The 64,430-nt window shown below is 44.5% G+C and overlaps 2 protein-coding genes across 2 annotated transcripts; both read left to right on the top strand.

The window, feature by feature from the left end:
* Positions 1-14,290: 14,290 nt before the first annotated feature.
* UBA2 (ubiquitin like modifier activating enzyme 2) lies at positions 14,291-26,075 on the top strand. Its single transcript, XM_075282187.1, has 17 exons — positions 14,291-14,490; positions 15,038-15,121; positions 15,210-15,280; positions 15,749-15,813; positions 16,569-16,669; positions 16,873-16,994; positions 17,257-17,324; positions 17,447-17,568; positions 17,658-17,757; positions 18,464-18,627; positions 21,083-21,176; positions 21,377-21,489; positions 21,570-21,725; positions 23,324-23,420; positions 24,011-24,116; positions 24,349-24,485; positions 25,351-26,075. Exons 1-17 carry the CDS (start codon positions 14,353-14,355, stop codon positions 25,533-25,535), a joined length of 1,923 nt encoding a protein of 640 aa, XP_075138288.1. The 5' UTR covers positions 14,291-14,352; the 3' UTR covers positions 25,536-26,075.
* A 9,655-nt stretch (positions 26,076-35,730) lies between these two features.
* Positions 35,731-63,638, top strand: LOC142213724 (Wilms tumor protein 1-interacting protein homolog). The gene is made up of 8 exons (XM_075282179.1): positions 35,731-36,940; positions 49,214-49,315; positions 52,489-52,556; positions 56,593-56,655; positions 57,723-57,853; positions 58,117-58,168; positions 59,768-59,836; positions 60,608-63,638. The coding sequence occupies exons 1-8, from the start codon at positions 35,920-35,922 to the stop codon at positions 60,758-60,760; spliced, it is 1,659 nt and encodes a 552-aa protein (XP_075138280.1). The 5' UTR covers positions 35,731-35,919; the 3' UTR covers positions 60,761-63,638.
* Positions 63,639-64,430: the final 792 nt, after the last annotated feature.

The raw sequence follows: 64,430 nt of genomic DNA, 5'->3' as shown, positions 1-64,430 counted from the left end.
CTAGTTTCATGTCCCCCCTCCATCTCTGTCCCCAGTTTCATGTCCCCCTGTTTCTGCCCAGTGTCATGCCGTTCTCCCTCCCCCTTTATCTGCCCCAGTGTCATGCTGTTCTCCCCCCCACCTTCATCTGCCCACAGTTTCATGGCCCCCCGTCTCTGCCCCAGTGTCATGCCGTTCTCCCCCCCCTTCATCTGCCCCAGTGTCATGCCGTTCTCCCCCCCCATTTCCTTTGCCCCCAGTTTCATGGGCCCCCTACATGTTCCACCTTAATGTTTAACACAAAAAAACACACTCACCTTCCCTTGCTCCCCTGCCGCTCTCTCCCTCATACACATATTTGTAGGCACGATGTAACGTCATCACATCGCGCCTACAAATGCCGGAGCGCAGCATTAAAGCAGGAGCTGAGCTGTGACAGCTCCTGCTTTAAACGCATTTGTATTGAGCTCATCGGCGTCCTACGGACGCCGATGAGCTGAAATCGGGACATACTTCCCGCCGACTGTTGTGTTAGGTCATAGAAGATCGTCAGTAGCACAAAGGATGTCGCAGCATGGTGGCGTCATGACGTCACTGCATCGCACCACCTATGCCACTACCGCAGGGAGAATCTCTGGGTGTTCCACTCATTGTGGGAGCATGGTAAGGGAAAGGGATTACCTGCTAAAGGGACAAACTATTACACAGGCCTGCGATGAAAAAAATACAAGGGGATTGATAGCTGAACTATATGTATTTTTGCTGCCGATTTCAAGCCGATTACATCACGTTTTCTTGAAAAATAAATTTTTACTTGGATTTTTATGAACATTTACCATTAAAAAAAATTTTGGCTTTGAATTTCTTCCCTCCTGCCTGACCATCATTCTACTGTGGAGAAACCTACAAAATACCTCTCTGTGACAATACACCGTCACAATTTCTCTCTACCAATAGTCGCACGCCCTGTGAATCCTTATCTCAGATCTTTATCTTGGTTCGCTGACCTCCAGGACTGCTCACTTATCGGCAGTCATATTCTATCTTTTCAAGGTCTATCTGGATTCATCCTGATCATGTTATCTTCGAAGACTGAATTCTCTCGACTTTACTAGAGTCATCAGAAAAGATATAAAAGAGGAGATGTCCTCATGAGGGACTCAGTTTATCTCTCTTTAACCTAGAATTTTACTTTCATGTGTAGTGTTGTGTGTTCACTGATACAGTGACAAGTGGAAACTTCATGACAAAAACAATTTTAACGGTTGCTTTTCTCTGTGTGTTTCATGAAACATGGCTTCAAGTTTGAGACGTTGTGAAAATTTGGCAGATGACTTTTGTTACATATGTGGCAAATATAGTGTTATTAAAAATCGCATAAGGCTGGGGCCCCACATTGTGGAAACGCAGCTTTTTTGTTGCAGATTTTGTTGCTGTTTTTTGAGACAAACCAGGGAGTGACCACAAAAGGAATGACAAATATATAGGACGCTCTTACACTTCTACCTTCGGCTCAATCCACTTCTGACTTTGGTTCAACAAACCGCAACAAAATCTGCAACAAAAAAAGCTGCGTTAGCCTAAGGAGCATTATAGACTATGTAAGACAACTTTATATTGCCTATTTTGGCATGAAACTTGGAGACCAGGACAAATCGTGGGCTCCTCATAAAGTTTGTGTGCAGTGTTTCAATGATCTACTGCTTTACGATTTGGAATTCCTATGACATGGAGGGAGCCGAAAAACCACTCTGATGATTGTTACTTTTGCTCCTGCCATGTCCATGGGTATAACTGCAAAAAACAAAAACTAATCTCTTATCCTGATAACATTCCATCGGCCATACACCCCATTCCAAATGGACCTGATGTGCAAGTGTGCAACTGAATTGCCAGTAATCTCTTTAGAGTCTTCAGACTAGGAACATCCAGAAGTTCAAGGCTCCGATACCGAATATGAGCCCTCTTGGAGGCAATGCACCTCACTCCTTCTATCAGGTTGAACTTAATGATGTGACTAGAGATCTGGGCCTTTCGAAAGAGGCAGCTGAATTGTTGGGTTCCAGATTGAAAGAAAACAACTTTTTGGCCAAAGGAACCTCTTTTTATTGGTACTGGTCTATTGTTCTGATGTTCCCAGATTGATATGCAAATTTTATTATCACCTACGATAGAGATGAATGGAGGCTGTTTAAGATTCATCGAAAAGGAGTCTTAAAGCTATCCTTCTTTATCACCGAAGCCAGTATGCATCTGTACCAGTTGGACACTCGATGCATTTAAAAGAACGCTATGAAAACCTGGCTCTCGTCCTCAACAAAAATAATATATGGCGACCACGGTTGGACCATTTGATGTGATTTGAAAGTTTCCATTCTTCTTGGTCAACAAGGCGGATATACCAAGTACGCATGTTTCATTTGTGAGTGGGACAGCTGTGATAAGATTCAACATTGGGTCAAAAAAGAATGGCCGAAAACACAAAATCGTCGTCACTAAATTTCTGGGTAATTACAAGGATCTTGACTATAAACCAATTGTAATGAGTTTGCTGGGCAAATTTCAAGCGTTGGGTTGCTCCATGAGTGTCAAAATACATTTCCTTCACTCACATTTGGACTTTTTCCCTGAAAATTTAGGATCAGTCAGCAAAGAACAGGGTGAAAGGTTCCACCAAGACATAAAAAAAAAATGGAGCACAAATATCAAGGAAGATGGGACAAGAATACGCTTGTCAACTACTATTGGATGTTAACAATAAATAGGCCTGAGATTGAACATAAAAGAAGTTTCAAAGGAAAAAGAGTCCGTACCTAAATAGAAACTTATTTGTTTTGTTTTTTTCCCTCAGTTTATAATTGTTTCAAACTTTCATGTCCACATATTTGCTCCTCTTGGTCCAGTGGCGGATCCAGACTTTGCAGGGCCCTGGGCAATTGACTGTGGCGGGGCCCTACTTACAAAAACCCGACATGTAGGTTTTTTCTGTCCGCTTGAAAAGTCAGACATCTTTAGGACAGGCACGGAGTGTAAAACAATGCACCCGATGTCCATTTAAAGGGGCTCTATCAGCAAAATTATGCTAATAGAGCCCCAAATATGCGTGAATAGCCTTTAAAATGGCTATTCAGGCACCGTAAATGTTATATTAAACCGCGGTCCCGTTTTTAAATAAAAGCATAAAAACATATATGCAAATCTTACTGAACGTGCACCGGGGGCGGGGATGCACGATGCCGCGTCATCTTCAGGCACGCCTGCCTCTTCTGTCTTCTTGGAGCGACGCCCTCTGGTCCCGTCTCTTCTGCCGGCTTCCTATTGGTCTTCTTCCGGCTTGAGGTCTTCAAATCTCGCGCCTGCGTAGTAGCGCTTCCCTCCGGATCGCTACTGCGCAGGCTCACTCGCCATTTTACTTAATGGCAGTTCGCAAGCGTGCAGTACGCTCGTGTAGTTCTACGGGGACTGACAAGTGAGCCTGCGCAGTAGTGCTCCGGAGGGAAGTGCTACTACGCAGGCGCGAGATTTGAAGACCTCAAGCCGGAAGAAGACCAATAGGAAGCCGGCAGAAGAGACGGGACCAGAGGGCGTTGCTCCAAGAAGACAGAAGAGGCAGGCGTGCCCGAAGATGACGTAGCATCGTGCATCCCCGCCCCCAGTGCATGTTCAGGTACAATTACCATATATGTTTTAATGCTTTTATTTAAAAATGGGACCGGGGGTTAATATATCATTTACGGGGCCTGAATGGTCTTTTTAAAGTCTATTCACGCATATGTGGGGTCTATTAGCATGATTTTGCTGATAGAGCCCCTTTAAATGAATGGAGAATGTCACGGACACAGCTAGTGTCCGCTGCTAATGTCCGTGCAAGACATTAGCAGCGGACACTGACGGTAGTGTGAACGTCCCCTAAGATACTCCATGTGCCTCATATTAATAGCAATTAACCCTATCATGTCCCTCACATTAACCCCTGTGTGCCTCACATAAGAGTTACTGATATGTTAGAGACATGGAGGTAATAATGAAGTATCTCCATGATTAGTACCCCGATATATCTCACACATCAGTAACCCTTATGGTGAAGTATACAGGGGGTTAATGTGAGGGACATGATGGGGTTAGTCGCTATTAATATGAGGCACATGGAGTTACCAAAACTAAATGAATAACTCCAAGTTCCTGACATTAATAGGAATAGTAACCCCCCCCTCCCCCCTCCAGCCGTTACCTGTGTGTGCTTTCTTTCACTTTGTTGAACTTCTCCCTCTCGTGTGTAAGACGGCAGGACGGCAGGGATCTTCTATAGAGCGATAAGCTCCGCCTCCTCGGCTCTCCTCACCCTCTCATTGGTTGACAGAGGGCAGCCAGAGAAGGGGGGTGAGGAGGGAGTGTCCTCTATCCATAGCTGCAGCAGCAGATCCCTGGCTGGCTGCTGTCTATTAGCCGGAGGTACACAGTGTGCTTCCGACATATACTTCCTAATAGGGAAAGTATATGTGTGAAGCACACTGTGTGCAGGGAGCTGCAGCTATTGAAAGAGGACCGACAGGGGGCCCCTGCAAGTGACAATTGCTCTGCCGACCGACCCGAGTTTTGTTAGGTATGGGCCCTGCCGCGGGGCCCCGCTAGGCGCGGGGCCCCGGGCGGTTGCCCGGCTCTGGATCTGCCCCTGTCTTGGTCAATCGTCTTTTTAATGTAAGTTTGTGCTGTTTCATCTAGATGTAATCATTCAGTTCATATAGATTGTATTCTTTGTAATCCTTGCTGCCACCTGCTGTCCTTTTTCCGTATGACAGCCTGTAGTTAATTAATTCTGTACATGCCTTCACTTTCTAGTTCAAGGGTAACGGTTTCCTGTTTTCAGACATTATTAGTCTCCATTTTCTCTGGGAGAGATACACTTGGACTGAGCAGCAGAAGGCATCAGTTTTCGACCACACTTATCACACTTACCACACTTATAAGTAGTTGCTCACACTTGTTGTACCATCCTGCTTGTTACACCTGTATTCCTGGAGAAGTTCTGCATTACCATAACATGCTGTATGTTCAGTCTTCCAAATAAACAAGCCTGAACTTCACAATTCCTGATGTACATCATCTCTCCGGACGCTGAGCAACATGGTCCTGTCTGCCCTGCATTGAGGAAACGAAGGTAGGACCTCTCCCAGCCCCTATCCACCTGCCACATCTTCATTTGCCTCATGTGGGGACAGAACAAAGTTACCTTAATAAAAACAAATTAAAATAGTATGTTGGTGGTTTTCTTCTAGAAACTGCACCATAATTTGATGTAAAACGTTTAAACTCAAGGGAACTTTTTGTTTTTCTCTCACTCGTGCAATCTGGCAACATCTGGTTTTCATCCATGTAAACTTATAAAAAATAATCAATTACTGAAAAATCCATTTTCCTCATCAAGAATCGCTATTTTACATAGATTTAAATGGATAAAAACTAGAGATGAGATTTGATCGAATATCAGGCTGTTCGAGATATTCAATTCCAATCGAATACCACGAGGCAAACGCAGTAAAAATTTGTTTCCCTTCCCACCGTCCCTGGCACTTTTTTTACACCAATAACTGTGCAGGGGAGGTGGGATAGGAAGTAGGAAAACGTAGGCATTGGAAAAAGTAATTGGCTGGCTAAATCAGGTGACCTCCACTTTATATGAATAGTGCTTTTCAGATTCGGTTCTTATGAGACTGTGAACTAGACAGGGATAGATGTACTGGTAGGGTTAGCTAGGAATTAGCTTTATTTAGGTAGGAATCTTACTCACATAGCTCTTTGGGGCCCTATATACCTTCCTCGCCAGCCCGAGATACATGCAAGAGCACGGTCAATGCATTCCTATGGGAAAAAGTCAGCTCCCGCATACCGCAAGCTGCCAGCGATCCCGACTAGCATATGGTGCGCTGCCATGATGTGTTTAAATTGAACTTACTCTCGCATTTAGCTCTGGCTGGCAAGGTCCCATCACTTTCAAACTACACCTGCAAGCACATCTCGTGGCAGCCCATTATATGCTAGTCGGGATCCCTGGCAGCTTGTGTTTATGCGGGAGCTGACTTTTTCTCATAGGAATGCATTGACGAGCGTTGACTGGCCGAATGCCATACAGTGTACAGCATTCGGCCAATCAACGCTGGTTCTGCCGGAGGAAGCGGAGTCTAAGATCAGCCCACAGCAGTCTCTATTGTGGTCCGATCTCAGGTGTAGCAAAGTTCAGCGCACCATTTTATTTAGTAAAGAATGAGTGAACGTAGTAAAGGTGTAGCAGAGCTGTGCGCTCAACTCTGCTACAACAGAGATGTAGCAGATCTGTGCGCTGAACTCTGCTATATCTGAGATCGGACCACAATGGAGACTGCTGTGGACCGATCTTAGACTCCGCCTCCTCCGGCAGAACCAGCGTTGATTGGCCGAATGCTGTATACTTTATGGCATTCGGCCAATCAACGCTGGTCAATGCATTCCTATGGGACAAAGTCAGCTCCTGCATTATTAGTGGCGTAATACAGTGACTTGGGCGTGTTATATGCCCCCAGACATGCTTCCCTTGCTGTCCCAGTTGCATTCCAGAGGTGTTGTCATCATTTGCTGAGGTGTCATAGTGGACTTGATGACCCTCCTGAGTTGAATAGTGGTTTCCCCTGAAACAAAGCTTTTTTCCCCATAGACTATAATAGGATTCGATATTCGTTCGAATAGTCGAATATTGAGGGGCTATTTGAAACGAATATCGAATATTTCACTGTTCGTTCATCTCTAATAAAAAACACTATTGCCAGATAGTACATGCAAAATTGTTCGGGAGAATTCCTTTTCAAATAGGATTTTAACAAACATATCGATATCAATTCTACAAAAAAATCCTGACGTGATGGAAAAAATGGATGTCATTTTCAAAAACAGCACACCAAATAACATAAAATACAGTTTTTCAAAAACTTCAATTTCGCAGGCCTATGTTATTTATAGGGGGGCTAATATTTATAGTGGGGGAACTATTAAATATAAGGGGGCTATTATTTATAATGGAGGAACTTTTATACATAAGGGGCATTGTTACATGAGAGGAATTATTATATATAAGGGGGGCTATTAAATATATGTGGGCTATTATAAGGGGGACCAATTATATATGAGGGCTGTTATAAGGGGGAGACATATATAAGGGGGCTATTATTTATACTGGAGGAAAGAAGTAGTAACAAAAATAATTTTAAGGTTGGGGTCACCACAACATGAGGAACTATATTAAAGGGTTGCAGCATTAGTAAGATTGAGAACCACTGGTGTAGAGCACTAATACCATTAGGGCTATGCGCTGCACATTGACATAGAGCTGCTGAACAATTGCAGAGGGTCTATGAGATTAAGAATTTGCTGTCATCATGAGTTCCTATTCCTAGGAGCTCACAGTCTCAGTAGACTCATCTAGAGGAAGAATATGCAAATCTGTCTCCCAAGATGTAAAAAGGGAAACAAGGCCTCTGTTATGCCGCCCTCTATGGGAAGCACCCTGAACATCATGCCCGACTTTCCCAGAAGTCTTTACTGCATAATGCGGGGTTATATAGACTCTAATCAGAATCTAGTGAAGGTCAACACCTATTACTCCTTCAGTGTATAGTGCTCTGGTTCTATTACTGGAATAGGAGAGCCTGTACACGCTCCCCGTCCATTGCACCAGATTCTGCCTGAATCTGTGATCAATTTTTCATACTAACGACCTATTTACAGGACCCTTTGTGATCAGTTTGAAAAAACAATTTGGGGCTGGACAATCCCTTTAACTCACACACGGCACTCCATTTCTTGGTTAAAAGGAGTAAAGAAGAGGCTCTGACTCTGTACACACCACTCCAACCTCCAGATTACAGTGTGTGTTCTGGCAGCATTCACACTACCCGCAGATTGTCCGTTTGCAAATAAGAACAATAAATAAGTGTAAAATCATTAGGAAGGTAGACGTAGCCGCATGACAAAGAAATAAACTTGGGTTCTGCAATTGCACACACAATTGTTAAACAACAGTGGATTATGCATAAACTTATTAGCTTGAATGGTATAATGCATAAAGTTATTTCAATTTATAACCTGGAAGACCCCAATATCTAGGGTGAGATAATGACATTGGGCTGTGCCCTTTCAGGAAATCTCTGAAGTCCTAGGCCAGGGGTCCGCAACCTTCGGCACTCCAGTTGCTATGAAACTACAACTCCCAACATGCTCCATTCACTTCCATAGAAGTTCCAAGAAAAGCAGAGCAAGTATGCATGCTGGGAGTTGTAGATTTACAACAGCTGGAGTGCCGAAGGTTGCCTACCCCTGCCCTATTGGAAGAATATTCAAATCTGACTTCCATGATGTAATTAGGATGCCAGTGCCTCAAGTATGCACACTAATAGAGGGCACTGACTGAGAATGTGCAAGTCTATCTTCCATGATTTAATTAGGAAGACAGAGTCTGTCAAGCAAACCTATAGAGGGCGCTCCCTTTAACATCATGCTGACCTTCTCAGAGGCCTTTGTTTGCAATGATGTTGGGATTTAACCAGATACAGTCTCTCAGCTAAGGACAGCTGTTTCGATGTACTTGCATCTCATCAGCTTGGCGCAGAGAGGACTGATCTGGCAGAGGTGAGAGGCTTAGACAGGGTTGAGGGGATATCGTCACTGCCCTAGGCATTCCATCACATAGATGGCTCATCTACATTCAATTGCTTTCTGGCACCGCATACCTCCTCCTCTAACTTAACTGCACCACTTTATTGAAAGAGCTCTCTTTCACGTTATCTCCATCGACACGTACTATCTCTCTGGTCTGGGGTATGTTGCTGAATCGGGAGATGGGGGATCAAAACCCCACTTTGGCAGGGCTTGAGAGAGGGAACCAAGCCACATACTCATGAATAAACAATGGTTGAAGATCTATGATATGACACACAAGATATCCATCTCGTGTAGACTTCAGGAACTCAACTAAAAGATTCTATCTACGTGGGACCAGATCCCTGTCAAACTCCACAGTATGTTTCCTCGGGTGTCCTCTTAGGGGCAGTTCACACGGAGTAAACTGGCGTGTAATCTGGCACGTATACGCCAATGGGATCTTTTTTGAGCATATACGTGCCAGATTGCGCCCCAGTTTACTCCGTGTGAACTGCCCCTTAATGTTATATGCTGCATATTTGCTGGATATGTCCACTGGCTGTCACCTTGGACATCATTGTCCAATGTGGACTCCCCCCGAACAGATTACAGACGCAGATGTGAACGAGGCCTTACCAGTATGACTACCATTAGGCCTTATTTACACCATCATGCTGTTTCTCATGTGATAAATGTCTGTGCATGGGTCTATTTTTGCCTTTATTCATATGACGTCTGTTTTTTGAATGACTTTTAAAGCCATGAGAGTCTGTGGGTATATTCACATTTTTTTTTAACTTTTTTTTTCTTCAAGGATGTGGGGTGGGGCTGTTATGTGCACTGAATGCTGGCAGTCAAGGAAGCTCCAACAAGCCATTTTGATCTTTGTCCCTGGTGAAGGGAAGTCTGGCTACAGCCAGGGTCGGAGCTGGCCCAGCGGGGAAACGGTGAATCCCCTGGTGGGCCCCGAGCCCCGACTGTTAATTCCTCATTTAGCCACAGCAGATGCACTGGTCGGGGGCCCGAACGGGATCCTGAGCAATGCATTTGCCTCAACACACAGGGGCCCCCATTAGCTGATGCAGAAACTGTACATTGTGTCCTACCGATATATAGGGAAAGTACATACCGGAGGACACCATGTGCAGCTTCAGCATCAGGTATTGGCCGCTTGTAACCCCTTACTTATCTGCAGTAGCGATCTCTGCTTTCTTCCCTGTCCGTGCTGCCTGAACTTCTCCCCTCCCCCTTGTAAGCTATTGCCTCATCTCTCACATCGGAGCGTGTGGGGAAGACAGGGACAGTCTTCTGCGATGCTTCGATTCTGACAAAGGTGAGTATATTCTTTTGGTAAAATATTTATATTTAATATGTACTATATGTGTACATTTCTTTAAAGTATGTGTCTTGTATACTGTGTGTTTGTATACAGGTATGTGTGAATATATACAGTATGCTATAATAATGTGTATGTGTGAGTGTATGTATAAATGTGTGTATATATAGTATATACATTCATATAAGTATATATGTGACTTTTATATATAGTATATGAATGTATATAAATGTATATGTTCAAATATATATGTTATAATAATGTATATGTGTGAGTATATATGGTAGATGTATAAGGCCTGGTTCACATCTGCGTTTGGTAATCCGTTTGGGAACCCCCCGAACAGATTACTGAAAGTGTTAGCAAGTAGTGTGCAGTGAAACCACACGGAGCCAATAGATTATATTGGGGTCCGTGTGGTATCTGCACGGTCTGCACACGAGTCATGCGGAGAGGAATGTAGATCATTTTCTGTCTGCATGTTCCCTGCGGACACTGCACGGAAAGCACATGGACCCCATTATAGTCTATGGGGTCCGTATGCTTTCACTGCACACCGTTTGCTAATGCATTCGGTAGTCTGTTTGAGGGGGTCCCCATGCGGACTCCCCAAATGGATTAGTGAACACAGATGTGAACCAGGCCTGAGTATGTGGGTATATAGTATGTGCAATCCCATCCACACATTGCAGAAAAATACACGCAGCGGACACACTGCAATTCCACACTGCAATTTCCAAAACTGTTGTGGTTTTGGAAATCGCAGCATGTCATTTATACCTACAGAAACATCGGCGGTTTCCCTATAGGTATAATGGAAGCAGAGAGTCCTCAGAGGAAACCTCTGTGGAGTTTCTGCAATAAAGCGGTGTTCACACTGCCGCTGCTGTCCGCCCCGGGGTGTCCGTGGTAAACCCCAGGGAAACCGGACAGCAGACGGCTTGCGAGTGGTCGGCTTTAAAATCTATTCATTTGAATGGGTCTTCAAAGGTGACCGCCCATGAGCGTTTTTAGTCTCTTCGCCTGGTGTCCAGTTTTTTTCCGCAGACACAAAGTACTGCATGTAGGATTTTGTGTCCGTGGAAAAATAACGGAGACCAGGCGGAGAGACTGAAAACGCTCACGGGCGGTCACCTTTGAAAACCCATTCAAATGAATGGATTTTAAAGTCGACCACTCGCAAGCCGTCTGCTGTCTGGTTTCCCTGGGGTTTACCAAGGCCCCCCCCCGGGGCAGACAGCAGCGGCAGTGTGAATTCCGCTTTAGCGGTGTGGGAAAAAAAACTGATGCATTGCTGCCAGGATTTTATCCACAGCGCTTTTTTTTGCTGTGGGATGCCACATGGGGCCTTAGCCATAGTGTCTATTCACACAGAGGAAAATGGCGCTGAATTTCAGCACTGAAAAAAGCCTTCCATTAATTTCAATAGGTTTCTTTTTCTGCTAGCAAAAAAAAGGAAAAAGCAGCCCATTGAAAACAATAGGAGGCCTTTTTTTCAGCGTTGAAATTCCACACCAAACTCCTCACCATTTTCCTCTGTGTGAAGGCTCCCTTACAGTGTAGTACACAGTATATTGAGATGATCAGGATGAGGCCCAACAGCGAGACTCAGCTAAAAACCCTGTGGAAAAAAATATCAGTGAATCACAATGTATTTTTTTCCACAGTATTTTTCATTGCGCTTTTGATGCATTTTCCCTGTAATTTCTCCCGATTGTGCAGCTGAAAGTAACCGGCCACATTAGAGTTTGTGGCTGTTCCAAATCTTTTTTTTCCTGCAACGTGTGGATGAGGTAAATTTCATTCACTTTGCTGATTCTGTAAAACACTTTTTTTTGCTGTAGTAGCCAAAGATGTTGCGTTTCTGCAATGTGGGGTTTCAGGTATTTATGGCCTATACTGAGCATAGGCCATAAAAAGATTATCCCTGGACAACCCCTTTAATATACCCCCACACAGTGAAACGTCCCCCTTCTGCACATGATGTTACCCCATCACTGCTCCCACACAGTATAATGACCCCATCACTGTTCCCCATACATTATGGGGGACCAGTGAAGAGGCCACTGTATGGGGAGAGCAGTGAAGTGGCCATAAAAGATTTGGCCCAGACAACCCCTTAAAAGAGGTTGTCTATAAACGGGAGTAATCACTGTGGTGGCTGCCATGGAGGTGCATACTCGCCTGTCCCCAGCACCCCGTTGTCCCCTGCCTGTGTCTGTTCAGTCTCATGGTGGCAAATCATTTCTGGAAATCCTGTACCTAATTGGTCTCAGCGATCACATGACGTGCAGGACTCCCAGCAAGGAGGTGCCAGCATGAGACTGAATGGACACTGGCAGCGCACAACGGAGACAGGTGAGTATGCTTTTTTATTTGTTTTTTTATATTACACCTCCCGCCCGGCACGAGTTGCTCCAATTCCTGGACAACCACTTTAGAGGATTTATCCATGTTTCTAATATTGATGGGCTGTCCTTAGGATAGACCATCAATATTACATCTGTGATGATACAACAGCCAGGACCTCTGCAGATCAGCTTTTCCAGGACAGTGTGGCTACAGGTAATGGTAACATTTCTAGGAGCCACACTGTTCACTTGCCATACAAGGTGTAGCAGTAGGTTTAGGTAGTGCACATGGTATAGTGCAGGGGTAGGGAACCTTTGGCTCTCCAGCTGCTGTGAAACTACAACTCCCAGCATGCTCCATTCACTTCCATGGGAGTTCCCAGAACAGCAGAGCCAGTATGCATGCTGGGAGTTGTAGTTTTGCAACAGCTGGAGAGCCGTACGTTCCCTACCCCTGGTATAGTGTGTGAGCAGCATGGCTCCCGACATGTCATTACCTTTAGCCATCGTGTCTTGGTACCGCTGATCTGCAGGGTCCTGATGGTGGGCCCCTAGAAACAATTCCACTGGTGGGCCGTAGACACCCCAGTCCAACCCTGGCTACAGCTCTGGCTGCAACACTCAGGAGGGGCCAGGGCTGGTATCACGGTAATATATCCGATGTGGCTGGCTTGCAGGGAGTCCCTGGGTCCCGAATGTGCACCAAATCTCCCTTTTGATGTCCCCGACTACCCTCCCCTGCGTGATATCTGACAATGACAACAGACAACCAGGCTTCGGGGGTAATCGTTGCTTTTCTTTTTACTAGCAGGACAAAGTAATACAAATGTACATATGGAGGAATTCTTCACATACAATACAGCGATCTTTGTAGGTAGTGTCCAATTAGCAGAGGATGGGGCAGAATGCTTTGGATAGTAGTTGCTTGGCAGTTAACTTGTATATACTTGTAAAGATGGCCTGTATCCAGGGGGTTAGTCCTCAACAAACTGGGTACACGTATATAGAAGAGGAGATACAATTCAGCAGCGGGAGACCCTCAATTTCTGCCAGACTAGCTATGGGTTTCTTAACTATAGATTTGTCCCAAGGACTTACTTGGATAGAGATATACGTGTGAGGTCCCAGATGTACGGATAAGACAAGTCCATCAACTTCAGCGCTTGTAAGATTAGAGCTTCAGAGGAAAACACTCTCTGAGAAGGGCCTTGAGGACAGAGGAGAAGGCATCTCTGCTTGGTGTACCCTGATAGTGGGCAGCCATCATCCGTGCTCCATGTGCTCAGTCTGCTAGCTGTATCATGTCTTAGCCTTATAGCCCCACACAAAAGAAATCAGCCAAAAACGTCCCCAACCCCCTCTAGAGGGGTGGTCACTCAACTCTCCCTCCAGGCCAGTCAAGGGAGCCTGATTGGTCCTGGAGGTCAGCTAATCATAATGGACACTCCCTTTACAGTAACAACTCTAATTACAATGGCAAAGTATAGGCAGGTGCAGTTCACAAAAACATCCACAAGATGGCGCATTAATAGACCCCCTGTGTGCTGGCTCTGGAAGAATAGAAATATATAGAAGGAATGAAGGGGGAGGAAAATATTTACCTTATATGAAAATGTCCATGCTATCTCGGTCTGCAAGGATTAGTAGAGCGAATTGGACTAGCAGTACCGGGACATTACACTGGCTAATAGAAATTGCCAAGTTAAAATAAGCGTGCGTTTATTCACCCCCATTCACATACAACGTTTCACATCATCGTTGAAGCCACTTTCAACAGAGAATACTTCTTAGTCGCCCCTATTGTAGAGCCGTAATTCGCCTACTGGCCGCCAGGGATCTCTAGTAATGGTCGTTTTGGCGTTGTGCAGCCTCCGACCGTTAGGCGTCGCGCTGTTATCACCTAGCGGCTCTCAGAGTCTTCCGACCGGTAGAGGCCGCTGTAGGGCGGACGGTTGGTATTCTTACTGGCCGGCTCTCTGTTGTGTCTCCCGCGCTGTGAGGCGGCCGCGGAGACCGAGGATGGCGGTGACTGGGGCGCTGCGTACTGAACTGGCTGAGGCTGTATCCAGCTGTCGGGTGCTGGTGGTGGGAGCCGGAGGGATCGGCTGCGAGTTACTGAAGAACCTTCTGCTCACCGGATTCAACAACCTGGACGTGGTGCGGAGCCAGTGTGGCACCGGGGGCAGATGAGGGGGAGGTCGGGTACTGGGAGAGAAGCTGAGGGATGGGAGAAGGAAGAGGGGTCGTTACAATGTGAGAGATTCAGTGCGGCCTCATTGTCTGCTCGTTACTATGAAACCCCAACGGCGTAACTTATAGTAACCCCCCCCCCCCTTCTCTGCAGAGCATCTCTCTGCAGAGTATTCCACACAGGATATCCGACTTCTGGCTGCAGAGCATCACGGATTGGACAATCTCCTCATCCCTGTAAACATTCCCCCTCTTGTCTGTGGAACATCTCAGACTCTATAACCCCTTTTGCCTCTGTGGGGCGTCACAGGCTGTTTAGCCCCACTTGTCTCTGTGGGTCAGTGCAGGGGGATGATAGCTTCCCATTCCCAGATGTGACCATCCCCCTCCTCTCTGCAGAAAGGATAACCCCCAGCTGTTGTACACTATAAACCCCACTCTAATTAATCCTGCAGAGCATTGCACCTCCTGCATCCTTTCCATCATATCAGCAATTTCTGTGTTTGCTTTCTAGATTGATCTGGACACTATCGACGTCAGTAACCTCAACAGGCAGTTTCTGTTCCAGAAGAAACATGTAGGGCGCTCAAAGGCACAGGTAAAGGCTTTGCTTTCTGTAGGTTTGTGTCACCTACAGCCTTAATGTTCAGTGACTAGCTAAATCTCATTTTTATATGTTATTTTAGGTGGCCAAGGACAGCGTTCTGCAGTTCTGTCCGGGGGCTAGTATTACTGCATATCACGACAGCATCATGAAGTAAGCTATTAATAAATCTAGTAACACTGCCATTCCTGAGGGTGCTCTCTAGCAATGGCTATCCTATGTCCAGCTGCATTACAACATGTATAACTTGTATATGTATTACACTAAATCCTTGTAGAGGCGTTTCCACTCTGTTAGATGGTCTCCCAAACAGGTTACCCTTTTTCTATGATGTGCATGTTGAGTGTGCACACTACTTAAGTTACAGTATGACTTCTTTGATATGATGTACAGATAAATAAATTATTCAATGTCATCAGCTGTTTCATGCTGGGGAGAGGGTGACTGAATTTACCTGTCCTCGAGTCTATTGTTTCCGTTTTCCAGCTGCTTTAAGGAATCCTTGTATTCCTGAGGCTGTGTGGTATATACCCCAGGTGATGATGTAACGGGGCAGCTCCTCCTCCTCAGACATCTGTTTGATTCATTTTTCTCCTATTTGTGTTTTTCTTATCTCTATAGTGCTGAGTACGATGTTGAATTCTTCAGGAAATTCACGCTGGTGATGAACGCCTTGGACAATAGAGGTAGAGTCAACCAGGGATGATAAAAATGATTTTTGTTGTTCTGGAGATTTGAAGGAGCTGCAGTTTTTCCTGTATGAGATGTTGCTTATACAATGTGTCCCATGATAGCCACTGTGACTCCTTATTTATAGGACGTTTCATGTCCTCATCGATGTGTGGTACTAAAAACTACTAGAAGTCCAACAGGCACCCTGTTGGCTTTCCTGGTATAAGCCCCGGTGGTGGAGAAGTAGGTTTCGTTATATTTGGCAGCAATATCGCCCCACTGTCAGAAAGGTGGAGCTTACAGCCTATCGTCATCACACGGCTGAGAGGAATGATCCCCCTCACAGTACAAGGCTATGGGATAGTACTGTTGGGGAGCCATTCCACACAACCTAGTGATGACTTTCTAGCGGTATATAATACTGCACATCTTTGAGGACATGAAAGGTCCTCTTTAAAGGGCTTATCTGTGAATGGAAAAATATTGGGACATTTGTCAAAGGAAATATGCAGACAGTGAAGTATCCTGTTGTAGATGTGCTGTGTAAGTGTTTTGCAGCATGAGCCACTTGTGCAGATCAAGAAAGGCACATTAGAGTGATGTCACTAATGTGTTATGAATTAATTTGCATATAAAATATTTTCTAAGTACAATGGTTGTGTGACTCCCAGTGTATACTGCAGGGTGCGCCATCTTGGTTAATCTGTTTTAATCAGTGCTGTGTGTATTCATTATTTTTTGTTACTTTTCCATCTTCTGGTCCAACCAGCTGCACGAAACCACGTGAACCGGATGTGTCTGGCAGCAGATGTCCCCTTAATAGAGAGCGGCACAGCGGGGTATCTGGGACAGGTCACGGTCATCAAGAAGGTTTGTAGTTATGATTTAGCAATAACAGAGAAATATTTTCTATCATGTGAATGTTGGTAGTGGTGCCTGGCAATCAATAATGAGATAATCCAATAGTACAGCAAAGAAGAGAGCTTGTGGCACGCAACATAAATTAATTGATCTGCTGGTTGTTTGAGATCTTGAGCCATAGCACAGCTCATTTGTTATCTTGTGTTCATTAGGGTGCAACAGAGTGCTATGAATGTCAACCAAAACCCACCCAGAAGACCTTTCCGGGCTGCACCATCCGCAACACTCCCTCTGAGCCCATCCACTGCATCGTGTGGGCAAAATACCTTTTCAAGTAAGATTCCTTTATCCACTGCCCCGGGTCTGTAATGAGAGTATAGCGTAATATGTGATTGGGGTTGTAGAGGCCAATAACTGCTACACCTTCAATCTGTACTGGTGACAAATGGCTGCTTTCAGCATCTTTACACATGCTGTTATATACAGAATCAAACCTCTGCTATATCATGTGGCTAGCACAGTTCTCTGTGTATACTGTGATAAAAGATTTCATTTTTACTTCTGTTGCCCCTGAACTCCTCTCTTCTCATCTGCAGCCAGTTATTTGGGGAGGAGGATGCAGATCAAGAGGTTTCTCCAGACACAGCCGACCCAGAGGCTTCCTGTGAGTTTTATGTTGTGCCTCATGCCATATAGCAGCGATAATGCTGTGTATTTGGTGTGACTTGCCTAAGCTGTATTACTTTCAAAAATATGAGGCTCATAGCTCTCTTGCTTTTACCTCAGGGGAGCCCACGGAGGCTGCACAGAGGGCTAACGCCTCCAGTGAGGACGGGGACATCAAGCGAGTATCCACCAAGCAGTGGGCCAAATCCACAGGGTATGATCCAGTAAAGCTTTTTAGCAAGGTAACTATCTCCTGTAATGTCAGGGTTGTAATGTGGGCTGCAGTAATATTTTTGGCATACATGATTATTACATTACTGTTTATGTTAAGCTTTTCAAAGATGATATCCGATATCTTCTGACAATGGACAAGCTATGGAGGAAGAGAAAAGCCCCAGTGCCCTTGGACTGGGCGAGCCTACAGAACACTGGTAAGTCACACACACAGTATTTCATCTTTTCCATAATAAATACTTCACAGAACCCACAAGGATTGGGACAATGGACACATTAAAGGGCTGGGAATCTTGTAGCACTACTGATAACGGGGGAACAATAATTTGCATTCTCGTCTGATGTCTCTAGCTGCTTCATGATAGGATGAGAATTAGATTCCATGCTGATGACTGGTGAATCTACTTCCCCATGTATTTTCCAGAATTGCTGCTTGTCCTTTGTAGTTAGAAATATGATTATCGCCAGATGACTTATCGCCCTCAAAAATAGCAGTGTTGTAGGTATTGTTCTTACAGTCTGTGTGTCCTTAGAGGCTTAATATCACTCTTCTCCAATCCTTACTTCTGGATGTTAACGCTCAATATCTGTGCTGTAGCTAACTATATTATAAGGCTGGCTGATTTTTGATTCAAAATTGCTCAACCCTAGTATTTATACACATTCGTTGACAAAATCGGGATGTCATCTGCTTTATTATGTACCTTCTAGCGAAATGTTCGTTAGCAGCTGCAAAACTACAAATTCCAGCATGCCCAACAGCCTGCAAACGTCAGGGTATGCTGTTAACTGTAGTTTTGCAAACGGTTGGACAACGCTTTAACACGTAATTTTGTCTTCATTCCTGAGCGCTGAGATTTTATCAGTTTCACTGATTTTTCTGTGCACAATTTTCTTTCATAGAAAAAGATTCTGCAGAACAGAACAATGCGTCTTCAGTGGTCGGCCTAAAGGATCAGCAGATTCTGGATGTTGCTGGCTATGCTCAGTTGTTCTCTCAAAGTGTGAAAACTTTAAGGGATCAATTATCTAAAAAGGGAGATGGTGCTGAACTGGTGTGGGATAAGGTGAGTCTGAATTCTTGATGTGTGTTTTTTTTTTTTTTTGTTTTTTTTTGGGGGTGGTATAAGGGGGAAATGAGGTTGGGTTGGGGAGTAATCCAGTTGCTAAGACATGAGCCAGATAAAATATCCTGTATTTTCTGTTTGTGGATACTCCAGCAAAGTTATTGCACCCTCCAACTGTCACCATAAAGCTGTGTTCACATCACGCTTGACCATACAGTCAAATATATTTGTTTTAATGTATGGAACAGATATTGAACGTTTACTATTTGTACATACTTTTGTCAAATGCATCTGACTCGTTCTCTTAAAATGATAACCATATCGCTGTGCAGCTGCCCCTTCTTTCACATACCCTTCAAACGTGTTAGAGCAAATACAATAGACATGTTGAAATAAATTAAAGTTCCACAGAGACAACATAAACTGATAAGGACCTCAGATTCCAGTACATACCCAAAGAATAAATAAAAATGTATCTCATAATAGAAAATAGTATAAAATATAATGTAAAAGTTTTTTGTGGCTTGTTGCCCTTCTCTGCTTCTTCAGCTCAACAGAGCTCTTTCTGCTGTCTTCTGGATACCTGATTGTGGTAATCCTTTTGTGGGCTGAGCTTTATTGGTTGGTGTATGTATTTTCCCCCTGAATTTTCACTGGTTGCTCTGTTTTGTTTTTTTTGTTTTTTAAATATACATCTGACGTATTGTCAGATGTGATTTGAACATAGATTTAAAGGGGTATTCTCATGAACATATCTATTTTTAAATTTGTAGATAATTAAGTTATACATTTTTGCACATATACCGTATTTTGCGGACTATAAGGCGCACCGGACTATAAGGTGCATTACCCATGAGCGCCTTATAGTCCTGCCTAGGTCCATATATAAGGCGCACCGGACTACAAGGCGCAGCGCTGTCCGGTGCGCCTTATATGATTGAAAGCGGCGGCCGGCAGACTTTGCCGGCGGCCGCTTAACCCCCCGCGTGCCAGCCGCTTCTATTCATTTCAATGGCACGCTTCCATTGAAATGAATGGAAGCGCTCGGCACACGAGGAGTTAAAGGGATTCTACCTTTAAAAGAACTTCCTTCTTGATCACGTCGGAATAATCTCCTTACCTTTTTACCATAGCCAGCGCCGCCTTCTTCCGCAGCTCCGTCTCTGTCTTCTTTGGGCCTCATGGATGACGCATGCGCAGTCGGCTCTAACAGGCTCTCGCAGCCAGAGCCGACTGCGCATGCGTCATCCATGAGGCCCAAAGAAGACAGAGACGGAAGGCGCGAACACAGCTCAGGGAGAAGGCGGCGCTGGCTATGGGAAAGGTAAGAGACGAATAGTCTTTTAAGGCTATTCCGACGTGGTTAGGGGGAAGAAGTTCTTTTAATGGTAGAATCTAGAGTTGAGCGAGTACTGTTCGGATCGGCTGATCCGAACAGTACTCGCTCATCTCTAGTAGAATCTCTTTAAGCAGCGGCCGCCGGCAAAGTCTGCATGCCGCTTCCATACATTACAATGAGAGCGCGCTATTCAAATAGTTAGAGATGAACGAATACTATTTGAATAGCGCGCTCCCATTGCAATGTATGGAAGCGGCATGGAGACTTTGCCGGCGGCCGCCGCTTAACTCCTCGCGTGCCGCCGCTTCAAGCCTTATATAAGGCGCACCGGACTATAAGGCGCACTTTCGATTTCTGAGGAAATCGAAGTATTTTATGTGCGCCTTATAGTCCGGAAAATACGGTAAGTAATTAAACATTTTACAGAGTTTTACACTTTTTTCATTAAATATCTTGTGGTGGCAAGTTGTTGTCTTGATTGGTTGCCAGTGGATACGACCATGAATGCAGGACCTTTCTAAGGACAGAAAACCAGCCATGATGTCCTTATTGTGGCCAGGATATCTTGTGGTACATGTTGTGTCCCTTCCTGATAACCTGGCTACAGTAAGAAAATAATGGCTGGGTTCCTGACAAGTCCCAGACCATAGAACTGAAAGGGACATTGCTGTATCACAGCACTTATGCAGATCAGATAATATGCACTTGCATGTATAGAATAGACTGAGTGTTATCTGTGTGTTTAAATAAAGAGATAACCGACACTGCTTTATCAGCAAACTGCAATTATCTGAGCTGATTGTCTTGCCAGCACTGAGTAATTAAAGTCACTTGTCCTATCTCACAGGTCCTTGTTTATACCAATGATGTGTAAACAATGGGAGGAATAAGTTCACATATCAGGCAAACAAAGCAGCCTTTCTAAAGCAATATATTTAGGAAGAGCCTTCAATTTGCATAAGCTACCAATATAGATAGGATTCTTGAGATGGGACAACCCCTTTAAATCATCTCATACTGCAGTAAATAGTCCTGTAATAAGTACATGGCCTATACAGATAAAAACATACAAAAGCATGCACATTCTTATTATACTTGCATTTCCTTCTCCCATAGGATGATCCCCCAGCGATGGACTTTGTGACTTCTGCTGCTAACCTCAGGATGTACATTTTCAGTATGAACATGAAGAGTCGGTTTGATATTAAGTGTAAGCTACTATGCATTTTCTATAGCTGCTGGATGACTGCAGGTCACTGGTGCAGGCTGGCATGTGGGTGGGTAGCTGGCTGGCCAGCAGGAGATCCCCTTTGTCCCATCCATCACCCCCCTGCCAAAATGTTGCAGCTCAGTAGTGTTTTCCTGTAGCTATAAGTCAGTATAGGACATGTATATTTCTTGTTTACACAGCCATGGCAGGAAACATAATTCCAGCGATTGCTACAACTAATGCTGTCATATCTGGGCTCATCGTGCTAGAGGGGCTGAAAATTTTATCTGGGAATATTGAACAATGTAGAACGGTATGTATCTTTATGATTGTTCCTGACGGTTGTGTTTCATCTGAACAGTGTAAACCTTACTCTCTGATTTGCTCCTTTAGGTGTTTTTGAACAGACAACCCAATCCTCGTAAGAAGCTATTGGTGCCCTGTGTGCTGGACCCACCAAATCCCAACTGCTATGTATGTGCCAGCCGCCCAGAAGTAACGGTCAAGTTAAATGTTCACAAAGTGACTGTACAAACGTTGCAGGACAAGGTATGTAAATAAAGCACGTTTTTATAGATGAAGCCATTCCACTGCCCCCAACGCCCACCCATTTCCTCCTTTCACATGTGTCTTCATTTGAGGAAACCTGTACAATTTAAAGGAGGCTCTTGTACCCTGTTGGGCCACCTGTAGCCTGGAAACAGGATGAGATACTTTTGAGCATAGAGGCATACAGTATCTTTCTGGCTTCCTGGCCCACATTTGCGATGTTGGAGCTAGGCCTGTATGTCCTGCATGTTTGTGGGATGCTAAAGCTGTTTATCCAGCTGGTCCTGTAAATGCTTGATTGACAATAAATCTGGTTTTTGGGCAGACCAATTGTCACAATCTGGCAAAGGCATACGTAGAAAATCCTTTCTGTGTGGGCAAGTATTATGCTGTTGAAAAATGCCACTCGGAAGCCCTGCTGCTTGAGGAAACACATGGGGCTGCAGGATGTCCTGAACATATGACTGAGATGTTAGTGTCCATCATCACTTGTAGAGGTGACCAACTGTTGGTGTGATATTCTGGAGAACCATTACACACAACAGTTGGGACAGGGTGTTGATCCACAAGGGCAATATTGAAGTGCTCACCGCAAGTGAACTATTCTAGAACCCAACCATCTTAAGATCCCAAACTGATCCTGGATTTGTAGCTAAAGATGATACTGATCCAGTTCATAGCAGTCCAGGTTTCATGTTCACTAGACCACTGCAGGCGTAGTGTCAGTGGTAGGACGTGTAATGGGCACCTTGACATAGAAATTCCTTCTAAGCACCTGGAAATGATCTGGTCAGAGATGGGGATGTGTAATGTGGTGTGCAAGGAAACTATGGGAGCTGCTTGAGCTTGTCTCTGGATTAAACTCTGTTCTCTACAGGTGGTGTCTGGGCCATCTGGAGCCTGTCCCCTATATGTATATGTCCTCCTCATGTAATCACTACTCTACACAGACAGAACAGACTAGATGGCAAGCAAATCATTGAAATGACTATCCTTCCTCTCTCAGTCCAATGATTTGTTCAAGTGAATTGGAGAGACATATCTAGTAGTCAGCGATCTCTCACCAAGAAGTACACTGGCCAGAAGTAGTCTCTGAGAGTCTTTTTATCATGGCTGTGGAGTTGGTGAAAACTTTCTGATTCCTGGGTCTTCAAAAAATGATTAATAACCAGTAATAATTTATATATCTGCCTGAGACAGATTTTATTATTGCGTATATTTAAAATTAAAATCCATAGTTTTTGGAGTTCTGTGTAAATACTTTGCTTATTCTGCTCTGATTCTGAGTTGCATCATGTATTATACTCCAGAGCTGCACTCACTATTCTCCTAGTGTGGTCACTTAGGATCAGTACAGAATAAGTAAAGTCTTATAAGTATCCAACGACTTCAGTGTTCATGTATATAGATGTTGTATGTTTACCTGTATATTTGGGATCAAAGCTGAATGTTTCACCACATTAAAACATACAATCTCTGGGGCATTAAATGGCAGTTTTTTGTGTTCTGTACAGTAGTCCATATCTTCATTGCTGCTTTCTTTATGACTGATGTCCTATGTGTGTATATTACATTAACTGATGTTTTATGGTTTCCAGATAATAAAGGAGAAATTTGGCATGGTGGCTCCAGATGTCCAGATTGAAGACGGTAAAGGCACAATCCTGATCTCCTCTGAGGTGGGAGAGACAGACGGTGAGTGACAGCTTTGTGCTCTGGTCTTTTAGTCAGGTATTTCTCCCTCCTTCAAGTAATCCTCAGACAGAAGTAGAGGAACAGAGGGAAGAGACACTACTGCAGGATCAGACTGTATAGGTTTTATTGTCTGAGGCCAAGGGAAAACACAGGAACAGTAGGCACAAAGTGAGAGAATATCAAAGCTATTCACAAAGTAACATTATAACTCGAATCCATCTAAACTTAGATGTAGTTATATGGTTGAAAAATCCTGCTGTTAGAGAGAGTCTGTTCATTCCTGCATGCACCAGTAGAGTGCGCTGCTGCATCAATAATGGACCATCTGTAGTTATTTCTCTATTCCCAGTCCATTGGTGGTGATGTTGCCTGTGCAGTTTTCCCTATTAAATATACAAATCTTGCAAGACACATGTTGCTCGCCCTCAAACTCCATGGGCAACTGAGACTTTATTATGGCTCCGCCCTTTTATTATTATTATTATTTTTTTAATCTTATGTTCAGTTCTTCTTCCCTTGTCCTTTGAAAAAGTGTTTGCTCTCATATGCTGCAGAATTTTTTTGGTTGTATTTTTATTGCTTCATTTCAGCAAACAACAACCGGGAATTGTCAGACTTTGGCATTCGAAACGGCACCAGACTCCAAGCAGACGATTTTCTGCAGGACTACACCTTGCTGATTAATGTATTACATAGGTAAGCGGCACTGTCCATTGGCATCGGTGATCATTGAAACCACTTACAAAGGCAGCTTTCTGCAACTCTGTGTCTAAATGCTAAGCAGCACCCCCTGGTGGTAGAGTTGTGAATAGTCACCCTGTGGCAATGACTCGTATTAATCCTATGCATCCATATCCATTGTGACGACTTTGATCTACAGTGAAGCAATCCATGTTGATGTTTTTGTATTGTATTTGATCTTTTTCAGTGAGGATTTGGAGAAAGATGTGGAGTTTGAGGTTGTTGGGGATGCTCCAGATAAAGCTCCTCAGAAACCTGTAGAAGAGAGCGGTAAAAGTATCACCAATGGCAGCGATGACGGAGCACAGCCTTCAACATCCACAGGTACTAGAGTCATTTTCACAGGATGTACTTTGTTATAATTTGTCAGTGCAGGTAAAGTCTGAAGTTCAGGCTAAGGGTGCATTCACACTACGGAACGCCAGCGTGTATCACAGCCGTACACGCCGGCGTTACAGCAGGGCTGCCGGACACTCCCCATTCATTTCTATGGGAGCCGGCATGCGAGCGCTCCCCATAGAAATGAATGGACTGCTTTTTTCCATTCATTTCTATGGGGAGCGCTCGCATGCCGGCTCCCATAGAAATGAATGGGAAGTGTCCGGCAGCCCTGCTGTAACGCCGGCATGTACGGCTGTGATACACGCTGGCGTTCCGTAGTGTGAATGCACCCTAAGTCATTCACAGACACAACCAGCTTGAGAAAAACAAACTTCTACTGCCATTACTGTGAAATTGGAGTCCGTAAAAAGTCACCCATTCTAACTCCAGCTTCGAACTAAAATGATTATTTTTAATTATATTATGCAGTTACTGATATTGTATTATTGTTTGTTGTATATCTACTTTTACTGTTTGTGTCTGACCGTAGCTGTCAGCCATTTATATAGGAGTCTGTGGTTTTTCCTACCAACTCCACAGCCCTGCAGACTGCTGAGTAAAGGTGTACTAATTCAGTAAATGTAGTGGGAAGATGGGTTGTCCAAAGTAATAGTCTTTATTAGCATAACTATGTGTATACCTACAAAACAGTACACAATGGCTAATTGTAAAAAATATCCAAAACCTATTTCAGGACACAAAAAAATAAATTCATAAGGGTAAAAGTAAATGCTGCGAATTCCTCTGGGGTTGGCAACTTGGGAGAATCTTTCAGTAACGCTTTTTAATGGTTTCTTTGTTTCTGAAGCTCAAGAGCAAGATGACGTGTTAATTGTGGACTCTGATGAGGAAAGTCCCTCCAGCAGCACTGACGTTAACATGGAGCCTGTGACATTAAAGAGGAAGCTGGAAGAAGAAGAGACTGTGAGCAACAAAAGAAAGCGCATGGAGCTGCCAGTGGAGCAGGAAGATGACATTATCGCCCTGGACTGAGGGGTTGGCACAGACTGACAACTGTTTTTGTTTTTTTGTGTTTTTTTTACATATTTCTTATTGTGATGTTTTTAGGGTGTGTTAAATGTCTGCAGCTAGATCTCCCATAACACTGCCGGCTGTCCCCCTCCCCTACTTTTCCATGTGTTGGAGGTTGGAAGTCATGTCTATTTAACTGGTCATCCATGAATTCTCAGGAGCTCCGTCTCCTTTCTGTGTATTTGTGGCCTTCTGGTTCCATTTCTGTTTGTAGAATGTTACAGGGTGGTTCTAGAGTGCTTCATTTCTCACACCCAAATGATTAGTTGGTGACTGTTTTCTACTAAGTGCCACATCAGACGTCCACTCCATTCTGCAGGGGGCGCTAACATGCAGTGATGGTGGCAGTGACGGCAGACTGTACAGCAAATCTAGCCTGATACTGTCACTTCTTTACTCCACCTGTGTGCTTTGTTGCAGGTTATTTATATTTGATGTTTTGTAAAACTGCAGCTTTCTCCCTGTACCTCTGAAAGGACCAAATAAACAATGCCATCTTGTATATAAGTGTAATGTCTGTGGTGTCGGAGTGCAGGAGCCGCCAGTCATCTCTCACAGTGCCTTCGCTTTAGTGTACACACATCAGTCCTGTCTGCATTCTCCTTGGAGTGTGCAAATTTGCACACTGTGTGAACCTAGGAACTGCATATAATAGAACTTTTCTGAAAACAGGGTGATCTTACCTCTACAGCTATAGAATCCTCTGCTTCATGAACCCCATTATAGTCTATAGAATTAATGTTATTGTGTACATACAGTATATGACATTACTAGCAACAGAATAGTAAGTTCACTATGAGGCAGTAGTTCCAATTCACGCTGGTCAGTCCAAGTGCAAGTATATTCACTTCAGGAATATCTATCTAGTTACGAAGCAATTGTGAATCAAATTCAACTGCATTTGTGCAATTGAAAGTGACGTGCAATATCAGGGCAACACCCCAAAAAAAAGGAATAGATTTGCAGGAGGTGATTACACATAATTGCCATTTCTTCTCTAGTGTTTTGCTAGTCTCTTTGTTACTGCTGATGAAACATGAAGTGATACCTGCAGCCCATTCAGTACATAAGGTAGTCCAGCTTCTCCAGGATGGCACATCCATAAATGCTGTCACAAGTAGGTGTGATGTCTCCCAGCACAAGAGCATGGAGCAGATGCCAGGAAATGGGCCGTTATGAAGAGAGGCAGCCAGGGCTGTAGAAGGGCACCATCTTTTGTTCTAAAAGGAACAGGATTAGCATTGTCAGAGTCTTTCAAAATGTCTTCCAGCTGGCTACTGGTGTGCAATGATTGTTTCAAGAATGAACTCCATGAAGGCATATACATGGGCTTATGGTCATTGACCAGCACTGTGCAGCTCGATTAGTGTTTGCCAGAGCACACCTTAACTAGTGGGCCCGTACTGGTATCCATTCACTTCACAGATAAGAACAGGTTCGCAGTAAGCACAAGTAGCTCACATGAAAGAGTTTAGAGATGCCATGGTGACCATTATGTTGCCTGCAGTATCATCTAGCATGACTGGTTTGATGATGGATGAGTGATTGTCTGCTGAGAATTATTCATGGAAGGTCATCCAAACCTCCATATGATCACAATGGTAGCCTGCTATTTGGTTCTGGATTGAAATCTTCATAGGCACTTCCACCCAGAACTTCGCTGGCAATCTCTTGAAGAGCATGCCAAGACATTGTTGGGAGAGTGTACAACAACCCGGAATTGTCAGGCACGTGGGGACCATATACACTACTGAGTTGCTGTGATGAAATTTACACAAATGTGAATCGCCTTTGAACAATTTACTTTGAGTTTCAGGATGATTAGGAATTGTTTGATATTTGATTTCTGTTGGCCATTGACACATCATTTCGTTCACAATGAATAACTACTGTATATCAGTAAAGATTTTTTACTTGAATCTTTCATTCATTGAGAACCAATGTATGATTTAAAGAGGACCTTTCATCACCTCCACCAATTCCAATTCTTAGCATATGTGAACAAGCACTACTCCACTGATTACAACACAGTTGGTATTTTTTTCTCTCTACCATTCCTGAGTTACAAGTGCCGTTAGTTTTTGCGCCTGATATTCTGTTTAAGCTCTGTAATGTCAGAAGGGCAGTGTCAGACAGGGTGTATGATTCGGAGCTCCAATCAGGGGCAGCCAGTGTTAGAGGTCAGAATCACACAGGCACAGAGCGGGCGGTTTATGGCGCATAATCCGCCCCCTCACAATGGTGGGGTATGGAGACCCCAGGCTTCTTTTTTCCGTGAGCGGCATGTCTGGCGGCGTCCGCCTCACGGCAGCGACCTCCGGAGTCGGCCCATTCATTTGAGCCTACTCCGAAGGGGGAAGCCGCGACAGTAGTGGCAGGTGGATTTTGGCCTGAGAGTGACGCGGCTCCCTGCCTCACTCTGTGTCAAAATCCTCCTTTATGCGTCCCGTGTGAACTTACCCTTAGAAAGAACTCGGCAGACAGGTTGTTCCAAACATCTTGGAAAAGTATGTGCAGATCACTTGTGGATGGATGTAGGCTTGCTCAATCTCTTCATGAAATCTAGAAATGCCCAGATTGTGGTCAGATCTGCAGCTCAGTCTCTTATATTCTGGTTCTGATTTTTACTTCCCAAGGAGAATCACTTCTATGTGCCACCTTCTTGTAGGACCTGATAAGTGCGGAGTACCTGAAAGAACAGAACATTGTAAGCTGCGTCGGCACAGAGAAAGCGGTGTGGTGATTTCACCCTTAAAAATTTTCAGGTGCTGCCTCATTTTGTTTTTGAGGGTCATATGGTGAATATTCACTCACTGAAATAAGCTGGTGGGTGGAGGTTGTCTGCAGCAAGCGGGCAGCCTCTGTAGCACTGTGTCGCCCTCGCTCACTATTCACTCCATTAAAGGTTGCCATGACTTCAGGCTCAGTGTGACTCTACATTTTCTTCCTTATTTTCTCCATTTATACTTGAAAGCACCACATGTCAATAACAGTTCATTAAAAGCAGTGATGGCAGCTTCTGATGTGTGCTTTAACCCTTTACTGGCCTTGCTCCTATGCTAAGTCGGGTATTGTTTATACCATTGGTTTTAGGCCTGTTCACAAGATGCGCATATATATATATACACACACGCATATGTGTGTATATATGGTATAGTGTGTGTATGTGTGTGTATATATATATATATATATATATATATATATATATATATATAAAATTTTACTGTTAACTTTTTACTTTTCGTTCTACATTTTTTTGCTTATTCAAGCATGTACATTTCTAAAAGAGTATAAATGTATGAACGGGACAATACCTAGCTATGCAGCACAACAGTGGGGTAATAGATGTATGCATCACAGTATCCACAATTACCCCCACCCCAAATACATGTCACTGCTGCTTCTCTACCAGCAGAGGGCAGTGTGTTACCCCAGGAGCCATGGTTTATATAGGCCCTCCCCAACATACTGTAAGCACCACAAGATTGTGGGAAAAGACAGAAATAGGGAACAGAAAATATGCAGCTGCCCCCTGGGAATAATCCGACTATTTCCAGCCTCCTCAATATGCAGCAGCTTTCCTATGTGAACAGTGAAGCATTTGTCCCATAATTCCCTGCTGCAACCTCATGTGCCTCCCACTGTGTCCTGTCCTGTGCTGCGGGGTCCCTAGAAGGAAAGATAAACATAACCCACAATTACCTGACACAGCTATGTAGCTCTGAATAATGGGGGCAGGGGCATAAAATAAATGAACTTTGTATGTGATATAGGAGAACAGTAAATCCCAGTGTTCTGTCCCCCAAGTGTAAGGGTGTAATTGTTCCGTCACCCTCAAGCACTAATGGTGTATCCCCAAGTGTATGGTTGTCATTATTCTATAAGCCAAGCTTCAATGTGTAATTGTCCTATACTCCAAATGTCCGTGTGATATATTGCTTCCCCTGCGTCTTTGTTCTGTACCTGGAGTGTCTGTGTCATTCTCCTTTATCCCAAGTGTTGAAAGCTTATTGAGCTCCTCGTTTCCTCTGTTGAGAATTCCAGGTTTTTTTTTCTATGGCCTCTCCTTAACATAAATTTATGATTGGTGGGCAGCCAACAACCAGCCCCCGCACGGATCAGCTGTTTGGGGTTGTTTCTGATCCACAGACTATACAGTGCACTGAGGATCTTTTCTCCTCCATTAGTGTCCCATCCAGACTGCAGGGTGGCAGCATTTTGGCTCATATACTAGCCATCTCTGCACCACCCCATTTCCATTTAAAGAATAGGCTGGGGGGTTATTCCACTGTTTGCTATAGGAGGTATTTCGTTCCTGCCTATAGTAGTGCTGTCCCTGCCCTCTATGCTGCATGTACTTGCTAGGCACTTGGCACAGGAGCGGCTTCCGTCCTCGGTTATATTAAGAAAGACCCATGGCTGTGGTTTGGCTTTGGTCTCTGAAGTAGGTGCGGCAAATTCTTCTTCTCAGGATGAAATTATATATGAATCATCCACATAACTCAGACCGCAAATTTCCAGCAAGAAATCCAAAGGGCTGAGTGGTCCAAACACAAAAAATGTGACTGACATGGAGGCTGTGGCCTGAAAAACAAAATGGCAGCATGCTGAGCACCTACCACGTAGATCCACAATCTGCACACACTTGGCTATGAGATCAAGATTGTAGTGCGTAGAGAAGTCTGTGAAATCTTGGTATTGCAACAAGACCTTTCACCGGGCCTTGTGCCTCACTTACTGCCCATTTAATATTTAACCTAATGATCTAACAGACAGTTCTGTATCTGTACCAATGCAGCACAGGATCTGGGTCACATATACATTGGAGGTGAAGTCTACCACACTTATAATTTACACTTTACCTATGCCACATATGATAAACTAAGGTCTACTTTACAGTGGGGCTTGTGACGCATACAAGTTCAAAAAGTGTGACAGCCCCCCCCCCCCCCCCCCCCCCGGTTAAGCCAAAGACGACAGTATTAAACAGATGGAGTCACAGGAAAGAGGAAAAAAATCCATACCTATAACATTTTTTGCTGCAAATTTTGCAATCTTTTTTTTTTTGGAGCCAAAGCTAAGAGTGACTTCAAGGCGGAATCGGGAATATAAAAGAATCACTTACACTTGTGAACATTAAAAATGCAACACTGAAGGAAAAGTCTTGGAATGATATGCAAATGATCAAAACTGGAAACAAAACATCTCAATTTATTCAGTATGGAATATGAGCTCCTTGTTCAGAAACACGTACTCGCATGCCTTGGCATGCCATCACTGAGGTTATTATTGGTTGCCTGAGGAATGTTATGCATCATCAAGATTGGCTGCTGGGAGCATCTTAAGCAGTTACCAGCCAATGACATCTTAGATGTGATCAACGGGAGACAAGTGCAGTGACTTCACATGCAATGGTAACACATTTAGGCCATACAGACTGCTCACAGTAGCACAAGCTGCCTGGTGTCCTATTGGCTCCTGGGACACTTTGGACAAATGGTTGTATTACTGATTCCAGAACTAGATCAATATAACACCCGCAATGAAGACTAGAATGGTCTGTACATTATGCCACCCCATACCATAACCTTACAGCTTGTAAGATTTTAGCAACAAAGTGAACCAGCCACACAAAATATATGAATAAAAATTAACTTTTATTAAGTGCTCCTAAAAAGGTGTAGCAACATATATACATACAAAATATATAAACAAACATAAAACAAAATCATATAGGGGTAGACAATGCTACAAATACCAACTTGTCAGCCATGGAATGTACACTGGATGGCAACACTAATATCATAGTACAAAGGGCTCAACCATAGCTAAAACTGAAAGTGTCCAATAATAAAGTGTTGTAAATGAAAACAACAAATAATCAGTGTAATAACCCACAGATAGCTACGAGACTGCCCACATAAGATGATCCAAGATTAGCCTCCATACATACCAACAGTAAAGGGACCCGATGCGCGTTTCACCTGTACTTGACAGGTTTCGTCCCCTGACGAAACCTGTCAAGTACAGGTGAAACGTGCGTCGGGTCCCTTTACTGTTGGTATGTATGGAAAAGGTCCCCTGACGAAACCTGTCAAGTACAGGTGAAACGCGCGTCGGGTCCCTTTACTGTTGGTATGTATGGAAACGTCCCCTGACGAAACCTGTCAAGTACAGGTGAAACGCGCGTCGGGTCCCTTTACTGTTGGTATGTATGGAGGCTAATCTTGGATCATCTTATGTGGGCAGTCTCATAGCTATCTGTGGGTTATTACACTGATTATTTGTTGTTTTCATTTACAACACTTTATTATTGGACACTTTCAGTTTTAGCTATGGTTGAGCCCTTTGTACTATGATATTAGTGTTGCCATCCAGTGTACATTCCATGGCTGACAAGTTGGTATTTGTAGCATTGTCTACCCCTATATGATTTTGTTTTATGTTTGTTTATATATTTTGTATGTATATATGTTGCTACACCTTTTTAGGAGCACTTAATAAAAGCTAATTTTTATTCATATATTTTGTGTGGCTGGTTCACTTTGTTGCTATGGTCATTTACCCACACATAATTTGTTATATTTGCCTCTATTGTTTACTATTGTATTCTGTTTTCCAGCTTGTAAGATTTGCAGAACCTTATGGCTTGTACCTCTTGACGTTGCACTTTCAATGTTGATATGTATTTCTCTCTTCTGCCAAATCCACTCCTGGCATTGGGTTAAAAATCGAAACAAAATATGCAACAAAAAACACAACTTTTCAGCAACATGTGGCCCATAGACACTTCTTCCAGCAACAACTCATTTATACATAGTTTGCCGCGCAAATGTCTTTGGTTTCTCACTTTTTCATGATCCTCTTCATCCTTATGCTATCACTAATACCTGGCTTTATCAGAACCTGCGATAAGCTGCTGGCAAGAACAGTTTAATGTAGTATGTGAATATAAATTCATAACAGTTGTGAAGCCATGTCAAGTAGTGGGATAAAAAGTAGCCTATGTGTTATTCCAGGTTACAAACTATCTATGTGTTCAAATCCGTTCATCTGGTTTTGCGTGATTGACTAACAAACATCCAAACTTTCACATTTATAATATTAGTAGGAGGATAGGATTATATGTTTTAGACACTTTCCAATATATCTGTCAAAAGGGTGGGACTTGATAGAAATGGGCTTGGTTGACAATATGTGCTGGAACAATCAACTATGTCAACTAATAGCTGGTACAGATAGTGTAAAGATGCATCAGATCTATCATCCAGCATCAGCTATGGAGCTTCTGTTATATATGAACTCTTACAGTATGTCAGTGCAAATACCAGCTTTAGGCTTCAGTCCTGGAAAGAGATTTGTTTTGCTGATGTATTCAACTCAGATAGCTCTTCTGCAACAGACGCCTTAGACAGTGTGAGCTAAGAGCGGGTTCACACCTGTGCCCAGTCTCCCCTTTGCAGGTTTCCGTCTTCTGCCTCCGGTTAAAAAAAACAAACCGGTTTCGCCACGGACAGCACACGACGCTCACGAGTGGACACTTTGCAAACCCATTAAAGTTTCCATCTCTTGTTCAGTTTCTCAGGCAGAAAACAGAAACCTGCAAAGCGGAGACCGGGCGCAGATGTGAACCCGCCCTTAGACAGGAAGTCAGAAAATACACCAGATTTACCATAGTGGCTGATACTGGATAAGAAACAGTTTGACTTTTTTTTTAATGTAGTGTCCAGTTTCAGACAAATATTGAGAGACAAATGTTATTGTGTGTGTATAATAAGAAGTGATACAATTTTCCAATATACTTTCTGTATCGATTTCTGACACTTTTCTAGATCTCTGCTTGCTGTCATTCATGCAGTAAATGTGATGGACACACAGGTGCACAGCTCATTACAATCACAGCTCAGTAATTAGACATCGGCCTGGTAACGAGCTGTGCGCCTGTGCCCATGGACTGTATATCACATGATCATGGACTGGAAGTAGCAGAATAAATGACAGCTTGTCTAGCAGGCAGGAAATATTTTAGTGCAAACTTGATGCGTCACATTTACACCAGAGTCCTTGCCACAAACTATCACCTGCATCATGTATGGACAGGTATTCAGAGTCTTGGTATAGACAAGAATATTGTCAGTCACTGAATGGCGGCAGTTGTGAAGGCTCCTGCAGCACCCACAGAGCAGGTTTCATGTCCCTGCAGCACCCACAGTGTAGCTTTCATGTCTCTGCAGCACCCGTAGTGCAGCTTTCATGTCCCTGCAGCACCCACAGAGCAGGTTTCATGTCCCTGCAGCACCCACAGTGTAGCTTTCATGTCTCTGCAGCACCCGTAGTGCAGCTTTCATGTCCCTGCAGCACCCACAGTGCAGCATTCATGTCTCTGCAGCACCCGTAGTGCAGCTTTCATGTCCCTGCAGCACCCACAGCACAGCTTTCATGTCCCTGCAGCACCCACAGCGCAGCTTTCATGTCCCTGCAGCACCCACAGCGCAGCTTTCATGTCCCTGCAGCACCCACAGCGCAGCTTTCATGTCCCTGCAGCACCCACAGCGCAGCTTTCATGTCCCTGCAGTACCCACAGCGCAGCTTTCATGTCTCTGCAGCACCCACAGCGCAGCTTTCATGTCTCTGCAGCACCCACAGCGCAGCTTTCATGTCCCTGCAGCACCCACAGTGCAGCTTTCATGTCTCTGCAGCACCCACAGTGCAGCTTTCATGTCTCTGCAGCACCCGTAGTGCAGCTTTCATGTCCCTGCAGCACCCACAGTGCAGCTTTCATGTCCCTGCAGCACCCACAATGCAGTTTTCATGTCCCTGCAGCACCCGCAGCACAGCTTTCATGTCCCTGCAGCACCCGCAGCGCAGCTTTCATGTCCCTGCAGCACCCACAGTGCAGCTTTCATGTCCCTGCAGCACCCACAGCGCAGCTTTCATGTCCCTGCAGCACCCACAGTGCAGCTTTCATGTCCCTGCAGCACCCACAGCGCAGCTTTCATGTCTCTGCAGCACCCACAGCGCAGCTTTCATGTCCCTGCAGCACCCGCAGCGCAGCTTTCATGTCTCTGCAGCACCCACAGCGCAGCTTTCATGTCCCTGCAGCACCCGCAGCGCAGCTTTCATGTCTCTGCAGCACCCGCAGCGCAGCTTTCATGTCCCTGCAGCACCCGCAGCGCAGCTTTCATGTCCCTGCAGCACCCGCAGCGCAGCTTTCATGTCTCTGCAGCACCCACAGCGCAGCTTTCATGTCCCTGCAGCACCCGCAGCGCAGCTTTCATGTCTCTGCAGCACCCACAGCGCAGCTTTCATGTCCCTGCAGCACCCGCAGCGCAGCTTTCATGTCTCTGCAGCACCCGCAGCGCAGCTTTCATGTCCCTGCAGCACCCGCAGCGCAGCTTTCATGTCCCTGCAGCACCCACAGCGCAGCTTTCATATCTCTGCAGCAGCCGCAGAACAGCTTTCATGTCCCTGCAGTTTTTATTAGGAATGCCGCTCTCTGATCTTTTTTAGATTCTTTGTAAAGAAGGTTCAGAATCCAAAGAAAAAGTTCCAGAAAAATGAGTACGCTGTATGTATAGAACTGTGGCATTTGGGTAATGAATGGTTAATTGTTAGCATTCCTATGATCACTAGAGCGGGGTCTTCAAGCCTCAAGCACCTGATCACCGGCAGGACAGTAGCTGTGTGGAGGTCTTCATACCCCCATGGCTTTCCCCAGTGTTCTCCCGCTGACAGAGGTGCAGCGCGGGGGAGGGGCGTGATTCGGGGGCGGAGCTCCGCCATCAGTCAGGTATTACAGTGTTTTTACAGTACACGGTGAGACGTTATTACACATGGGCGTGAATTACACGGGAACTGATATTATACACTGCACAGTTACACTACAGGTGCTTTATTGTACTGGGGCAGTTTTACAGGGGAGTTCCTCACAGAGCAGGCACTTTTTTTTCTCTCGGATAGATATTACAGAGGGGGCAGTTACCCGCAGGCACGGCATAGCTTTATATTGGGACACATTTGTGATATACGGAGAGAAGGTCGCGCTTGGTTTTTGCACGGGGCGCAGTGATCCCGCTGGGCATTGTGCGGCCGCAGCACATTCCTCGCAGCCACAGCACCGCCGTCTCCCTCCGCACATTCCTGTCCGGGAGCTGAAGACACAGGAGTGAGAGAAGCGGCGGCGGCAGCAGTAAAAGAGTCCGCCCGCTCCCCTGCGCTCTCCTCCGCCTGGCGGGGCCCCAGCCGCCCCCGGAACCCTGAACCGCGCAGCCCGGGCTGGGATGAAGCTTCTCCCTCTGCAAGAAGCCTCACCAGTGTCCGCTCCGCCGGGGGCCCCTGCAGCAGCATGGAGCAGTACATGGGGGAGGACGTGGGCCGGCTGATGGAAGAACTGTGCCTGGAGGAGAGCCGGCCTCGGAGGCTGAACGGTGGCAGCAGCAGCAGCGGCCTCATGCACTACCTGCCACACTGCCCCTCAGACCCGTACAAGACGTACCCCGCGCAGCCGGGGGCCCTGAGCCGCCAGGAGGCGGAGGTAGCGCTACCCTGCTACTCGGGGCGACCAGGCATGTATCCTGGGGGGAGCGGCAGCCCGAGGTCTAGTACTGCGCCCCCCTGCCCCGAGCTTGGCAAGTACTCCAGTCCCCGCTCCAGTCTGGTGGTGCCGAGCCCCCGCTCCAGCCTGGGCCAGTACGAGGCGCTGAGTCCCCGCTCCAGCTACGCCAGCACTGCTAGCGATACCAGCAAGCACTCGAGTCCCCGGGCTAGCCTCAACGACTGCGGCTCCAAGCCGAGCAGCAACCGTACCAGCGGCATCAGCATGGGCTACGACCAGCGGCACGTCAGTCCCCGATCTAGCTACTCCACCGGCAACCCGGAGGCAGACGGCGGGGGGCACGGCGCGGTGATCAGCCCCCGCTCCAGCCTGTGCTTGCAGGACGGCAGAGCCGCCACCCTGGCCAGCCCCCGCTCCAGTATCTCCAGCCACAGTTCCCGCAGTTCCCGTAGCTCCCGTGGGTCCATGGGGGCTTACCCCGATATGCCCGGGCCCTCCCCCCGCTCCTCCATGCTGGGGCCGGGGCTGCAGGAAGAGGCCCTGCCGCAGGAAGTCGGGGAAGTCGGCCACTACAAGCTCCTCGCACAGTCTCCCCCCAGGCACGAACAGCACACGGCCGAGCCGGGCCCAGCCGCCGCCTCGTACGGTTACAGCTCAGCCAAGGGCTCCGCCACCCTGCACAGGTTCAAGCTGCCCTACCAGGTCACCCCGTCCAAGGAGAGCGGCCCCAGTCAGGCGGAGAAGAGGCTGGAGGCGCTGACCCTGGAGCTGGAGAAGGAGTTGGAGATGCACATGAAGAAGGAGTACTTCGGTAAGAGGCTGGAGCCCTGGACGGAGCAGGGTCGGGGTGATGGAGGGACCAGGGTGTGTGCAAGGATGGAGAGTCAAGGACCAGTGTGTGTATGTGCCAGGCTTTCTCATCACTTGTAACTTCTGCAGACTTAGATCATATGGGCCTGTTCACACGTTGTTAGCACTTAGTAGTTTTTTTCAGAGATTTTCTTAGGACTGACACATGTTAAGACTGTCATACCATAATCAGATTGTCTGATATTAGTACAAACATCCCCCAGTAAAGGCTCACACTGGGGGTGTCCTGACCATAGGAGATGACACTCTATTCTGTACGTGACCTTATTTGTATGTAGCAGATTTGTTGTAGGACACTGTCAGTGCAGTGAGAGAACGGAAGGAATCAGCTATGGACATGACAGACTTCTTGGTTTGGGACCCTGGTCTCACCTGTCATAAGTTTACATTTGGAGGGATGGGTCTGTGGTCTTTCCAGAACCATGTGTTGCTCTATTTCAGTAATTATTGGGGTCCCAGCTCACAGACCCCACATCTCTCTGAACAGGGTCAGCTGATCACCATGAAATGAAGCATCATGTCCTCCATGATGGAACATCTGAGGGGTGTTGGGGGAAGGTTCCTGCTGGAACCCTTACACATCTGCTCACCTGAATGAATGATTCTTAGATGTTGCCTCAGGTTGGGGTAGTTGTGCTTTGGGTTGTTGTCCCATTTTCCCTCATCTTATGGATGTAGCTGTGACTTGCTTTGTTTCCCATGCAGGATGTCTTAGTGATGAAGGGGGAGACACCGCAGTTAAAGGGTGTGTAGTCACCGCACATCTTGGACAGAGAATCACCACTGTTCTGATTTCTTAAATCCGTATTCTCTAGCAAGTGGCAGATGACACTTCAGCCATTGGCAGCTGTAGTCACTTTATGTACCAGTGGTAGCAGGTATCTTAATATCATCAATGAAACTTGGGGTCAGGGTCAAATCCATATCACTGGCAGTTACCCCCTAATAAGACATATAATTTGATCATAAATTTAATGTACTTTTCCCCTTCTGACAGTGGCTCCCGTGTTGAAAAAAATGTTTGACACATTTGTCTTGCATCTTTTGTGTTCAGTCTGATATAAGGTGTATAGTGTTAGCTCTACTTAAGACACAACTGCACATAGCCACAGAGGCCGAGGTTGTCTAACAGGGGTCACTGCTGCAAGGTAGGGAGTATTCTCCAGCTTGGTCCCTTGTTTTAGTACCTTTGTTGTGACATTTCCATTTGTGGTAGCAGGGCACTTGTCACGGAGATCTCCAAAAAGTCAGTTATGGAGAGCATTCTTGAGTATGTATCCTGCTGAGCATAAGAGCTGACCATCTACAGGAGAAAGGACTCCTCTGACCATTACAGCTTACACTTTACAGGAGAGAGGAAGCCACAGATGATTAGAGCTTGTATTTTACCGGAGAGAGGATCTTGCTGACTGTTAAAGCTTACACTTTACAGGAGAGAGGATCTGGTGTCCATTAGAGCTTACACTTTACAGAAGAGAGGATCTGCTGACCATTAGAGCTTACACTTTACAGGAGAGAGGATCTGCTGACCATTAGAGCTTACACTTTACAGGAGCGAGGATCTGCTGACCATTAGAGCTTACACTTTACAGGAGAGAGGATCTGCTGACCATTAGAGCTTACACTTTACAGGAGAGAGGATCTGCTGACCATTAGAGCTTACACTTTACAGGAGAGAGGATCTGCTGACCATTAGAGCTTACACTTTACAGGACAGAGGATCTGCTGACCATTAGAGCTTACACTTTACAGGAGAGAGGATCTGCTGACCATTAGAGCGTACACTTTACAGGAGCGAGGATCTGCTGACCATTAGAGCTTACACTTTACAGGAGAGAGGATCTGCTGACCATTAGAGCTTACACTTTACAGGAGAGAGGATCTGCTGACCATTAGAGCTTACACTTTACAGGAGAGAGGATCTGCTGACCATTAGAGCTTACACTTTACAGGAGAGAGGATCTGCTGACCATTAGAGCTTACACTTTACAGGAGAGAGGATCTGCTGACCATTAGAGCTTACACTTTACAGGAGAGAGGATCTGCTGACCATTAGAGCTTACACTTTACAGGAGAGAGGATCTGCTGACCATTAGAGCTTACACTTTACAGGAGCGAGGATCTGCTGACCATTAGAGCTTATAATTCACAGGAGAGAGGATCTGCTGACCATTAGAGCTTATAATTTACAGGAAAGAGGATCTCGATAACCATTAGAGCTTACACTTTTAGGAGAGAGGATCTCGCTACACTGTACAGGAGAGAGAATCTCACTGATCATTAGAGCTTACACTTTCAGGAGAGAGGATCTCACTATACTGTACAGGAGAGAGGATCTCGCTGATCATTAGAGCTTACACTTTACAGGAGAGAGAATCTGCTGACCATTAGAGCTTACACTTTCAGGAGAGAGGATTTCGCTGATCATTAGAGCTTACACTTTCAGGAGAGAGGATCTCACTATACTGTACAGGAGAGAGGATCTCGCTGATCATTAGAGCTTACACTTTACAGGAGAGAGAATCTGCTGACCATTAGAGCTTATAATTTACAGGAAAGAGGATCTCGATAACCATTAGAGCTTACACTTTTAGGAGAGAGGATCTCGCTACACTGTACAGGAGAGAGAATCTCGCTGATCATTAGAGCTTACACTTTCAGGAGAGAGGATCTCACTATACTGTACAGGAGAGAGGATCTCGCTGATCATTAGAGCTTACAGTTTACAGGAGAGAGAATCTGCTGACCATTAGAGCTTACACTTTCAGGAGAGAGGATCTCGCTGATCATTAGAGCTTACACTTTCAGGAGAGAGGATCTCACTATACTGTACAGGAGAGAGGATCTCGCTGATCATTAGAGCTTACACTTTACAGGAGAGAGAATCTGCTGACCATTAGAGCTTACACTTTCAGGAGAGAGGATCTCGCTACGCTGTAAAGGAGAGAGGATCTCGCTGATCATTACAGCTTACACTTTCAGGAGAGAAGAGACACCTGAACGAAAGAGTATAGACTCAATAGGAGAGAGAACCCCACTTATTATAAGTTTATACTGTACTGGAGAGAAGACAGTGGTGCTGCAGTATTTTATACCTGGTTAAAGTATCAGTAGATGGAAGGTGTAATGGATGTTGTTATGGGTTAATGGCGGTGCTGATGGGTTTGGGGGTCTGATTAAGAGCCCCTTTTCTGTCGGGTATTTTCTGGAATTCCTGGGCCGTATTTTGAGGTCAGAGGACGGGATCTGTCTACAATGGGGGATTGAGCGCGCTCAGTACAAAGAGCACGTTCAGCCAGGCTGGAGGCAAACACAAAGATTCCAGCGAAAACCTCAGTGAGCGCATTCCAGCCGCCGTGGCCACCGTGTTAACCCTTGCATGGCTTCAGCTCAGTCTGGAGGATTGCAGAGCTTATTTCCTTCATGAACATGTAGGTGGCAGTCATATACACATACAACACAAACCAACCTTTTCTCATCTATAGGTATTGGCCCATATTGCTGTTGGCTTTAAACCAAAAGCATCTGATTCGCTCAGAACTGTACATGAACCATTTTTTCATTGGGCTTTTAGCTCTGTAATAGACTTTGCGTTTTTGTTCTCCACATTTTTCTGTCACTGAATGGGGACATTTTCAACGTTCGATACAGCAGAGAGACTTGAGGTGTCCATTGTTAAATGAAAGAACTACCTAACCTGGATCTACTGTAACAGATTCTCAGATGTGAGAAGTATTATGCCCCCTGGATGTAAACAAGAATGTACCTATTCACTGAAAACAAGTAGGGGCCTCAATATTGAGGTATAGACAGAAATCTAGATTGCAGTGGAACTTCTCATCATGCAGTGATTAAGGCTGAGGCCTCACATTGTGGAAACACAGCTTTTTTTGTTGCAGATTTTGCTGCATCTTTTTGAGCCAAAGCCAATAATGGCTACAAAAATATTTGGAAATATATAGGAAGTTCTTATACTTCTACCTTCTGCTCAATCCACTCCTGACTTTGGCTCAAAAACCGCAGCAAAATCTGCCACAAAAAACCCTGCATTTCCGCAACATGGGGCTTTAGACTAAAAGAGACTGTCCAGCCATGTAAAATAAAAGAAATGCTCACTTTACTGATCCTCTACTGCTGTCCTTCCAATGCTTCCCTGGTCCCCCACCTGTCTCTACTTATTGGCCCCCTATAGAGGACACACAACTGCTATGTCGTATCGCAGCGACTTCGGTGGCAAGTGTGCGCAAAAATATTTTATTCCACATACCCCACCATATCATAAAAACGAACTTCTTCCAAAAGGAACAGGAGTATGTATAGCGACACCAATAGAGTCATCAAGTAAGGTCAAAATATACATCTTTAGGAAAGCAGAAACCAAATGGATATTAAAAACATTTAGGGTAAGTTAAAGAATGACAATATGTTACATCACAGAGTAAAGTAGGGGTCAAGTCCTCACACCTTCTACCACAGTGTGGCTTCATCAGGGCCATCTTTAATGCTATAAGATTCCTGCCATATATAGGTCTGTAATAACAGTAATGTATAACATATGTGGTCAAATTGAGGGGTATGAACTGTCAAATATACCTGGTTCCATGGTGGGCCGCACCATGCGATCATCACTTTCATCATCTGCAAGGTTACAATGTACATACAATGCACGTACCCCCATATAGTTTACCAAGTCTTACTATGACGTATTATTTGGTATACTGCTCATGATGACAGACATGACCACAATGATATGACCACAATGTTTTTGTATTTTACATTGTGATTTCTCAGTACTCAATGCTTACTATAGTTTGTGAATAACAAGTACTATTTATAGGGAATGTAACCTTAATTCATGGTGTTCCAATACTTTTATATACATGTATATGGTAGACAAGTGGCATAATACGGTATATACAGCAAACCTTAAGGTAGATGGTTCTAGTTTGGTAACAACAGAACATTACACATAAGCAAAATAATGGTGATCACTTAATGCTGGTATACCTAAAATGCTTGAAAATATCACTGTATTGTTGCCTCAAAAGCTGCACCGAAATGAATAGTAATGTACTCATGTGATAGTGCCTACTAAAAATATCTGCCATGCAGTTGTTATTCACACAGGACTGTAGTGTCAATATTGTATTCTATTATGTAACATACTGTCTTTAAAATGTATGTCCATTTCTTGGTAAACACATACCAGGACAATGGTACTGTGGGGTGGGATAAGGGTAACTAACCCTTATTTTACAACCCATTTTAACCCATTATATAGCTATGTGTTTTCATTGTGCGACTTTGTGGAATCAGTAAATCTATGATGATCCAGAAAAGACTGTGTTTTAAGTATGAGAAGTATTGAGTACAGCCACATAAACATTAAAAAAGGAGTGGACGCGTGTGCAACATTTAAGGTGCGTTTACACGTTCAGGTTTTCAGATGGAGTTTTTGAAGCCCAAACCAGGAGTGGATTGATAGAGGAGAAATAGCACCTGTGGTCTATACTTTTATTCCCTTTATGATCCATCTCTGATTCTGGCTTTAAAAACGACACCTGAAACCCTGAAGATGGTAATATACGCGTATACTTCCAGATCATCTGTGTTGTGGTGCATCTTGAGTGCAGAGTAGTCACACACCAGTATAAATGGGTTCATAGTACACCGTATGATGGGGGGTCAGTATCTAAAATCTGTGGAGAAGGGGGTCACATTTCTTTGTACTGCTTCCACAGTTCCTAGAAGACATGACCTATGTCTTTGTTGGCTTGCTCATCTTGTGTAGCAATGGCTGTGCTATCCATGAAGGCTTCTTTCTTTTCACAGACACCTGTGCCATTGACACAAGGTCCAGGAATTTCTAGAATTTGTCTTGAGCTGACAGGATTACAGTCTTATTGTTTTTTAGAGAGTAGACTGGACTCTGAGAGTGTGGGGGAGGGGATCTGAGACATCACTTGCTCGTGTTCTCCTATATAACCTGTTGAAACAAGGTGACTATTCTTGTAAATTTTTGCTGTTTTGTCCATCAGCCTGTCCAGCTGCAGTAGAACAACTCCCTTGGTTGAGAACTAGGGTGAAACTGAAAACTGTACCCTTCCTCCACCTCATGTTGGGTTCTAGCATCTCAACTCAGTGGGATGTGTAGAATATAAACAGGAGCCGGAGGTCTAGGGCACATTGAACCTGGCCGCGGCCTCTGTGGCTGGTCCAGAACTGGTCCACATTGTAATTATCTAGTTCCTTCTTAGGAATGGCATATCGGTTTTATAGCGTACCAGTGGGCAAAGAGGACTCTGCCGTTCCGGAGCCGCTATCTGTAATTGTGGAGTTACAAAGCCTCATTTATCCTGCAGAAAGCAGTCATTACGCCACACTTCTGGAGTCACAGGACTGAAATTAGGTGGATTCCTCCAAGAATAAACACTGGAGACACAGCGTGCCTTGTATCAGGCTGGGACATGTTTCTCTTTGAAGCTGACGTTCCGCTTGCGCCCTTGAGACGTTTCATGTCTGAGCTGTTGGTTCTGCTGGTCATGTTTGCGTGTGACTCAGCCCCCCTCCCCCTCCCTTCCATACTGTGTCTTTGGGGTCCAGGTGGAGGTTATTCCCTCATTCTTATAATGGACAGTCTTTTGTTTTCCCCTCGGTCCTTCAGAGACCAAATCTAAGTTCCTCATCCTAGAGCTAGGTCACACTAATCCCTAAGTGCTGTCTTGTAGATGATGCAGTTTTAGGTAGCATACTGTGGCTGATAACAGAGAGTGCTATTGATGCATGTGGTGATGGTTTGAAGAAGTGACATGGAAATTTGCCTACAACAAAGAGACAAAAGTACAAGAAACGCTCCTCCTGTCCCCACTGGGACCAGTAACAGATGAGTAATCTTTTGAAGCGTCTCCGCAATTTGAGGTCAGGTTTGCTTTAAGGTGATCTGATTTGTTTGCATGGCTTCTTGCTCAGGATTTCTGGAAAGGTTTTGAAACCTCCGATAGACTTTTTGTGTTTCAGTTTATTTTTTACCATTTTTGAGATCTCTGCTTATTGTCAGCGTTTAACTTTCTTACAACGGTTTCAGAATGGACACCTGATGGTTTCCATTGTAGTTCATGGGCTTTGTTGGGCTCCATATTTGACCACTGTTGTAATGGTTTGCCTATTCGTTGTTCTGATCCTTTGACCTGAACAACAGGTGTGAACCTAGTGTAATCCTCTGTTGGGGGAACAGCCCCTCACACCTCTGTGAGTTGAATGCATAGTCAGCAGAAATCCTTCCCTTTTCTTCATAGTTTATTACATCTCCGGTTAGATTCACACTTGCGGTGGGCTCTCCATCGTTTGAGTCCTCTGGTGACCCTGAACAACTGAGAGCCCATCGACAGCCGTGGCGGAGTCTCCAACAGAGATGTGAACCTAGCCTTACCTGCACTTATAGATGGCATCAGGCTTCATGCACATGACAAGTGTGAGTCAATTTTTTTTTTTTTTATTAAAGTCTTCCATACTTCATTCATTTCTAGGAGGGTTTCCAGCCACAACTGATATCACAGAGCAGGATAGGACCTGTTCTATAATTTTTGAAAGAGTTTTTGAGCCTGCCCTCAGATGACACACTTGGTCATGGGTATCGGGCCTGAGACTGGAATCCTCACTGTGGACTTTCTAGACTGAATACAAATGTAACAAACCCTCATCTGTGACATCTGTTGGGTCTCTACGGGTTTCTTTTCAGCCTACAGAGTTGCCTGCAAAATCACGGCCGCAAAATAGCGTCGCGTATACGATCCACGCTCCCATTGAAATCAATGGAAGCGTATATGGCCCGCAAAAGCTCCAGCTCCTGCGCCGTCTACGTGCCACATTACGAGCCAAAATACATTGTGTGAACCCAGCCTTAACAAGCTTGTTCTAATTCACTGACAGCAATCAAAGATTTTGTAATGAAGAACTGAAGTATGAAGCCTATTTGAAAGTTTCAGGAGTTTTCATTCTACAAGGATTGAGCCTTATTTACATGGGACTGCCATGACAATTTAATTGCTGTGTGTATTATAGCTGCTTTGTGTTGCTGTATGCTTGGTCCACTGTTTCCAGTTCTGTGCAGCATCATGTACATCATGGGTTGAATGGTTTTTGCAGTGAACCTGTCATTGTCATGCATAACTGCGGGGGATCTGCAAATGGCTGCATCCTCTGTCACTATGTCTGGTGATGGCTGTCAGTCACTTGTGGATGGTAACTTGCATCTTTGCTGTCACTATGTTTGTGGATGGGGGAGGAAGGGGATATGTTTTGCAGATGGCCACTCATGTCTTCTGTAACTGTCAGTAAATAGCTGCAGCGATGTTCTCTGATGGTCTCTCGAGAGTACTGTCATTATGTCTGTAGATAGATGGTGGTCACTCACATGTTCACTGTCATAGATTGGTGGAAGAGCGACTATAGTTTTTGAATGGTCACTCAGTTTTGCTGTTACAATGTCTGCAGATGGCTCGGGGAACACTTTGTAGATGGAGACTTGTATCTAGATCATTTTGGAATTCTCCTCAGATGGTCGCTTTTGTTTTTGCAGTTACTTTGTCGATAGGTTGCTTGAGGGGACACTTTGCTGCCATTATGTCTCTACTTTGCGAGGGCTGTGTGGGCTCTTTGGATGGTCACATGTCCTCACTGTATTTGTCTATAGATAGCTGGGGAGCCAAGCTCTGCAGATGGTCACTTATGTGCCTGTGTTCACATTGTGCAGGTGCCAGGGGCGTTCTGTTGATGATCTCTCACATCCTCACTGTCGCCATATCTGTAGAACATAGACGTGATAACTCGTGTCCACTCTGTCTGGAGGTGGGGGCATTCAGTGGTGGCTTGCATCCTCATCTTCTCAGTTCCTGTATCTATATGTTGTTGGGTGACACTTTGTGGCTGGTCATTAATGTCCTCGCTGCCACTGTATCTCCCACAGCAACATACAGACAATCTGTCAATGGCCACTAGCATCCGCTTTGTCACTATGTATTTTGTTGGGGTGGGGGAAATCTCCGAATGGCCACTCTTGTCCTCAGTGGCCTGACATAGGAAGCTGTGAAGCTGACACAGCGCCGAACGATCGTTTCACATTCTCCGGAAGCGCTGCACAGGAACACTACGTGAATGTTTGCTGTGTACATTTGGCGACTTCTTCCTGCCAAGTTACTGCAGACATTCCAGCAAACGCAGAGATCATCAACAAGCGCTCATTATCCCCAAGTCGCTGCACATTAACCCCTTTCCTCCTGCCAGACCGGATGGGGTTCGGGTGTCTCAGTAACAACGCTGTTAACAAGATGCAGAGATCACTAGTGAATAGCTCATGGGGTGCAGAGGATGGTTGTGAGCGCTTCCATCCTGGTGATAGAATTTGTGTGTCACTTTATCAGTAGTTTTCTCATGTGCGGAGTAGTAGCTAGAACTTGGGACATGTATCTTCAGCGTTTTTTTTTTTGTATAATGTGGAAGCACTATAGCGATATTAAACACTTGCACTGCTGATCTCTGGGGTCTTGGCAACTGGACCCTATACAATCAGATGAAAAAGATTTGTTGTATCATTACAAATATCCCTCTCTTGTGTGTGTGGCGGCTTTAATTTTGAAATGTCACCTTCCTAAAAAGTCACACACTCGCCATGTTGTGACGAACATGTGGCTGGCAGCAGAACTTGTATGTGTACATAGGACAGCCCTACCCCTGTCCTTTTACCAGCAGTATGGCGCAAAGGGTTAATGTTTGGTTTGCAAAAATATTTTCCCAAACCCGCTTGCCCCATCGCCAGTCTCCGCCTCGCCGCCCACATTTTTCCATAATCACATTCCAAGACAAGCAAATACACATCTGACGCCGTGGCCTCAACGTCTTTACTGGAGTTTCTTGTGATGCCATTTTGTATGGAGGAATCAAATCCCGGAGAAATATCCTGGGGTTCAGGTGGTGCGAGACTGCATGGGGTGGGGGAGAGCAGTAATTACTATTCATTCATCCTACCGGATGGTGCAATTGGTACCAGTTATCGCTTTGTACTAAAGCAATTGGCAATTCTGCCAGTTGTGAAAGCTTGAGGACTTGGTTACTGATTTACCCAGAATGTTTCTTTCTTTATCCTTGGTATCCTGGTGCTTGAGACTTATGTAATGCAGGATGAGGCATATGGATGTGGGAGAAACATATTTGTACATTAATTTTTAGCTTATAGAACAATGGTAGGCAACCTTAGGCACTCCAGCTGCTGTAAAACTACAACTCCCAGCATGCATACTTGCTCTGCTGATCTTGGAACTCCCATGGAAGTGAATGGAGCATGTTGGGGGCTGTAGTTTTCCTGCAGCTGCAGTGCTGAAGGTTGCTGAGTCCTGTTATAGAAGATTGAGTGCATATATATACCGGTAACCTATATGTCTTTTGTCACTATACATAAGAATTTCTAGGATGTTGCGTAGTTTGAAAAGTTGGTGTCAAAAATTGTTAGAGCAGTACCTGAATGTCAAGCAGGAGGTAACCATACCATGGAGGGTCATATGTGGTGAGCTGACATCTTGTGACTCACGCCACAGTGATCTTGATACTAGTTTTGCATATTTGAAACCTGAGCTTTTTTGTTGTTGTTGCTATGAAGCTTGCACCACAATGTTTGTGTTGCGAACATGTCTGGGTCAATAAGGCTGTGTTCACACGGAGGAATTTGCCATGGACTTGGGGGCGGATTTCGCCCCCGATCCCGGAGCAGATGCCTCCCGGAATCCGCCTCCCATTGTTTTCAATGCAGCAGGACGCAGAAAGAAGAAGCGTCATGCTTGATCTTGCCGTGGATTCCACGGGGTCTGCGTCTCGAGACTTCCTCCTGATTAGGCCCATTCATCCGGGCCTAATCAGGAGAGAGCTGCCGTGACGGAATGCTGATGCACTGCATTGCCATCCCGTCGCAGCTAGACTGCGGTGAAAATGCCGGGAGCGGAAAATGAAGAGGAATTCCTCTTAATTTTCTGCCGTGTAAACACACCCTATAATGGTGGCTGCATGTAATATTAGGGGTCCCCTGAACTTTAGAACATACTGTATCACAGTTTATCTACAAAAATGGTGAAATCAAAATCTGACCAGAAAATAAATGCTTGAGAATAGCATTTTTGATTTCTCCAGTTGCACTCAAAGCTGCAGTGTCTGGGCTGCAGTTTGGTCTCCTCTCATTTGTCCCAGTAATCCATGTGACTGGATAGCTCAGTTATAACTGTGCAGGTCTCATCTGTACTCCCACAATACACTGAACGCAGCTCTGGATGGTACTGGAGTATAAGGGTCAATGCACACAGAGTTTTTTGGCGGGTTTTTGACGCTGAATCCACGTCAGAATCCGCCTCCAAAAAACGCCTCACCATAGAGCGCTATGTATTCCGCTAGCTTTTTTTTCCACTGCTAGCAGATTTTTTCTGCTAGTGGGAAAAAAAAAAGCGACATGACCTTTTCTTTAGGCGGATTCCACTTGAAAAAACCAACGGGAATCAATGGGAGGTGGAAAAAAAACGTTTTTTTACGCGGTTTTTACAAAAAACAAAAACTAAAAATGCTCAGAAAACTGCTTCAAAAAAACATTTCCTAATTCCTGAAGCGGATTTTTTCCTCTACAAAATCCTTGCCAAAAAACTCTGTGTGTGTTGACCCTAAGGGCTAATTCACACGGTGCATGGAATGGCGGATTTTGGTCCTCATTGTCACGCGGGAAACCACGTCAGAATAGGACCAAAATGCGCCGGTCACGGCTGAATCAGCCGCGGAATCCGCCTGAAGAAGGGGCAGCTCGCTTCTTTTTTTCTTTGAGTGGGAACATACCACTTATAGAAAAAAGGAAGCTAGCAGTCTGCATAGACCTCTATTGTGAGGGGGTGGATTCTGACGTGGCTTCAGCGCCAAAATCTGCCCCCTTATTCCCCGTGTGAACGAGCCCTAAGACGTAATGACAGAACTTTGATTTCAGCTCTGGATGTGACTTGTCTATAAGACATGATGTAACGGCATAATTGTAACACCAGTAAAAGAGATTGTATTACAGCAGAAGAGTTTGATATGTTTTGTATTATGTTAGCCCTATGAGTCCTCGCCCTGGTGTCGGCCATGTCTGTTATCTGCCTCCGGAAATTTCCTCTTTCTAAAGATTTTTCTTTTTTCTCTCCTCTTTCCCCAGGTATTTGTATCAAGTGTGGAAAGGGAGTGTATGGGGCAAGCCAGGCCTGCCAAGCCATGGGGAACCTGTTTCACACTAACTGCTTCACCTGCTGCTCGTGTGGTAAGTCATGGCCTCCTCGCCCTTCCTATATAGCCCATAGTAAAGATACAGTAGTCAGACAAAGCCGAATCCTGGTAGTATCTCTGACACTTGGGTAGCTTCCGTTCTGAGGCTTTACTTCATCCCTCACAGTTTTCAGTAAATGGAAACCATATACATTAGAAAGTTGCAGAACATTTTTTGTTTCATCAAACCTGTAAGCTTCTGCAACTATAGCCGGTCTTTATACCCCTTGCCTTGTGTGTTGGCACATTGCACGGTGCAGACTCTGTTGGGGTGCACTGTGTAGGTTTTGCTGTTCCAGTTAGAACAGAGTTACTTTCTGACTAGTTTATATGATATGTGCTTTTCCTCATAACTAGAAGTTCCCAAACACACTACATATTCTGCTGTAGCAAGATGTGACTGTTCTCTGCAGTAAGCATAGCACACACAATGTGAACAAAGACTACGGGTAGCGGGGAATTACTGTGTCTCACACACATACATGCATGGGTTGCGTGGTGCAATAGACTTCTGTATTCAGTGCCGCAGTTTCATAGAGCTAATGGCAGCCATTTCTGTACATAGCATTTCAATCCCGTGGCTGCTGATCTGCACAGTTGTGTTATTTGAGATTGGATGTATTTCATTTGCCCCCTTGGCCCCAGGTCTTGTCCTGGGTCATCATATTGGATGCCTCTGCAGCTTGGCAGGAAACATAGAGCCCGGGGGAGGGGGGCGCAGCTATTTTTGCTGCTGTGGGACAGGATATTGTGTAAACTCTGGAGTCAAAGGGTGAAACGTGACGTTTGCCAGAGACCAGGGCTTGTCCCTACTCATTAGATTTGCCATCTTCCCTATGTTCACTGCATCTTCTGACAGATGAAGCGGACATGAGATGGGGCATGCTGGTACTTGTAGTCCCACAATATCGGAGTGGTCATCACACAGGGACCATTCTCTGCAGCTTATATCCAAGTCTGTGTAGATAAAGACTGTTCCATGCTGACCATATGACCATTCACACCTTGATTTAGAAGCCATGATCTTTGTGAGGGACTGTACTTCTTGTTCTTCATAAATAAATCTTACTTGCACCATTTTGTCTAATACATCTCAGTCTGGCACCTTAAATTTGCTGATGCCCTTCGCAAAGTTCTGTGGATGAGTGTTACGTGAACAGTCGGCAGCAGTGGTCGGATCTACGATATTCTTGGAAATATGATTTATCCAGCAGATTCCTCACTGCGTCTGGTTTGCTTTGTTGATGCTGTTCAAGTTCTTTTCAAAGGTGCTTTCTGGGTTAAAACTGTTAATGACGTATCCTAAGGTTAGGTCTTCAATATCACATCCGTGAGCGTCTCGCACCCAGCACGCCTTCTAATCACCTGTTTTCACAGAGAATGGGGCAGAGAGCAGACAGCTCTGTTCTCTGTGCATATGCTGCTAGAAACAGCTGATTCATGGGGTTGCTGGGTGTTGTTATGATATGGATGACCCACCTTTAGGATAAGTGTAAGAAGCATGAGGTTAGCACAGGTTTCTGGATATAAATGAAAATATTCACTGATGGTAATAATAATCCTGAAGAAATCAAAATAGATTTATAAAACCTTGTCTGGAAAAAAAAATTGTTGCCTATAGCAACAAATCATAGTGCATGTTTTATTTTTGTTATATTACAACAAATGTCCATTTACACACCACCATCCCCTCTGAAATACACCCGAGAGCTCCGCACGTATTCTCTCGGCCCGTAGAGAGGAAGGAAGAGCAAGGTCTGAGGCTTGTGAGCTGCATCCAGTTGGAGTCAGGATTAAGTGCTTCCATCCTGGACCTGACTGCAAGGGAAGTTTCTTATTCCTGCACCCCTGTCTCCCATTCACACCCCTCACTGCTGCCATTATGGTGACACCACCGGGATAACCATTCAAGCTCCTTCTCCTAAACCAAAGCTGCTTACCATGATGTGGTTTATAACAGGTGGCAGTAGTCGTAGCCATCCTGAAGTACAGAGGCCAGTATATAGTGACTGCCTCTCCCCTCCTTGACTGTATTCCTCTGTCCTATAGTTGTCTCCTCCCCAGTCTGAAGTGGCTGATAACAGTGAGCAGCAGAGCTGACAGCCAGTTTAAAGCACCTTGTGTTTTAGGTCATGCGACCTCAGTGCCACTTTTAAGGTGTTGGGCTCTTGCGAGTATAACTGGGAAAACTCTGACCATGTCTGGACAGAAGTCACCCAAATCTTTCCTCTGTGAAGAGTTCAGTTGCGGCAACTGTTCCCTGCCTAGTATAAAGGCCTCATTCATTCCTGTGGAGAGAAGGTAACAGCTCTGAGTCACACAGCGACTAGTATATGAGGAGGCAGCTCAGGATTAACTCTGTGTGCGCCGCTGCAGGGTGGTCAGGACGCATCCTGATACTTACTGCAGTTATTGTGATTGTTGAAGTTGCATTGTCTTTGGAGTTGCAAAGCAGTCAAACACTACAGAAGCTAAATACTGACTTCATTTTAAAATGCACTTTATCAGGGTAGTAGAGTTTGCCCCTTCTGTTATTACCTCTCTGTCTTCCTGCACTGATGAAACTTGTTTTCAGCCTCGGGGTGGCTATATTTTGTGCGCTGTAGACGTCACATGACATGACCATGCTACATTATTGAAAATGTATTGTGTATATATGATTAGCTGTTCTGTTTATGGAGGAGTCACATCCTGTAATAGTGGTGGGACTCATACATAAAATATCTGGGGGTGGAGGACAGCCATGGCTGCGAAGTAGAAGCCGGGATCAATTTTGGTTGGAGTTGGCAAAAAAAGGTTCCAAATCTGGCTTCAGAATAAAATAATCATTTTAATTGTTATCTATGGTAATTATTAATATTGTAAAATGAATTAAATGGATATTTGTTGCATATTTACTTCCATAGGATTCGATCTCTTTAACAAATTAGAGAATCTTTAGTGATTCTGACTGACCATGACTCTCAGCCATTTCTGAAGGAGTCAGTCTATGGAAAAATGAAATCTGAGTCAGTTGTTTGGCCTACCGACTCCACAACCCTGCTAATATGGCTATGTCATATATAAATTATAGGAGAAGGGACCAGCCTATAGAAATGATGGAACTTGTACATATAATGTAGTGTGGAGAACTTGACAGTCACCATTTTTACTTTCTTTTACCGGCAGGGAGACGATTACGTGGGAAAGCCTTTTACAACGTCAACGGCAAGGTTTACTGTGAAGAAGATTTCCTGGTAAGTTCTGCTGACGCTGCAATTCTTTTATAATGTCACTTGTCACAAGGGGGGGGGGGTGTTATGTCACTTCATGTTTGCCTATTTCTGCTGTTTCCTATGTTCTATGCTCTTTAGCAACAGGGCCCTCACTGCCCATTGGAAACAAATACTAAGGGATTGGGGGATTAAAGTACAACAGTAATTCTATGGGTTCGGTACAGTTCTCCTACCATGGATTCATAGAGCAATTATTCATAAAGTAGAATTTATCGCTGGTTAGAATCTTATGTGATTACATCATCGACCATTCATTGAAGAAGAGACGTCATAACACCAGATTCCAGCCAGCAGTAAGGAGCAGAGACTTGGGTAGGGGGAAACAGACTGCCCTGGTGCCAGTCACGTGGTCTTTATAGTGAGTCTTTTGTTCTCAGGACTCCTGTATTATCATAACGTATTATTATTGCGACGAAGGGGGACAGGGGGGGGCAAGAGGGTTGATGAAACATTATTCCTACCATATGACTCATCATGTGTTCTAGAGAAAGAACAATGAAATCCTGAGCTACTAGGGGGCCCCAAAGGGAATACAGATGTTTAGAGGACATGCTGGAAGTTGTAGTCTTTAGCTGGTGGTATTTGCAGATCCACTTTGTGGGGGGACTTATAGGGTTTAGGGGCCCCTAAAATCCAGCTACATAAAATAGGTAATACTATTAGTCTCTTAAAGGGAATCTATCAGCAGGGTTAAGCATATTAAACCAGCAACAAAGTTAGGTCAGCTTCTTTCTTACTTTCTTATGGTAGAGTTGGAAGGGACCTCAAGGGCCATCGGGTCCAACCCCCTGCGAGTGCAGGTTTTCCTAAATCATCCCAGCTATATGTTTATCCAGATTCCGCTTGAAGATTTCCATTGATGGAGCGCCCACCACCTCCCGTGGCAGCCTATTCCACTCTCTCACTACCCTCACTGTCAGAAAGTTTTTCCTAATGTCTAATCTGTATCTCTTTCCCTTTAGTTTCATCCCATTGCTTCTTGTACTTCCTTGTGCTAATGAGAATAGGGTAGATCCCTCTGCACTGTGACTACCTTTCAGATATTTGTAGACTGCTATTAAATCTCCCCTCAGCCTTCTCTTCTGCAAACTAAACAGTCCCAGTTCTTTTAGCCGCTCCTCATAGGACATGGTTTGCAGACCTTCCACCATTTTGGTTGCTCTTCTCTGGACTTGCTCCAATATATCGATGTCTTTCTTGAATTGAGGCGCCCAGAACTGTACACAGTATTCCAGGTGTGGTCTGACCAGGGAAGAGTACAGCGGAATAATGACCTCTCTTGATCTAGATTCAATGCTTGTCTTAATACATCCCAGAATTTTATTAGCCTTTTTTGCAGCAGCACCGCACTGTTGGCTCATGTTGAATTTGTGATCTACTATTATGCCCAAGTCCTTTTCCCCTATGCTATCACTTAGTTCTATTCCTCCCATACTATATATGTTTTTTACATTTCTGTTACCCAGATGTAGAACTTTGCATTTGTCACCTGAATGTAAACCCTTTTTCCCAATGGAAATATGTTTCTCCATTGCAGAGACATTTATTTATTTCAGAATCTGCAAGTGAACAGTCTGGAGCACCAGGGGTAACTGTTGCTCTGAAATGCTATTTCCCAAACTGCTCAGATACACTCTCCTGCCACTCAAAGAAGAGCAGCGTGGGGCATAATAGTTTGAAGCAAAGGACCAGACTGTTCCCTTGCACATTGTGAAATAAATTAATATCTCTGCAATGGAGGAACAAGTTTTCATGGGGGTAAAAGGTGTTACAATCAGGTGAGCCTGACTTGTTCTAACTGTGGTGCAGGTGTAATATGCTTAACCCTGGTAACAGACTCCCTTTCAGAGACTAACAGTATTGCCTGTTTTTTTTGTAGTAGATTTTAACAATAAATAATGAATGTTAAGCTTTAGTTATCACTCCTTTCTCAATTAAGTCATTCCCCTGAATGTAGTGGGTCCACAGAAATCAGGGGCCCCCATGCACCCTATAAGTTCCCCCACAAAGCAGACTCCCATTAAACTGCTTGAAGCTTGAAGCTTCTGGACCTTAAAGCAGAATTTACAACAGTGCCATCACTTGATATGTACTATCTATATAATACAGGTATATTTTTGTTGTAGAGACGTCTTGGGCCTCCTCAAGCTCAATACCCTGGTAGCAATTGCTACCTTTGCTTCCTTATCGATTAACTCCTGACCAAGTTCAGGGGCTGATTCAGAAACCTAAACCATTTTGAAGTCCTCAAAGATGGGGCAGAGATCAGGCTGAAGATCCATAGAGCTGTTTATACCCCCCTTGTTTTAAGAAATATCACATTTAGGGTGGTTGTTATTACTATTGATATTGGAAGATTATAGTGTGGTCACTGAGCTCCCCTCCCCCTCACGTGGATACAGAGGTGGTTAATCAATAACCGGCAGCTGATCAGATATCAGATAGTTGGGGAAGATGTTTGCGTCTGATCTGTTGTGCAGTCTGCAGTTGATGTGGCATCCCACTCCTTCTCCCTTTGGGTATTATTAGGACCTGACAGGTGCTGAATTATCAGATATTCTGGATTATCTAACAGGCACAGGAAGGAAGCAGTTTACATTGGTGTTAGTTTGTTTCCATAGCTCTCAATTGGTTGGTATAATGCTGTTGTGAGCTATTCTGTCCTGGTAAAAAAAAAAAAAAACAGAAACCTGATGGATTTTATAAAGGTGAGTCTTACCCTAAACTTTCCTAGCACGTAAGGTCCTCAGCATCTTCTAAATTTCACACTGTGCTGAGAACTAGTGTTATTGTAACAAATCCTAAGGCCTGGTTCACATCTTCGTTTGGTATTCTGCTTGGGGACCCCCCCCAAACGAAAACCTATACATCTTAAAAAGCGGTTAGGTAAGAAACCACACGGACCCCATAGACTATAATGGGGTCCGTGTGTTTTCCACACAGTGTCCGCATGAATCATGCGGAGAGAATGCTGCTTTCCTCTGTTATAGTCTATGGGGTCCGTGTGGTTTCTCAGCTAACCACTTTTTAATACGTATAGGTTTCCGTTGGGAGGGTGTCTCCAAGCAGACCCTCCTAACAGGATACCGAACGCAGATGTGAACCAGGCCTTGGTTGTGACAAGTTTTGAGTTATGACAGATTTTTTACCTTTGGGTGTTAAAAAAAAAAAAAAAAAAAAAAAAAAAAATATTAGAATCCCCCTTTCACTTACAGCAAGCAAAGATGTTGAAAGTAATGAGGGAATAAAACACTAAGTCTGTTGGACAGTTCCAGAGCTTTATTACAGTAATTAAAGTGCTTGCTTCTTTAAAGAATCTTAGAAAGTTTCACGTTGCCGACTGGTGGGTCACCAAGCGAACAGTAAAACGAGTACTGAAATGTACCCTCCTCTATCTGAATGTAGAGACTGTGAGCTTGCGAGAGCAGAGTTTCATTCACTTCTATGGGAGGTATGAAGATTGCTGTTCCAGCAGCCCTATTCACATTGAGGAGGCATGGAGAATTGTCCTAATCATTCCATTACAAAATCTGTGCCAAATTCCGCCCTGATTCTGCCGTTGTTTTCAGCCACCTCAGTTTTGACTTTCTGCAGAGGGAATCTGAAGACACAGAAGTGGAAGAGGATTTTGAGGTGGAAGTGCACCTGAAATAGCTCTTCCATTACCACCATGTGTACATACCCTTGTCCCCTACCCAGTGGATAAGTGTCTTTAATGGAACAATCCTGTAAAGGAAACCTATTGCTTTTCTTCCACCAAAACCAGTGTCCCCTCCTGTCCATGTGCCTGATGTTTACCTGAATAGGAGCTCAGCTGCAGTACCAGACTCAACCATGAATAAGTCGGTTGCTTGTTTCTGAGGTGTTAGAGGATGGGCGGGGGTAAAATGTTTTTAATTTTGAGCATGTGCCTTCAGACTGTAGAGGCCTTTCAATGCAAGACTGCGTTCTCTATAATGTGGATGCCCATTGAACTCCTGTTATCTTCTCTTTGCAGTATTCTGGCTTCCAGCAAACAGCAGACAAGTGTTTTGTTTGTGGACATCTTATAATGGAGATGGTGAGTACAATCCCTGCAGCCACTGACAGTAGGGGAGGAGGGATTAACTCATGATTTTTGCTTATAATCACTGAAAACGCATTATAGAACCCCTTGATCTGCTGCCATATTGGCTGTAGTAATGGTGCCCTACTCCATATCTTGAGGGATCATCTCCTGCACTAGAGATTTCTGTAATCAAACAAGCTGCGGGTACAGGACCTGACAAGTCGGGAGTGTGCTTTATGTCAGCTCTGGCACATGCAAAGTATTTGCCGTATATGTGTGGACTTGTATGGGTTCAGTCGTCGCATTCCACTGAAAAGTATAGGATCCGCCACCCCTCTCCTGTCTGTGTCATGATAAGGGCGTCTGGAGACATCCTATTTATCACCCGCTCTGTCTCATCTCTGCTGTGTCATCACCAATTAATCGTTTATCCAACCAAGTATTTACTAATGAGAATATTCCCATCATAGAAATGTATCCTGTCTGCTCACTATGTAGTCATCATTGTGGTTGAAATAACAGACCAGAGACCGTCTGCTCACCAGAACAGATAATTATCACTTAAAGGCATCATATGGTTACTGCCCACCGACACAGCTGATCGTAACAAAAAGGGGTCATTATAGAGACAGACTGCCCATCAATACATAATCATCACTAAAAGGGGCCATATAAAGACCATCTCCCCAGGGATACTGATAATCATTACTAAATGGGCTAATATAAATAGATGGTCTACCCACCGCAGCTGATGATATTTAGTATACGTGGCCATATAGACAGTATGCCCACAAAAACTAGTGATCAAAACAAAAAGGGGCCACCACAGCTGATTATCACTAAATGGGCCCATAAAAATATATATACAGCTGTCTGCCCACTACAGCTGAGGACCATTACCAATTGGGCCCATATATACACTGCCCACTGAAGCTCAAGATTTTTATTAAATGGGGCTGAGGATTATCACTAAAAGGGAAGTATGGAGACTGCCTGCTGCAACTGATGATCATCACTATAAGGGGCCGTATAGTGACAGACTGTCCATCGCAGCTGATTTTCATTTTTGTGTCTTTCAGATTTTACAAGCTTTGGGGAAGTCCTACCATCCCGGCTGCTTCCGCTGCGTGGTTTGTAATGAGTGTCTTGATGGAGTCCCCTTCACAGTGGATGTGGAGAACAACATCTATTGTGTCAAAGATTATCACACGTAAGTAGTTTGTTGCTTGTCGGAGAGGAGGATAGAACCTGCCGCCCCCACTAAGTACATGTGAGGGGAAGGGGTAAAACTATTCCCTTCCCAGTTCTGACAGCTGTACCGCTGCTTACCTTCCCTCATTGCAGTACTGTGGCGGATTGCTTTTGTGCCATCACCCTGTGTCCTAGATGTACGCATTGTTCACATAGACGGCAGGTACTGCTCATCTTGCTCATTCTGCAGTTTTGGGATTAAATTATTTCTTTTTCTTCCAGCGTTTTTGCACCTAAATGTGCCTCATGCAGTCAACCCATCCTCCCAGCACAGGTACTGAGCACATCCATACTGTGTAATGGTGTATATTATATGATGAAACTCTTTAGAATACATTGGTTTAACCTGCCTGCTAGCTTTTCAAGATCTCTTGCTATCAGTAAATCAAAAAAATTCTTCTTCATGTTCAGAAACTGAAAACCCATCCTGACTCCAAGGGTAGGTTCACACTATAGTTACTAATGTACATTGCTCTCATCCATCACAGGATAAGAGCAATGGACATTAACTGTAGAATGTAATCAAAACCTCCTCTGTCTGGAGTCTGTCTGCTCTCGCCCTCATATGTGTTTTTGTTTTGTTTGTTTTTTTAAAACCTCTGCCTTTTTTTTTTTTTTTTTTTTTTTTTTTTTTTTACTTTTTCTGATGGAGGAGGAAGTCCTGCATGCAGGACCTTTTCTTACATTACAAAAGTAAACAAGCACGACGGAAGAAAACGTCATCATGTTGTTTACAATAGAGTCAGTGTGAACAGACACAGATGGAAGGGGGTTAAGTCTGTGTCTATCACTCTCTTTTAAAAGTCCATTGCTCTCATCACACGAGTCCCATTATACTTTTGGTACAGCGTTTTTATGTAGATTGTCCTCTGTGAGGTAATCATAGAAGCAGCACAATTTTCTTTCCTGACCTGATAGTTTGTTACAATGTATTAGTCCAGGTAAAATATATCAATAAGGAATCCAGTCTGTTCAGCTCACAGAGGATTGTCTATACCACAGGTGTCAAACAGAAAGCCCACAGCTGTAATGAAGGAGAGCACGTCATTGCATTTACAGGGGGCGACAGCCCCCTCACCACACTACTGTCTCCAGGTGTAGAGATTTTATTCTTGCCTCTTCTTCCTGCAAAGTGCTGATGTTGCACCTTTTAATGTCCTTCTGGGCATGCTGTCTCCCGCTCTGTGGTACCATAGTGCAGGTGACAGGGTATTTTGGGGGACAATAGAAGAAGTGCGCAGTCTGGTGACCCCATCAGCACTTTGCAGAGAAAAAAAAAGTAAGTTTTCAATTCACCTGAGTTGTGTGGCCTGGACTCATTGAGATGTAATTTGGGGTGAGGTGAGGAGAACTATTACTTATATTAACCAATATCTGTGGCGGTACAATAGGACATTAATACCTATGTGCATTAACAATATGTTAACATCAGCCTTCAAGGGGTTATAAATGCAACTACGCCTAACTGGTATAGCTATGTTTCTACAGTCGCCAAATTACTAACGGCCCTTTGAAGACATCCATGAGGCTGATGTGGCCTTCAGCGAAAAGAGTTTGACACTCCTGGTCTAGACTGAATACGCGCCCTTAGCTGTGTGGCTGGATTAAATCAGGGTGGCTTTTCAGCTTCTGGATGTAAACATGGATGTTTCCAATTACCTAGGACAAGAATCAGATGTTCCTCCTGGGGGACATGACATCTGCTTGTGTTATATGATGTGATCTGGGTGTTGGGGAGGTGCCTGTGATGGCAATTCATACAGAGATACAAGTACTGAGTTAGTGCTGCCTCCCTGTAGTGTGATGAAAGTAAAAAGTGGGGATTGCAGGGCGGATGCAGCGCCTCTTTTTACCTGCTTTCTTTCTTCCCTAGGGTTCAGAGGAAACAATTCGAGTGGTTTCTATGGATAAAGATTACCACGTGGAGTGTTACCATTGTGAGGTAGGTTGCTACCCCTCTAGTGTCCCTGTTTTTTTTTGTCTTTTTTTTATTTTTATTTTTATTTTGTTCAAAAATAACCCCAATAAACAGCAGAATAATGGGCCCGTGCCTATTCATATGTAAGTAAATAAAGCTTTGGCACTTTTGGAATGTTTTGTATAAACCTAGTACTGCTCACACAGTTTAGGTACAATATTGTGGCTCATGTAGGAGCCGTGTGCCGGGAGTTAAGGACAGGAGAGATTTGTGCTCCACTGTCTACACTGATACATTACAACAAGTCCTCAGGATTAGATCCAGATAATTTCTCATCCTCCAATGTAAACAATAATATTCCTATTTACAGCGTGTGGAGATCTGGAAAATGGTGAGGAATTGTGGAAAAGCAAAGTCTATTAGAAAACTATTTTCACTAGACAAGGATAAATCTTTGTGTTCATGGGACTGTACGGGGAAACTGTCACGTGATCATTCCATACTACTCACAGGCTGCGGGACATGGCCACAAGTCTGGCCAACCACAAAGAGCCATGTCTTAAAATGCTTTTAACTTTGCACCTTAGCCAGCATTATGTGCCATGCTAAAGTAAGAGAGCCCACTGGGAGACCTCCCTACTACAGACAAGCAAGTCGTGAATGACAAATCCCACCATTTGTTTTACAGTTTGTCGTTTAGAGAGCTGCTTCAGTCTGCCCTTATGTGCACAGAGCATGAAAGTGTAAGGTAGTTTTTACTGTATATGTGACTATTTTAATGCTTATCTTGTGCAGGACTGTCACCTACAGCTGAATGATGAGGAAGGTCACCGCTGTTACCCACTGCAGGGCCACCTCCTGTGCCACGGCTGTCACATCAGACGCATCAGCGTGAACATTCCTCCTCCGCACTCGGCCAACTATCCCATGCACGTCACCGAGCTGTGAGCGCAAGGAATGAGATAGAAGAGAGAGACTGTGACCCTCGCTGTATTTTACCGGCTGCAGGAGCCCTGTATTCAGAATTAAGGGGGGCAGAGCTTGTGTCTACAATACATTTCTACAGAGAGCTGGAGATTTGCTTTATTCTTTTTCTTCCACAAATTATTATTTATTGCCCAGTCGGCGTCATCCCCAAGACGCTAGAACGAGGCTCTCCAATTGTGAGAATTAGCACTTAACCTGTATTAACCCATCTGCTGCTGGACGACAGGATGCTGCAGGCAGACATTTTGTTCTGGTTCTGTGATAGGACAGGAGTCCGGGGGAGGAAACCTCTGAGCTGTGTTTCCTCACGTACCGTCCACTGCTTCTGTGCGATATAAACAATAATGCTTGTGTCCGATTGGTTTTATGCTCTTCCTGTGCCCAGTAATATTTTTTTGACCATTAAACCCTTTAAAACTGATCCCAATCTTCGTGACAAGGGATTTCTGTTTAGAGGTGAAGCTGTATGCTTCGGATTTGGCTCTCTGTGCTGCCATTTAATGTTCCTCCACCTGTCACATGACTGTAACAAAAACTGCAAAGGGTTATGCAGCCGAATTGCAACTGTCATGCCCGACGCCCTAGGAGCAAAAGCAAGCACCCCTGAGGAGGGCCAATACTGCACTCGACACCCTTGTCATAGCAGGGTGTCCACCAGTTGTGGCAAATGTCATTAACACAAGGTAATAACTTGGAGCCTCCTGTAAATGAAGCATCAACCTTCCCTTTCACTGACAGCAAGCAGAGATTTTCATTTTTTTTCCTGAGGAAACAAAACCTCATTTATCAAAACTGTCCCAGAGAAACCATTTTTACTACCATAACATCCAGCACCCACCTTTCATGGTAATGATTATTTGCTATGATACGAAGCCTGGTTTATGATGTTTGATAAATGAGGCTGAAAGTTGCAAAATGTCTCACTCCACAATGATGAAGCCATTACTGCAGGATCCAGTCACCGAAGGCCACATCCTTCACTGGGTCACCTTGCCCTGGATATCACAGCATATCGTAACTGCATTTCCAGTTTGTGGTCAGTGACTTTTTACATCCGCTTTATAATGCCTCAGGAAGTGATTTATTGTAGAGTGGCCAAGGAGAAACGCCAACATGAGTCAACGGAGAAATCCACAAGTGGCCGAAGGACTGAAATATTCTCTGTCTTATGTTGTGCCATTGCTAATGTCCTCACTGAGAATGGGTTGCGTGCCCAAGATCATCGGGGGGATACTGGTCAATATCTGCCCCATTTTGGCTTCTTTTTTTCCTGCCCTTCTCTGGCTGACTGGACATTCACTGCCAATTAAGCTCCTCCCACTAAGAGCCGCTATCATGGAAGTGGTGTAAACCCCATGTTCCCCCTTCGACATCTGCATGAAAAAAGAACAAAAAACTTTGCAGCATTTATACATTTCTAGAATTTTGGTCTCTGTTGTTGCTGCCGCCATTACTAAACAGTCATATGACCAGGGCTGAAATATGGCAGTACAGCGCAAGTCTCCACACTGTTCACCGGTAGTTTATTTATTGCTGATTGAGGATCTTGCCATCAGATCTTGCAATCTAAAGAGGTCCCTGACACTGGAAAGAACACTAGATATGTATGAGCACTGTGTGAACTGCTCCAGACTACTCTGTATATATGAGATAGATGTGATTGTTTGCATATTGTACCAGCTCAGTGCCTTAGTCATCGCAGCCCTAGCCACCTTCTGACCGCCATTGTCACAAACGTCGCATCATGGAGCTGTGAGACACTACAACGGCTGGATGATTGATCCCAGATTCCTATAATCGGGCCGTGTCTGTGGATGGAACCTAGCATGTCACCACAGGAGTCTTGCCATTATCTTCTGGGAATGTTGGATTTAACATTTTATTACAGGTTGCTTTTTCTGGTATATCAGATGCCAGATTAAAGGAATATGCCATGCCACCAGAAAAGGCTTTTATGTGTTGAGACTGACCAATGCTTCTCAGATGACTGCGCTGCAGTGGTTACCTCTGTTTTGGAGGGGTGCCTCTATACTAAGCATCTGAGGCCATAGATAAATCCTAGAAGGAGCAGCTATTCACAAGGCTGACCTTAGCGCAATTATTTCAGAAGTTTGTCTAAATCCTGTACATTGTAACAAAGTAAACCAGATTCCTAGGCAAAATGGCTGCCAGTAAGCTCAATAAAGAGAACAGGGGACAGCTTTGTTAAGGGTGAGGTTAAGTATGGTGGGTTTGTCTACAGTATGAGTGACGTGTCATGTCGCAGCGGTTGCGGAATCTGGTCATTTTCCCTGTCTTACATGTTGTCAGTCAGTGAACCTTGGTTATTACAGTTCAACAAGATGCTCCCGGCACCGCAATGGTTAATTTTGAACCATAGAATGCCGGCGTCTCAGTATTTAACCCCGCGGGCTGTGTGCTGAACAGTTCTACTGTAACTAATGTCTTAACTGTAGAATATAAGTGACTTAAATTAAGTTTTTCCTTTAAGAAATCTATTTTCATTTTCTTTGAGAGAATATAGTTTTTGCGTTTATTATTATCGGACCAGCGGAGTAGGAGCCGCCCCGTGTATCGCTTACGTCATCTGATGCAGGCAAAACCAGCGGGATTAGCTGAACTATTTTTGTATAAAATGTTGCTTTGGTTATTTAGTTCCCTAAGGAAAATTGTGGTTATTTTTATTATCAGTGTTTGATTCTCTTGATTGTTTATGAAATTAAAAAAAAAAAATAAAAAAAAAAAATTGGGAAATGTAGATTTATTTATCGGAGGGAGCGATACTGATATAAGTTATTTAATGTTAAACAGACGCCTCATTAAACCCTAGTTGTTATAATCTGCTTTTTACAATAAACACTTTTTTGTAGTTTACATTTACTTGTTGTCTGATTGTATTGTCCTTTATTGCCTATGCTCAGCACCTAGGACACCGCACACACTGTACAATAGTGGTCTGCAACCTGTGGCTCTCAGAGCCCACCCATGATGTTGTCAGGTAAAGATATCCCCAGAACAGAGCCCGATAAAATGCCCAAAATGGCCAATACCCCCATAAGCTTGTAAGCTCCTGTACTGTACTTATAGCTAATATCCCCTTTCCCCATGTTACTTTTCCTGACATTCATGGCTGGGTCTAGGAGCAGATGGAGGGACTAGTCATAAACACAGCCTCTCTGCACTGACTGCAGCAGACGGTCCCGACATTTCAGGAGAAAATGTTCTCTGTTTGCTGGAAAAAGCTGCTAATTACATTTCTCATGTATCACAGCAGATTTCTTATCTCACCCGTCACTTCTCAACAACTAAAAAGTGCTCTTATAAGAAGTGCCACAAAGGGGAATTATGAAAGAACAGGAGGGGACAAAGAAGCAACTAGCTATATGGAGATATTGGGGCACAGCTCTTAACCATTGAATTTAGGCGTTTCGTTCAGTCCTGCTGCCACATGTATGTAAAGTTCTAGAGCAGAGCACTACACTAGGCACCAAAGTACATAAAAGACACCGACACTATGACTTCATAATTGTAGAGTTCCAGATCTCCAGCACAGATACCGTGCACTGATGGCTTCTATGCATAATGGTCGGTTGTGACCAGAGATACGGCAGAGGGTTTGTCTATGGACATG

The sequence above is a fragment of the Leptodactylus fuscus genome, chromosome 7 (assembly GCF_031893055.1).
Source record: "Leptodactylus fuscus isolate aLepFus1 chromosome 7, aLepFus1.hap2, whole genome shotgun sequence".
NCBI lineage: Eukaryota > Metazoa > Chordata > Amphibia > Anura > Leptodactylidae > Leptodactylus > Leptodactylus fuscus.
This window is presented reverse-complemented; position numbering and strand designations above follow the sequence as displayed.

Coding starts and splice junctions, on each gene's coding strand:
- LOC142213724 (XM_075282179.1), top strand. CDS start 35,920: ATGGAGCAGTACATGGGGGAGGACGTGGGCCGGCTGATGGAAGAACTG. Junction 56,656..57,722: donor GACATCTTATAATGGAGATG/GTGAGTACAATC, acceptor TGTGTCTTTCAG/ATTTTACAAGCTTTGGGGAA. Junction 57,854..58,116: donor TGTGTCAAAGATTATCACAC/GTAAGTAGTTTG, acceptor TTTTTCTTCCAG/CGTTTTTGCACCTAAATGTG.
- UBA2 (XM_075282187.1), top strand. CDS start 14,353: ATGGCGGTGACTGGGGCGCTGCGTACTGAACTGGCTGAGGCTGTATCC. Junction 15,281..15,748: donor TATCACGACAGCATCATGAA/GTAAGCTATTAA, acceptor TTATCTCTATAG/TGCTGAGTACGATGTTGAAT. Junction 18,628..21,082: donor CTGAACTGGTGTGGGATAAG/GTGAGTCTGAAT, acceptor CTTCTCCCATAG/GATGATCCCCCAGCGATGGA.